Genomic DNA, 72,089 nt, shown 5'->3' with positions numbered 1-72,089 from the left:
TTTTATTCTAAAGAAATGTGTTCTTCCTTTTCCATAAAAAGAGGGAGGAAAAAAGTGGAGCTCTTACTTAAAACCACCAAATATGCAAGAAAAGTCTCTTTGAGGCAAGCTGCAAGGGGTGGATGAAGCACCAGAAGGTCTGCAAAGAGGTGAGATACAGCTACAGTCTGTAGCCAGACTTGGTTAATCTGTCAACCACAGTCCTGGGAGCACATAATGGATTGAATTTTACCCACTTGGAGGACAGGTTACCACGAGAATATCAGACCACGGGGGCTTTCAAGTCCCAAGGGGACAAAGCCCCAAGCAAATGTGGTTGGATGCAGTGCTGGCCTTGCCCTGAGTGGGTGTCTCTGCCCCCAGACCCACACTTCCTAAAGGATCACAGCACAGAAGTCAGCAACAGGGAAACCCAGTGTGTTTCTGCCATTTGGATTCAAATCCCTGGTATTTACAATATAGGTTGAGTGATTTTGGTATCACTGTAAAGTGCCACTTTTTCTTGCTGAAAATGAATTTTGATGAGCAGTGTTGGCAAGGTCTGCTCATTTCAGGTCTTTTGGGAGAGGTTCTCTGTAACAGTCTTGTCCTGCCAAAACCCAGTCCCGTGAAATCAATTCTTTACAGCCTCAGGGTTTTCCTCAAAGTACACTCAGCATCACCAGGGGACATAGGGTCCTGCTAAGCAGCACATCCTTGTGGCTGTGGCTCCTTGCACCTGTTCTTTGCTGAACTCTGCAATGGAGCACATAGCTTTGAACTGAACAGAGTACCTTGCATAACTAATGCACATCTCTTTCCCTCTGCTCATTTCAGAGAACACTTGTGCTTATTGCTTGCTTGGTTAGGAACCATGAAACCAAACAAAGTAGGTCTGGGACAGACCTCTTGAGATCATCTCATCCATTACCCCTTCCCTAAGGCTTACAGAGTTAATAACGGAACAACAAGCTTGCAAACTCCAGCTGCTGGGCTTTGAAAGTTTGGCTTCTCCTAAAGAAGTGCACTGCTCTTGTCAACATGGGAGAATCTGCATGTGCTTGCTGATCTGTGCAGAGATTAATTTTAAAGCGTACATTGTGCTCAGACAGCCCAATGCTACCATTATATGCATCAGTAAGTTTCATATTATGCAACTACTAGCATTTATGTTTAAAGAAAGCATTTTTTTTTGCTAATGAAGAAAGGTAGTTGCTGTGGTCTCATTATAAAACTAAAGCTATATAAGATAGACCCTTGTGCAGCATCATCTTCTGCCTATTCTGTTAAAAAGCACTTATTATATTGAGGAATGCATTGGTAATTTTCTGCACCTCTCTTTCATGTAGCACAGCTGATTTATAAGGCATATCTTCATTGGATTTGACTGCTCACTGAGTGTTAGCCATTACCAAAATCCTTTCACTTGCACAGTTTCTCTGTAGGTCATTCCCTGCAAGACATATCCATACACAAAAACCACTTGTCTTTCCTCTCTTCCTTGTTTCATTTAGCACTAATTCATGCTCATTCCTGCCTCTGTAAAGCTGAGTTTAGAGGCATTATGTATCAAGGAGCCCAGATACCTGAGCGTGGTCTTTTCCCTCCCAAGAAGGTTAATGTGTATTAAGTCTCATCACAGGCAGGTCAGAGTAGTCACAAAACTGTTCTAAACCAGAATGTGGACAGCAAAGTCCTGTGGTTTATCAGCAGCCAAAGCAGCCCGACTGGCAGCCTGCAGTACCTGCAGCACAAGGAGCCTGAGGGAGATAATTCAGGTGCTGCTATGCAGGGCCACGTGTCAGAGCTGAGACAGATCAGCAGCGTAGCCTCAGTATTTCAGCCACAACAGCCTGCAATAGGACTGGAGTAGATGTGAGCTGTGTGGGTCTAAAGGAATGGTTGCCTGTTCCTTTTAGCCTGCTGTCCCAAAACTTAAAGAAGAAGCACTTGACACTGAGGTAGGCAAAGGCACAGCCATCATTTCAGTAACTGAGGAGGGACTGGGCACAGCAGCATTTCTACCCACAGTTCAGCAAAAAAGTATTCTGGAACCTTTCCAGCCATATCTGACTCTGTTGAGGTGGCTGATTGTTGCTCTGCACCTGTCATTTCCACCACATAACATTGATTACTTCTTCCATGCTTTGTCAAGTTCACAAAATTCTTATGCAGTCCCCTCACTTGTGTCAGATTCTGGCGAAAAGAGTGGCTTCTCTTGTTTACCTGTTAAGAATTGTTTTCTGACTCATAACTTGCCCAAAACCTTTTACTACAGATGAAAGTTTGCTTTGAAAGCATACATCCAAATAAAAATCTCAGCATACCTAACACACTATACCATTCCAAAAGTTTAAATGCCCAGTCTCAGACTGTCAATCACCAGAAAAATTCTTGATGGACTGTTCTACAAAAATTGAGGAACAGTAGAAAGTATGGAGAAATACACAGGGTACAAGAAGACAACTGGTAATACAGTATACATTTCCATATAATGTTAACTCACCACAAATGTAGCACATTCCTAATTTACCAATGAATGCCACCCTCTAATCTTTTCCTTCTTCTCATTAACTTAGAATGCAAACCTATCCTTTATGGGATAATCCTTAACCCTGGCCTAAAGTGCAAGCGAGTCTAAGATCTAAATTTAGTAAAAGAGCTCTATTATACCAAGATATGATCAGGATCAGCAAAGTTTCTCTACAAAAACTTTCCTCAAACTAGAAATCATGATTTCCAGCCAGTAAAATCTTTCACACAAGTGCAACTTGAGAACAGTATATAGCAGTGACACAACAGATCCACAGAAATAGCCCAAGTAGTAAAACCCTTATAATTTCCATGGAAATAGTTGTGATTTATCAGAAAAGTCCTGCATTTTACTGAAACCTATCTGTTCATTTGTATGAGCTGATAAGTATGATTTTAGCAGGTTAGTCATTCTACAAGGCAAGGGTATTTGAGAGTACTTCATTTCCAGAGCTGTTTACTCCTGTGCCTACATTGTATTTTCAGCCACAAGACTTCTTTATTGGATGTGCATTTTATGACTTCAAATGATATTTTATTTTAAATCCCCTTCAAAAAACCATAAAATTTTAAATTATAAACAAAGAAGCTACAGAGGCCACTGTTATATTTGCAGTAAGTTTCTTTCATGAATACTTAAGGTTAACTTTAAAGTCTATAAGCTAGGCTTAGACTCTAGGTCCAAGCATGTGATGGAGAAGGATTAAGGAAAAATAACTTTTAGCAGTCCTCACTGTGAGCACACTACCAGCCTCGAAAGCAATAAAGAAGTGATGGAAAGCCTCACAGGCTACAAAGCAAAGATCAACACTTTGATGAAAAAGTTAATACACATTCCTGCCACAGATTCTGTATATAAGATGTAAATTGGGAGCTACTCTATGAACCTGCAAAGAAAACTTATACTGCTTTATTTGGAAGCCAAGATTTATTTTGATGCCAATAATGGAAGTTTATATAATAGCTTCTAGCTGACTGCAATGTAAGGAAACAGCATTTTCTTTGGTTTTTCCTACAGCTGAACTAACTGCATGTTGTGTATACAGACCATTTTTCTGAGATGAACAGGGTGTGTGCATCATTGTCTCCCTTCCTTTCTTCCTTGCTCCCCACACTGCAAGGTGATGTAAATTCAGTCACACCCTTGATTACTATGACAAGGAGGTGTGAGACAACAAAAAATGAAGCTGTGAGTGATAAGTAATAAATGAAAGAGCATTGCAGATGCACAATTTCTTGGGCAAGAGATTAAAAGAGCAACAGAAGCCGCCTTCCCTTGCAATCTCCCATGGCAAGAAAACTTAAATAGTTGGTTGTGAACAGCGTTGTGATTCGCAAGTGCAAGACCTAATGAAAAAGGAGACTGAACACAAACAGTATGGAGAGTGAAGAAGTATTGAGCAAGCTATCAGAGTTCCTCTTGTCAAATGACTGGTCAGTGAATTTGTGAACAAGAGCCTGCTCAGCCCTAATTTTTAGTACATTATTTTGTCACACTGTGTTATTTTAACCTAGGGAAACTCAATGCTGTGTTAGCAGTGTGCCTTTCAGGACCACAATAGCATTGATCCAGTTAGACCATAAAGGTATGTTTTTTCAGAAGTAGCAAAATCTAATTTGTCACAAAATACAATAAGAATGTGAATCCAGTTCTTGTGGAAGAGCTTGAGAAATTTTCCTTAGTAAAACTGCAATACAGCCTAATCCTCCTCAGCAGCCACAAGTCCTGTGCTCTGCAAGGTTTTTGATTTCTGGAGTTTCTATGGGCCTGAGCCAAAGGAGTGACAACAAGAATCTTTCCACTGATTTGACTGAAATCTTTTTCCATCCCTGGGATCATCTCCCAGGGATCCACCTGGAATAAACACAGCATTTGGACACTCCACCAAATACAGAAACCTCCAGTCTGATGAGAATTTCTGTCAGGATCTCATGGTGACCTCTGAGACTCATGTGCAGTGCTCAACACTTAAAAGAGTTATAAAAAATGTATCTAGAACAAATAATTATTTAGAAGCTTTGATAAGAAAAATGAGTAGGGAATTATCTATCAATTTGATGGAATACGTAGAACTATTTGCAATGTATATTATGCCAGAATCATCTACAGGGATGAGCTCCTGCAAACTAGTGAAACTGTTGAGTCTAAATCACTTAGGTGGCTTTGAAATTTGTCACCTATCATGCCTAAATAACAATAGGAAGCCCCATAGAGTCACAGTAAAGAGATAGCCAGAGTGTGTTCTGAGATTAAACACAATGTGTTGATTCAAGGCACTCTTTGCACAGCAATTAACCCAGAAGGTTATCAGCAGTGATTTGCTCTGATACCCTATCATGCAGAATTGCATGCTGCTCCACACAACAGTACCAACACATCCCTTACACTCAGTCAAATAAGCTTAGCACCAGCCAAAAATCTCAAGGTTCTTTTCCCCAGCAGGAAAGAAACTGAGCCCATCATTTCATATTCTTGAGGAATTAAGTTTAAAAGAATATTATCAGCACTGGACAAGAAAATGGAACTAGCAGGCAGAAAGGTAGCTGTAACTGGACTGAATAAGAAATTGTTACATGGACTGGAGGACAGAATGGGACTCTCCAACCCAAAGAGAGAAGAATGAACTGTACTTGGATAAATAACTCAACCTTGATGTTCACTCTTCAATAGTAATTCTGCATGACCATCTGGAAATTCCTCTGTGGTAATTCCTTTTTAACAGTTCTATAATCACACCTTAATTTGTCATTTCTTAGAAGGATTAAAAAAATATTTTGCCTCTGCCAGCCCCATCTGTGCCTGTGCACATGCAGATCACATACAGGCAAGGCACATGCAAAGCCTGAGGACATCCCCACCAGCCTGCCAAAGCCACTGCTGTCCAAAGGAACCTCTCTATGAGAGTCTGCTTGCTGCACCTACAGTCTCTTACCAGACTGTTTCCATATTAGTAGTGCTTTATTAAAAAAAACCCAACAAAACAGCCCTCAGCATCAGAGAATCCCAAACCTTGGAGACACTTCAGATATTATCCAGCCCTCAGGCAGAACAAGTCCTTTCTGTTATCCTGAGGGTGCTTTACCTCAAAACCAGGTTTAAGACAGTTTGGTGGAGATCTCCAGTCAGGCAGAATTCCCCAAGAGCTATAGCCTTACCAGTAGAATATTTTCCTAATGTTTAGCTTGATGTTTTGTGGGGTTTTTTTCTCTGCTATTAGAGTCCCATTATTTCTTCTTGTATCCACCCTGAACATGGAGAGCAGATTTATTGCCTTCCTTACTGCAGCAGCCTTTTATCTATTTGGAATGATGTCCTCTATCATGTTCTCTCCTTTGGACTAAATAATCCAATCCTTTCCTCCACACTAAATGAACCCTTTCCTTTCAGAAAGACCCCACCAAAATGCAAGGTGTTTTGTTCTGAAGTGTCTCAACTGAATACAAAAACATTGATGCAAGGAGCAATTTTAAACTGGAAGTACAGATGTTTCAGCTAATAATTTTTTTAAGTTCAGTGCCTTACACAAAATTCCAGGTATTTTTACTATACCAGGAGAACTAAAAAGATGTGCCCACAAAACAATATGGTATCAACAGATCTATAGCATTTTTCACAAAGATATTTGCTATGAATGCTTCTCTCAGCTCTGTCTCCATCACTTTGACCCAAACTGAGCAAAGTCTCTTAAGAACATGCTTAACTTCAAAAGTATGGACAGCCTCACCACAAACAAAATCTGACTTAGAAATAAATTGTTTTCTTAAAATTCTTTCTCTAGGAAGGCAATGAATGCAGATATAAATGATCCCTACTGTAAAACCTCCACATCTTAAAAATGACGTGCCCATCATTTGAGAGACTATCTCCTTAAAAATATGTATTTAAGCACTTTTAAGATGCATGGCCCAGCACAGTTGCAAGAGGGAATGGAAGAGATGTGGCTTGTTTTGAACTGATTTCTTTCTGTACTAGAAAGAAGCGGAATGTATGTGCAAAGTGCAATGACTTGCACAAGGGAGGATTACATCATACTGCATTATGCCAAACCTGTATGTTACCCATTGACTTCAGGGCTGATCAGCAAGAGGACACCAGTATTTTCAAGCAGGGTGGTGTGGATGTTATACCACACTGTAACTCCAATTATTTATGAAGACTGCAGTTACAGTGTGTGAAATGGATGGATTACAATAGCTTTTCCTTCCACTGCTGCCAGACCCTGATGCACACACTCTTCCCCTTCATAACAAGCAGCACTGGCAATTACCTACATCAGATTTCTGTTAAAAATGTCCCAAATATATCTCCTGTCCCAATACTTCCCTGATTTATCTGATACTAACTTTGCTGCTTTCATAGTTCATTCCTAACCACTCTAATTAAACTTATTGATTGCTTCAGAGGAAGGATGTGTAGGGAATGGGAATGCTTTTCACCTTACTTCTGCCTCCCAACCCTGCAAACAGCTGCTCCTCAGAAATAAGCTTACCCTTTTAATTGCATAAAACTTAGGTTGGGTATAGCCTGTAAATATCAGTTAACTGTGGAACAGTGGATGCTTTGGGAACCTGTATTCCTGGGATCCCACAGTCCAGGGGGACTTGCTGGCAGCCTGTACAGAAAGAACTAGCTGGCAGCTCAGCAGAGATATCTGGGCTGCTATAGACTTGTCAGATGTTACAAAAACCATCCAGGGATTTGGATCTTCTCTAAGGGTCAGCTCAGACCAAGCCATACTTTGTTACAGGCAGACAGGAGGGCCAAATATATATATATATCTATATATACAAATATACATATATACATATACAAATATATATATACGTAAATATATATATACGCAAATATATATATACATACAAAGTTTATTTTGTGGTCTCTTCTTCCTTTCCTTCTACATTCCCATGGAGTTCTGATGAATGTTCCATGACCATCAACTTAAGTAAGCACTGTCTCTTTGCAGGCTCCCCTCAAAGTCCCATTTCAGCTGGGGATATTTCCAGACCCTCTCTGTCACCTGTATTTTGTCTGCACTTCAGCTTTTCTCCCCATCCCAGTTGCCAACACCCTCCCAAAGTGTGGGTCAGAACAGCTGGGTTGTCCTGGTGTGGCAGAGCTGGGCCACTGAGTTGGACACAATGCAGGGGATGAGCACAACCCCCAGTTTCTAATTAGTCATTACTAAAATATAAGACAAGACAAACTCTTATAAGTAAGGAAAAAAGATGGGAAGTAGGGAGAAGAAAAACCTTTCTCTTGGAAATGTAAAATCTACAGCAGAAATAATGCATTTCAGTGATCATATATCCCAGTTTAAAGCTAATGTATTCTTCTTGAAAGACTTGCAGTTTAACACTGAGCTATATTCTTTCATATTCTTTGACATAATAAAATACATATATTTATGTATGGCTGTAAAACTGTATTATTTTTAAAAGTTATTTCATTGAAGTAGTTGACCTTTTTATGTTTCATGGATACATTTCCTGTACAGTAATAGAAAAACTGACTGTAAACCACTTTATGTTAAAGTATATGCTTATTTAAATATTATAACACAGATGATGAGAGACTGATATGTGATAGTTGAAGTTTTAGAGATAAAGAAATGGTCCATGAAAAAAAAAATCAATAATATGAACCTTCTACTTAGAATTCCTGTTATTTGTTTGGACTTAAATTTGATTTTATTGTTTTTTAATTTTATACTCCTGGGTTTTAAAATGTTCAGCAATTATCTGATTTGTAGCTACAATCGTAGTATGTTTACCTGTAAAATGTCTTTCAAATTAAGACCCTTAACTTTGCAACTGAACATTTGCAGCTCAACAAGAAGAAGCAGTATTTCTTACATTCCAAATGGTTCTAATGCCAAAGTATTTTGCTGATTTAATGGCTGGTTTTGCAGGATAGAAAAAATACTAATAATTCTCAGCAAGCAGAAAATCAACAGCTATCGTTTTTCAAATGGGATTTCTGTAGCTCTGTCAAGTGTCCCATATTGTAAAAAGGAAAGGCAATTCAATCCTGCATTTGATTTTGCCTCCAGAGGCAAGAGCTTGATGCACCTTTCTCCGGAACCCAAAATACAAAATAATGTGGAACCGTAAGGGGGATGAGAGGCTCAAACACAAGACTTAAGTGTTAGGAGCACCTGAATCACTTGGGCCAAACTATTCAATAACACATTTAAGAGCTACTGCCACCTTTAGATGCCTTCCATCAATATCCAGGGATGGGGCACCCACTGCTTCTCTGAGACACTAGTTCTAGTACCTCACCACCCCCACAGCAACAAATTTATTTCTAATATCTGGTCTAAACCTACTCTCTGTCAGCTTAAAGCCATTGCTCCTTGTCTTACCAATACATGCCATGGTAGAAAGTCCCTCTCCAGCTTTCTTGCAGGCCCCTTTTAGGTACTGAAAGGACACAATCTGGGCTGTCTCTTTCCAAGTTTTATCCTCCCTTGCCCACGAGCAAGTTAAAAACAGGCTTATGCCTACAATTTCAGGACAGCCAGTACAGAGGAAAATCTCTGGGAAGGTAGATGGGTACATTTTCCTAGCTTGGTTAGCTGGGTGGGCTCTCACTGCACAAGTGTGAGCTCTTGAGCTGAGTTAGATGTGTGTGAGCATACACATCTCTATGCACAGAGGACATTTCGTAATCTACAGTAAAAGGCAACGGTTGGGTGAAATAATTCAAGCACAAATTCCCAGCATCTTAATTGCTCACTCAAGCTCACTTCTGGGTGCTCAGGGCCTGACTGACATCCACTGCACACAGCAGCTGCCGTGGGCACTCTGAAAGCAGTGCTGAGTAAGGAACGTGGCTGTGCACATTACCAGAGCTGCAGTGTGGTTGGAGCCCTCACACCAGAGCCAGCAGGCATCACACAGGCATTTTTCAGTGAGTAACTGCTCACTGAACACCTCCTGTGACAGCTTTTACTTCCCAGGGAAGCTGCAAAGATAACTCAACTCTGCAACAGTTTTGGTTTAGAGAAAGATAGTTGGGAATCCTCTCAGCCTTTTCCTGAAGCAAAACGAATTTGGAAAGAGGACTGGTACTGAAGAACAGAGGAAATTTTCAGCCAAATCTCAGGCTGCAGCTACATCCCCTGGTGATCTTCCCAGCTCCCAGTGATGTCAGCTCAGACCTGCAGGCTCAGTTTACCTGACCAGCTAAAGTGAAGGATGAGCTCTACATCATGGCTGTGTCACAGCTGCCTTAGCAATCTGGAAAGCAGTCAAGGCTGATGAACATGATCCACATTCCTTTCTCAGCTCCCTTGGGTGGCTACGGGGCTGCTTTTTATTTTCCTGACAGCTGTATCAGCTATTGGGCAGCCCTGATAGTTTTTCTTTTCTAAATAAACCTAATCTGCAGTTCTTGGAAGTTTTTAAAAGGTCAAAGACAAGGCAGTGAATTCCTTGGAGACTGACAGCAGGGTCCTCACACAATATTTAACTGCAGTGGCTCTTCAGAGGAGACAAGAGTGACGGCCCAAAGGAAACATATGGGAGGACCACACTCTGTGTTTTGCTGTCTGTGCCTCACAGGACAGCTGGAGAGGCCAGGAAAGCTTCAATACACCAGATAAAGATGTCCTGGAGAGGAATGAGAGGCAGACAAAAAGAAGATGGCACCAAGTGCTGCAACTGAAGGCAAGAAACCTGAGGTGCTGGAAGAACTCCTTTGGTTTAACACCTTGGGAAATACAGGCTGGTGTCAGTTCAGGCAAAAGGAAGAAGAAAGTTTATTTGGGGAAGATGCTGTACATTTGTTTACATCCACAGAGAATGTATGAACAGACTTCACACTAACTTTCCCAGAAGACCTCCTCTAACTCCCCTTTGGACACCCCACCAGCCAAGTATCTTCAGCCTGGATCCCACATATTTGCCTATTCCTACATCTTACCTATTCTAGAGAAGCAGTGAAAAGCTTGGCACAATCAGACATACACCACCCCCCCCCTTCAAACAAAAAAAAAAAATAAAAGCCACAAATCCTCTGCTTTTAAATATTTTTTGTAGTGTAGATTGATGAAATGATCTGTACTCCCCCCCCACACCACCTTCTGACATGCATCCATTGGCTTGACAAAGCAGGTAGTCACACACGCTCCACATGAATGCACCCGTGGCCAGGTTGCCTTGGAAACCTTCACTGCTACCTAATATTGTTATAATTGGCAAGAAAATATAGGTTTTCTCCAATGATTCACAGCATGTTTCCATTTTACATAAATACAAGCTTTCCATCTGCAGTTTTCTGAAGGTTTACTTTGCTTTTTCCCCAGAAATTTTAGAGATATTTTCTCCCCAGAAAAATTAAACTGTTGTTTAAATGTTAGAAATGGTGCTGTATCAGTACAGGGGGCTATACAGCAATTCCAGCTTCCTCTATCAAGAGGGACTTCTATCATTCAGGAAAAGGAGCCCTGCAGTTCTCCCTGCTGTATTTAATTCCATGCACAGCTCTGAAGTTCAAACAGGTCAGCCCAAGTGTCCCCACACAGCTCTGCTCATGCTCTCCACACAACACCATCTGTCTTATCCAGCAAAACTAGTAGAAACCCTGAGTAGATTTTGGTGTATGAACATTCCCAGCACAGACCAGGATTGTTATGGGATGTACTCAGCCAACACACAGCCTTGAGGGAGCATTTGGAGAAGAACCTTAGATGCTCCCCTAAAGGAGGGTTACATAAAAGCTACATGTGTGTCCACATTGCATGTACTTAGCAGAAAGAGAGAAATGAACTCCTGCTACTGTGGCACAGATAGGTAGTCCCAAGTCCTGTGCTTCTTAGGAGATCAGCAGCCTGTAGCTACTCCTCCAGCCCTAAGTCCAGCTTGGGGCAGATGGAAACTGCAAATTCTGTCTGTCTGATGAGCAGTTTTGCCGAGGAAAGAGAAAGGAAAATATCAGACGTGATGGAGCACTGCATGTCAGTGGGTTCAAAAAGAAAGGTCTGGATGTGGCACATGAAAAGGGCAAAATCTAAAGGATCTATAAAGTATTGCATTTGTCTGATCTCCCACAGCAACCCCCAAATGAACAACCTGGAACACTCGGTGGACATTGAACTGAATGCTTTAAGTCAGGCTGAAGAGACATTTTCCTCAGGAAAGAAGAGAACTATTTCCAGTTAGCCCAGACCAAATGCTGTGTCTCTCCACAGCTCTTGGTACCTGATTTCATCATGATGCAATCCTTCGAGTCTGAAGTCCCACAACTCCTCAAAAATCTCCTCCAAAAGCAGTGTGGTGACCCACAGGCAAGTCCTGCGGTTGGTGTAGGCTCTTTCTTCAGCTGCAGGAATTACTCTGAGAACCCTTTCCTGGAGCTGCATCCTCAGTTGGGTGTCCAGCCCAAGCAGTTGCTGCCACACCAGAGTCAAGGGGATTCTGATCCTGTCATCCTGCTCTGGAAAAAACAGTGAACCCAACTTTAGCTGATACCAAGGTACATAAGAGAAAGAGTTTTGGTAAAAGTAAAGCAACATGAATCTCTGACATGACTTTAGATTGCCAAGTTAAAACTGTAATAAATCAGCTCTATCAAGAAGAGACACTATGGGTTTTCCATGTATTTTGGAGGAAAAGACAAGAGTTTCCTGTGCTTGTGTGGAACAGATGATCTTTGGCTTTGGTTACAGTCTCAAAAAAATATCTTGAAACAGAAATGAGGTTTTTTAAATGTAAAAGCACTGACTTGTATTTTAGCAAAAGTTAAAAGCTCAAGCCAATTCATTTCAACATTTTTAAAATTGCATCTGCATTGTTTTTGGAATACATGCTTCCAGCAAATGTGTGCTTTAGTCAAACACAATCAAGAGTTGATGCAAGGCATTGATGGCTTTTTTCCTATATGCACCATGTCAGTAGAGGTCAGGGGATAAAGTAATTACTTTAACTCTGTACAAAAGAGCTGCAGGATTGTTTCCAAAAAGAGCCCAAAGACTAGTTTTTAAATGCTCAACATACACATTTAGTGAAATTGTATATAAAATTTTGAAATTGTATTTTCCAAAGGATCTCAGGGAGAGGTGGCAATATGAATGTTAGGTTTTGAAAAGGACTCAAAACTCTCAGTGAGATACTCAGATCCCAGTATTTTCACTCTTCAAAACACCTGGGTATTTGACTTCCAGATCAGCATTCGCAAATTTGGCAAGTCTGCCTTGAAAAGTTTGGTTTTGGTCCATCAGAGCTGCTTCAGTACCAAATCAGCTGAACTACTGGATCTGCATTTGAGAATGTGAGGAGCCTAGCAAGAAAGACAGATGGCAAAATGAACAAAATAAAAGTTAATAACTCACTAGGTGTCACTCGGTGTTCATCCTCTTTAAATATCACACTATTTATTAGGGTGTCTGCCTAACACATCAAACTCAACATCACATATATCATAGCGTGAGCTATTCTTGCAAGTTCTCTGAAGTATAGTGAGCCCATTCAAGTTGAAATAAAAGCAGTCTAAAAGTAACATCATGTAAAACTTGCACTATTCCTGGCAAACCACCTCTTTTTCCCATCCTGCTTTTAATTTTGATGTGTCTCCAAGATTCCCAACTTTGCAAGCAGGAAAAAAAACCCCCAAAAGGTAAAATTCCTGAGGTGAGAGTTCTCCAAAGAATCCAGGCTTATGAGACTGCAGATTAAATTCTTCAGTAGTTGGGTCTTTTAGACAGAGGTGCTTTTAAATCAAACTCTTCTTTAACACAGACCAGCAGGACTTGAATTAAAACCTAATTTTCTAACCCTAACAGGTTTTTTTAGCAGCATCTGATCCAAGTGGACAGTCATGTGATGTTTCAAAACACTTCGTACCATCTTATATTTTCAATTTTTAAGACTAGAACAACATGATTCTGTTCACATGCAAGACTTCTAGACTTATGGATTTTACAAAATTTGTTGGAAATTTCTTGCGCTGTGGAAGTTTGATGGCTTTACTGTAATCTCAGGCATGAGTCTTAACATTCTTATTGATTTGAAGTACTGATGATGTGGCCTTGTAAAACCTGAAAGAAATTATGATAGTTGGGATGTATTTTCTCTTGCTGAAGATGTCAATGCTTAACTTATTAGTGAATTTCTCTTACACTTCTATGAATTTGCTTAGAGCTGCTGCATTGTTGTTTAGAGGCATGGAATTTTTCTTACTTCAGGCTTCCCTCTGTTCTCATACTCTACCTTTCACATCAGAGCAAAATGCCAGGCAGATGATACACAGCAGAAGGGAAATGATGGGCCAGCTAGTTCCTTAAACAATATTGTTCTAGGAAACATGCCAGTTCAGATAGAAGAGAAACCATCTGACATGGAATAAAATACTGAGCTTTTTACTACTGCCTTTTTTTTTGGGTCCCAATTTTCTATTTTGTTCCCACTTTTATATGACAGTCTGTAATTTTGAGTCCTGCATCTCATAATATGCACAACATATTTTTATTTATTGTTCTCCTTCAACCCAGTTATCACATCAATGATTCCACTCTGGTTGTTCCACTAACCTGAACCTAAAGTTGTACGGAGCAAACAAAAAGAGCTATTTCAGTGAGACGGCATATGGGAAGCAGGACACTTGCCCTGACCTGTTGTAAATAGCTAGAGAAATGTCCTATTACACTCACAAATACTATAACAGAGATAATAACTGTGGAAATACAAAGATGCAATGCACCCACCTCCCCCTATTCCCCTTTCTTTGTAGCAGAAGCTATCGAACTGCTAACCTGGGCTGGCTGTATGCTGCAGCGATTTCAGCAGGAAAGCAGCGCCCGGCTGCAGCAGGTTCTACGTGATGGGAAGCAGAGGAAGGTTTGATCCTCAGCAGATGGCACAGATGGGCACCGTGCCAGCCCAGGGGCACTACCTGGTGCGCCTACGGGATCGCTCGCTGCATTTGTTAACGAGCTGGGGGCGAGAGAAAGCTTTGTTTTACTCTCCTTTCTCTTCCCTCTTTATGTGGTTTTGCTTTTAGCCACCAGACAACAGCGGTGCTCTTCTACAGAGCATGAAAGATTCAGCAATAAAAGGAGCCCAGGAAAAAAAGAAAAAGAAGAAGAGGAGGAATCTGTTGTTTTTCTGTAACAACTGGTCAGCTCGAACCTCCAACCTCTCAGCCTCCCATGACTGCTAATAACTCTGTTTGCTCAGAGCCAGACCACAGCAGGGCTTTTGGACCACAAACGGGGCTGGCACTGTGTGAGTTTCTAAAGAAGCAGCATTTATCATTGTCATGATTTTGTTGCTTTCCCCCACACAGTTGTAAGAGCTGATAACAAGGAACTCAGAAGCAGCACAGCTGGGTTGAGAGATGTCTCTGCATGAGCAAAGGAATGGCTCTGTTCCAAGAGCAGGCACAACTTATTTCTCCCAGTCTATGAATAAGTGCCATGGTAATGGAAAAATAGCATTTACCCTTTCATCTTCTCCCTTTGTTTTGTGTCAGAACTTTGCCTTTTCATATGTTCCATGGTCCAGATCTGGAGCACATTCTCAGGACAGTATGGTCTGAACGGCAGAGAAGTAGGTGGAGTTTTCTGGTGGGGTTTTTTTTTCATCTATAAATTCATATTTAGGCCTTTCCAAGATAGGGCTGAACCTGGATATTTATTCTACCACTGTACCAATGTACCAAAATGTTGGGCTGTAGTACCTGCACTCAAGTAGCTGTGGAAAAATCTCTTGTGTGTATTTTGAAAATGAGGAATTCTTGGAAAAACATCAATAAAAAAAAAATCCCTATAGATTTCTTGGGTAAGCCTGATGTGAATTTTAGAGATGACAGCTGACATTCATCACCCCCAGACTGAACATGTGGAGAAAAAGTGAGTAAATCTTTTCTCCTCCTCATTGATATGGTTCAATGTAGCATTTTTCTCTACCTTTTTTGTCAGCCATAATGTAGGACACCAACCAAACTACTTTCTACTCCAATACAGCTCAGCAAGAGTAAATCTTTTCTCTTGGGAAGGTTTGTAGCAAAGCAATAGAGAATTTCAGGGCAAGTCTAAGCTAAATTGACTCAAGCTGCCTCAGAGACATTTACCTAAATCACCCTTCTTGTAGTGCAGGCACAACTATCCTTCATTTTCACAAGCACTAAAAAGAAAACAGAACCTTTGAATTCATCTCTTCACAAATAAAGAGATGTTGGAAAGGGAACTTAAGTTAACCACTTGAAAGATACTTACCTAGCACTCTAATTCAAAATAACAATCAAAGAAAGGAAGAGGAAAGAAAAAAGAGAAGAAGGGTTTTATATTAAATTGCATTAACCAATAATCTAATAATCAGCCAATTGAATTTCTGTGTGAATAAACCCTGCTACGTAGTGGCACCCAACATGCAGTAGTTTAATACTTTGTAGTAACTGGGTCTTTGCCCTCTCATTATAAAATAAAATGTATGGTATTTTAATCTAAAGGATAATTTCAGGTTTGATAACATGAGGTAATTAGTAGCTGTGTTCTAGTACTGTGAGAGCATCATTCAGGTTTCCTCTCTTGATGAAAAGTAAATTATTTTTGTCACACAAGGAAATTCTCATTGTTTCAAGACTTTTGTGACAAAAATGATACCGACATTAAGTCAGAGGCATGAAAGATTATTCATGTTTAACTTTAAAATCGGGCACATCCAAAATATTATCTTTCAATTTGCATTTCTTTTGATCCACTAGGCTTGAGCGGAGACAAGAGAGGAAATTATGTCAAAGACAATTCCCTTCCAATTAAACTCTTGTAGAGACAGAAGGATTAACCCTCTCCCCTGTTATATGAAGGCTGCAGCTCCTGAGGGAAGCACTGAGAGGTGGCAAATAGCACACACAGGCTCATGGGGAGGGGGAATCATGGCTCAAATCATGCCTGCTGGATGCAGGTCACTAGTGATGAATTCCTCTGGAGCAGCATGGGATATTCCTTGCCCTGGCATACAACCCACTCCACTTGTGTTTGAAATGCCCCTCACATACAGCAGCAGGACATGGGAAGTTATTCCAGAGCTCAGAAATTGTGGGCTTCATCCTGAGCTTTTCTGAAGGGGTAATCAGGGATGGGGAAAGGAATCCTTTCAACTGCATCCCTTTGGGTGGGAGCTTTTGGAGCATCTGCCAGTGCCAGAAGGCTGGGGGGTAAGGGACTCTGGGCCTGCCCTTCATCCTCTTCCTAGTATCCAGCCTTGCTACATCATTTATTACCTGATTTAATTTTGGGACTTGAAGATGGGGGCATCTTTTTGACAGAGAGTTGTTGACAACAGAGTTTGTTGACAGAGACATCAGTGCAGTGTATGACATGGTCATCTTTTGCAAAATAATACATGGCCTTCTGCTAGAACAAGAAGGAGTTAAGCTGTCTGTGCAGCTGATGCATGGTAGGATTTAAAACTGTCAGCAGTAAAACCCACATCATTCATATCTCTATGTGCATTAGGATTTAAATATGGATGCCAAAAATGAAAATGCAGCTTACTGAAGAAAGGAAGAACGCATTTCCTAATATAGATAAATTTTCCCATTTCTGGAAGAAATTGAGAGAATTAGCAGCACCTGCAAAGGCAGAAAACAAGAAAAGTAAAAGAATCATGGATAATTAATACTCAGAAGGCAAAGACATCTTTCATAGAAAACATAATGGGCCAGAAATTCAGCTGCTGTACATTTGCAGATTTACATCAGCTGAGGAATGTGTTCCAGTAGGATTTAACATTCTTCTTATGTTACCTGGGAGATAAATGATTCAAAATACAGAGAGAACTTAACACACATTATCTGTCATCTTTTGTTGATTAATAATTTCAGATATTGCTGCTATTATTTAATATAGACAATCATTACACACTAAATTTAAATACAACAAAACATTAAATGCGGCAAAGCATTACTTAAGCATAATCTCTTAAAACCTAAGTAAATGAAGCAAATAAATTTTAAAGGTCATTTAGGGGAGCTGAAGTTGTAAGAATGAAATTACCAAATTATCTGCTTCTAGGATAGCTACTGGACAGGGTAGAGAGAGAGGCAAAGCTTCCAATTTCGCTCTCACACATCACCCTGAATGTGTTCACTCTGCTGGGGTGAGAACATCCTATTATGTTCTCACTCTTTAGGTGGAACAGCATGTTTCTGGCCCAGGTTTTCTAAGTGTGTGTGTTTGCATGGTTGCACTGTGCCTGTCTGAAAGGTTCCTCTTAACAGCATTTGAGTTGTTTGCCTGGTTTCAGCTGAGTTGGAAGGGAGGGTAGAAATCTCTCAGATGAATTGGAGCAAACTGTGAAAATTGAGGCTGAGTAGATGAGTTCAGCAATTCTCCATGCCCTGGGCCCTGCCAAGCAACTGGGCAGCCACTGGGCAGCTTAGCCCAAGCCTCAAAATGTGCCATCTCCTTCCCAGGAAAGCAATTGCAGAGAGATGGAGTTAGGGAGACGTGACAGACTGGCATTTAAGAAAAAAATAGGAAACATCTACGGAACTTAAGGCTGCTGGAGGCTGATGGGAGTTTTTCTCCTGGCCAACAGCTGGCCATTTCTGAGAATGGACAGTAGTTCTGATCATTGAAAAGTGAGATCAACCTGTGAACACCACCTTAAGACCTAAGCCTGGGAATTCCGTTGTCTCTTTTTGTTTTCTGGCTGTGAAAGGTAACAGAGCTCCAGCTGGTTCCCCTTCCCTCCCCAGGCCATGTGGCCGGGGCTGGGCTGGGCTGGGCCTGCTGCAGTCCCCGGGCAGGAGATGGGGCCTGTGGGGCTTCCCCTGGCCCCAGGCCGGGCTCGGCTGCAGCTTCCTGGGAAACCTCTGGGGTGGTTGGAGCTTTTCCCAGGGGAGCCCCAGCTCTGAGCACTGCTGAGCTGAAACCTGGAACCATGAACACCTGCAGCTTGAGCAAGATTTTAACCCTTTTACCGCCCAGATGAGACTTGCAGATTAATCCTTTTTCCAGAGATAGGGGAAGAGAGGGGGATCAACATGTAAAAAGACAACACAAACTATCGAAGAGAGTGAAGAAAGGAATTAAGCCTCAGATGGGGAGAGAATAAGGAGATGCCTTAATAAGCTGAAATATTCTTTTGTTGAAGCTATGGAGATGGACAATAATGTTCTGAAAAACTCCTTTAATTTATGAAAGAGTATTTTGGGGGGAATGGAGTATTTCAAAGTGTGGAACCGAGCAAAAGTAATTCATTGATAAAGCTGAGTAAATGGTGAAGTAGTTGTGATCTTGTGAGATGCTGGAACAGAAACAGAGAAGTGAGAGTTGTTGAAGATTTGTGGCCCTGAAGAGACAAGAGAAAACTTCTGTTTCCAGAGATGCTCACAGAGACAGATGAAGAGAACTTTTGCCTTTGAATAACTCATCCTTAAAGTGACACCCCTTGAACCATGGCCCATGAACATACCTCAGAGTGGTGTGAAGTGGGAAGAAAGGACTGATGGCGGAGTTTTCTGGGCAGCTGGCATCAGAGAAATAGAAAGCCATGAGAAAAATGGTTTTCTTGTGAAAAACTCTCCATAAAACGACAAAAGAGAACTTAGGTTTCTCTACAAAGACTGATGAAAAGATTATAGCAAAGTTGGGACTCTTTTAACCACCAGGTTTTGTCTCTATGTTGTAAATTAAACAAGGAAATGGTAGGGTGGTGGGGAAAACGGGTTTCTGGAAGTTTTATTCTAGTTTTTAATTTTGTAGTTTTGGTAATAAACTTTCTTTATTCCTTTTAAATTTTAAGCCTGTCTTGCCCTTCTAATCCATATGTCACAGCAAGAAATGAGTAAATTTTCTAGTGATTTTTCAGCTAATGCTTTATAACCACGACAGGAGAGAAAACTGAAAACAGGGTGAAAAAGACATAGGGAGATGAGGAACAAGTGGAGCAAGTGGAAGGAGGAGAGATGTGATGGTGAGGATCCGCCTTAGCACTGAGAAACCTTAAGAGCCAAATAAAGAAACCAATGGGCAAGGTTTTGGGGGAAACATCAAATTAAGTGGGAACATTCTCTACACCATTTTTCTTAGCAGAACAATTGTCTGCAAAAGACACAGCAAGTTGGCGAATTTTACTTGGGTTATCCAAACTTTAGTGCCATGATAACTGCAGGAAAATTAGCCCCCAGCCGTGCATCGCTTCCCCATTGTAAAACAGCCAGTCCCCACACACCACAGAAGACAGGAAAGGAAAATGTTTGACAACAAAGGAAAATGCTTGACATTGAGAAATGTGAAGTCCTGGATCAATCTTACAACAGATTGCAATGCATGTGCATACACCAACAGGTACAAATACAATGTAGTTAAATCAGTGTAACCAAACAATCACATTTTCCTGCTTTCTAAACTGAATGGTGAAGATCCATTTGAATCTAAGAAATACGAGCTCTGGATTTATACTTGCCCCAAAGTGTAATGCCAGAGTTTCTGGGGGAGACTAAGCAGTTGTCAGACTTTCTCCTTCCCCATCAAGCGTGCTAGACACAAATACCATTGCAGATATTCAGAGAGGTTTACAGCAGATTTGAAAAACTCAGACGGTACCTGGGATCTAATTCCTGTACACAAAGCAATGTCTGCCTTAGCCAGCAGGGAAAGCTGAATGTAAAACTAATTAGGAATAATGTAAAATAGCTTCTACCTGTGAACAGCAGGAAAATATGTACTGGAAGTAAAGCTGCACGACTAATTGATTTTAGAGGTTTGTTGGCGGTCTGAAAACCAAACACTCCCAACAGGTAGGTTTTTGAGTTCAACTGAGCTAATGTATCCTATGACCCGAGAAGCTCCACTGTGTGGTTTCCCCAAAGCCTAACACAGCATGAATTTGGAAGGCCTTCCCTCAGCAGGGCATTTGTTTTCCATCTGGGCACCTATTTTCATGAAATTCACAGGAGCACGCCAGAGACTTTTGGCACTGGGTTTAACTGTAATTAAGCGGGGACAGACATAAACATATATACACACAGATGTGTGACAAGAGGGGACAACAAATGCCACTCTCCCTCTGGACCCAGACTGTATTTTCTATAGGAGGAGACAAAACCAGATCACTATTTTGTCAGCCAGTCACAGATATTATGCTTGTGCACCCCACACTGCTAAGCACTATTTGGGCAAGAAATCTCTTCCCCATTCATCGATGTGAAAATGTATCTCTTACAATAGGTGGAATTACCTTAAGAGAAGAACTATCCCAACTCTATCCCATTATATCCCTATCTCCCAAACAGGATTGCCTTTTACCTTAGAAGAATAAATGAAGGAGTTAGGTGAAGAGAAAATTGTGAATCCTTGCCTCTAAGCATTCAACAAACCATCAGTGAATAATAAACAGGTCTCTTTCCCTTCCCAGCAGAGCAGCTGTGGACACTGACAGACAACAAGCTGATTGTGTCAACATATTCTGGGAAAATTTCCCAAATATTGGGCTACTCTGGTTGTCTAGTAATCAGAAAAAAACAAAACAAAACAAAAAAACCAAAACCCCAAAATAACAAAGAGGAAATAAAGATAACCCTTTTCAAAAACAGACACAATGAGGGGAAACAGGACTTATTTTTTCTCCCCAAAAAGCACTGTGAAATAGCCCTTCTGTTCATTTATCATAGTACATGCAGAGCTACTTCCTAAAACATCTCAACACCATTTAGAATAGCATTTGTTGTAACAGCAAATTTCCACAGAATGACAATGTTACAAGAGCTGTTGAGACAGACACACATATAAACACAAAAATACAAAACACTCTGACTTGCTCATTACAGGAGAAATCTGCAGCACAGGCAGTTGTCAGACAGTGACCAGTGTTCAGCTGCTCTTGCCCAAACTGCAAACTTGCATGAAAAGCACTCAAGAACCCTCTTTTGGGACAACTCCTGCTCAGAGCTGATGTCACCAATTCTGCAGCTACCCAGGGATTTTTCCAGAGAAGATGCAGACTTATATAAGTTTTAGGGCAGCAATTTCTTTTTGCCTTGCTATACAAATTTCCAATATCTAACGTAACCACAGTCTAATGTAAGAACGAATTACTTTCTCCCTTAGAACAAAAGGGCTTGGTTCAAAAATCAATAGCCTGGATTGCTCTCTACACCTCTGCTTTTAAGAACAGTATCACTTCCATTTCAATAAGTATGCAAGATACATGCAAATACCTTCTGCTTTGTTCTCTTAAATCTGATGATCCTTGCAGAGACAGAAGGGTGTGTGCTTCACTTTTTAGAGACACAAGACCTACCTATTGTTTATTTCCAGGACTGAGAAAGAATTTGAGCAGTTAATTCACAGAACTGAGCCATTACAGCTCTGACACTTCCATCCAAGACATGGAAGAGCATAACCCCTGACCATGCCTGAGGGCACAGCATAAAAGCACATGTAAGAGGTGGGGGTTTTTTAACAAGAGTAGCCTAAAATTAATAGATAGCTATTAGCCTTTATGTATACAGAATGTTTATTTCCCAAGCAGGTTCAAACCCATAAAAAAAAAAAAAAAAAGAAAAAAAAAAAGACATTTTTGTCCTCAGGAGGGTGGAAAAGAAAGGCTGAACAGCAGAGGAAGAAAGGCTGGTGGCAAGGGATCTTGGGATGCTGCACAGCTGCTGCAACTTTCTTCTTCTCCAGTGTGAAATGTCATGACACACTCGGGAGCCTCATTCAGCCATCAATATTTATAAATCCCAGAAACTACCAACTAGCTTTTGAGAGCAGGTTTTTATATACAGTACAACTGCAGCAGACTATAAGACAAGCTCGATACCAAACTAATGAGAAATGAGATGAAGTTAATACACTGTAAGCCTTGGCTAAATCTCTTCGTCCTATGTGTTCATTGCCTTGTTGATCTGGAACCTCTAAATAAGAAATCTGGCCTGTTCACCATTATTGCTTATTTAATCCTCTGAAGTCTGTGAATAATGAGACAAAAATATCTGTGCTCATTGTAGAAAGAAGAAATATAAATAGAGATGAAATATTCTGTCTAAAGCAGGCACTTGGAGAACAAATATCCCCACTTCTCCTCCATTAGCAAATGTAAAAAAAAATTCTCCTTCTTAAAAATTGAAAGGACTGCAAATATAAATGCCAGCCAGCACCAAACTGATCATCGTCTAACTTGAGACAAAAAAATATTATCATTTATTTAAGAATATTTTGGCTTATGGGAGCTGCCTGGCAACTCCCATAGCCAGGCCACAGCTTGGACAGTGAGATACTGATCTGGGATGGCATTTCCTTGTTCAATATCTGGCATCTTCATGTGTACAGCTGAATTTATCATTGCTACAAATCTGCATAGTGAGCCAACCCTTTAATGCTTGTTTCAAAAGGGGGAAACATAAATCAAGAGTGATGAAGTGTCTTGCTGGTATTGCAGAAAAAAACAACTTCACACAGGAAAGATGTTGAGGAAACTCTTATTTCACTAGCTTACTAGGGGGAAAAATGAGATACACATATATTAACTCAGTAGCTTTTTAGGTGAAGTTCTTATGTGAAAACATTCCAGGAGAGCACCTGGGCAGTAATGAAAATAGCAAAAATTTGGGCTTGAATGAATGATCCTTACAACTATAACACCCTGTAAATGAAAGTCTAGGTAATTCTATGTCCTGTCTAACCCTGCCACCATATACTTTAATATGGTGTGAAGTTTGGTCTGGAAAACTCTCATTTACACACACACTAATGCCTGAAATGGAGCCTGAAGAACTGACAATATTTTAGCTAGCAAAGACTATAAACCCAGTTGTTAGAGATTCCTAAAGTAAAGCAGCCTCAGGTTGACAAAAATGTTTTGTTCTGCTTGAAAGGAAAGTCTATTCTAGTGGTCATCAGAGCACTGTTTTTTCTTTGCTTGCAAAAATGTGTTGCTTCCCTCCAGGAAAAATCCAACGCTCCCCAGCGATGATTAAAGTCATATAGAAAAGTTATCTTCTTGCTCTGGACTAAGAATGAGCTGCAGGAGAAACAGACAACACCCCTGTGAGAAAGAGAGGAGTGAACTGCTCTAAGATTCTAAGGAACCTGGTGATGTATTTATCTGGAAAGTCTCCATCTGTGCTCTACTTCAGCTTGTCCCACCTCACAAATAGCTCAACAATCTTCAGAAGGCTGGCATGAAGTAAAAAGAAGTCACTTGTGAGAAAAGGACTTAGTTTGGGACAGGGGGATTGGAAGAGAAGACCTCCAGGGAAAAAGAAGGAGGTTGAATGACCAAATGATTCTCAAGATGGAGATGTAATCTGAAGATGCAGTCCTTTATCTCCCTGAAAGGCAACACACAGTGGGCACTGCCCAGCTTTCTAGCACCCAGGCTTAGGCTCTTTCCACCCCTATGTTTTTCTAGCAAAATGAGGAGTCCAGCAGATATTGCTGTGTCTGACTGAATAAAACTGTTCTGTTGGGTTTGCCAAATGAACAGCTCCCATGTGGCTCAATTAATACATACAGCTACCTCAATTCAGGCAATGCTGCTCTGTAGAAATTGAACCCCAACCATGCCTTGCCTTGGGTGCTTAGGAGGGCCAGACAGACACTAGGACCAGTCTGTAGTGTGCTAGCACATTGTTTAATTCTTTCCACTAGCACCAGCTGGGAATGTTCCTAAATGCAGGTGCTCTTCAGCTGCATCTTTTGCTGTAGCTCCCATTGCCTCCATATTTTTGGAGAGGGTGTACTCCTGTTTATTGGGCTGAAGTGTCTCAACATGCCATCAGAGAAAGGGGCTATCCTGCTGTTCTCTTCAGCCTAATCAAACTAGTGCAAATGTCAGAGTAGGAGAACATTTTGCAGGCTGAGATACTCAAAAGGGACATGGTCTGAAGACAGAAAGAACTACTTACCCAATCTGCCCTCCTGAGATGGGTCACCTTGCACTAAGGAACAAAGTTTGCAGCTTCACTTTTTTTTTTCCCCTAGTGCATCAGGGCATTTCCCTTTTTAAGTAGTCTCTGCTCTTTCTCTTGGACAGATGCATGTGTTTCCTACCTCTCGGAAAGGAAGGGCTGCTACTGAGCTTTCATGGGGATTACCAGGTCTCAAGGAGACAAGAGCAGTTGTTGGTTGCTGTGAAGATCTTTACTATATGAATGCATCAGTCTTGAAGGCAAAGAGTTTAGCAAGTTAAAGTATGTGCTAAAAGATTTTGGCATAAAGTCCTGAATTCTGAGCAGCAGCTCTCTGGTAAAAAGTCCTAATGCTTTGGGCAGCAGCTTTCCAGCATAGAGTTTTTTTGATCTGGGAAGTTGCAGTAGTTCTTCTTCTTGATGATGATGATGATGATGGTGCTGCTTCTTTGGGTGTGTGTGGGTGGGTGTGTGGGTGTGAATCCCAGTACAGGGGATTAAATTAGTAAATCATCTAATCAGCTAAAAAACACAATTCTAAAACAAACTTTCTACACCAACCTAAACTTAATTCCTAATTCACAAAAGCAATGTTAGTTTTACCTAAATCCTACATGTGGAGCATTATCTCTTTATGTGTATAGTTCTATCTGAGAATGCAAGCTATGTTTTCATTATGTCTAGAGCTAAATTGACTCTGTGAAGGGTATCATCACTGAACTTTAAACTAGGTATTAGGGCCTTTCACTAGCTAACAGAGACTCTTAAGGCACTTAAGATAAATTTTTACCTACTTAAAAGTAAAATGCTTACTTCATGTCTATGTGGTTTAATATATTTTAATTCTTTTCTCTCTCTGAGGGACTCAGAGAGGCTTTTATTTCAGATTCCAACAGGCTGTGACAGAAGAAAGGTTGCAATCGTTAAAATCCCACCTGCAAAGAGTGCAACACCCAGTACTATCCTATGCATGCCCAGCAGGTAGAAATGAGACTGTCTGTCATGAAGCCACGGAGTGTTTAAGCCCTATTCCATTCAGACTGCTTATAAAAGCAAACCCAGCTGGGATCAGGCTGTCAAGGGAAAAGGCCAGTCTTTTAACTTGGATATTTAAACCAGATTTAAAATAAACATGCAGCCTGCCTCAATTCTTTCAGAAGAGAGATAAGTGTAGGGCAAAGAATCACTGACTTCTCTCTTTACCTGCCATTGAACCATGTGACACAGGGAACAGACAGAGGACTAAGCAGATTTGCAACCTGGAGCAGATTGGATTCAGAAGCACCAAAATGATTTGGGACTGAACACCCTTTATATGTCCAGTCTCCTTAGTCAGAGAGAAAAGGAAGGGGGCACTCTATGTCCTACAATTAAGTTCAAGTGTTTTTTCTGTGCTTCAGTCTGGAGCCAGAGATCAAGGAGTCAAACACACTAAGGACCTGTGTTTTAAGGATCATGTGCCACAGGCTCTGAAAACCTCCACACTGACACTGTCAGCTTCCCTGCAGCTGGAAGTGCTGAACCTCATGTGACAAAAAGCTAAACAATACTGAAGCTGCCCGAGGGACAAGCCTTTCAAAGAGGCATCCCCTCACTCACCCCAGGACTTCCCCCATCTCTTGCCACCCCACAGAATTGTCTTTGTGTTCCACCCTGCCCCTCTCTGTTGCAGCCAAAGCCTGTTGCACAGGCAGGTGGCAAACAAAAGTATCCATCCCATTGGTATACAGGCACGTATACCAATGTATATTTATGGCTCCTCTCCCATAAAAATGTAATGAACTTAAAGTAAACGAGGTGTTTCTTACCACCTGCCTTAAACACCACTGGAGTGTGGAATGAAACCAGCTTTTTGCTAGATGGCTTCAAGTCCAGAGCCGACATTTTTGAACTCTAACCAAACAACCAGCAGCACTCAGACTAGTCAATAAATTTACTAAGAGTTGCTTTTCTCCTCTAAGCCAAGTGGAAAAAAACGGTGCCACAGAGTTGCTGATGATATATTTAGCAGCGAGTATCATCTCAATAAACACAATCCTTTCCCAATTAAGAAACACAGTCCCCAGTGAGGCTCAGCACACATCTCGTGGAGCCACATTGTGCATTGGTATGAGCCAAGTGCTGGTCAGGTGTCATATCAAGCCAACTGCTACACCCAGCAGTCTCTCAGTGCCCACTCACAAAAATTCCACCATTAAACTAATTAGCAGTATGCTCTTGCTTTTATACATCCCCTGCAACCAGCAGGATAAAAGATAAATAAGTTGTTAGCCTCTCCTAAAGGCTTCCAGACTATTTATTTATAGACTCATTTATAGGTGCCCTTCACAGAAGCATCTGACCTTTTCATAATGATTACTGAACCTCTCCCATAAAGTCTGTGCATAATGAGACAGCATTATAGTGCCCATTTTAAAGAGATGAGAACATGGACTGAAAGCAAGTAAATGAAATGATTTGGTTGTGGATGCAAGCTGTTCCACAGATGCATGCCAAACAAAGACACTAGTGCTCTACCACACCTCCTTTAAAAGCCACTCAAACTCCTCTAGGGTTGCTGGAGGAATTTTATAAGGTCATAACAGCTACAGATCAACACTGGACCCAACAAAGGCAGTAATAGGATGCTCACAGACAGTCCATCCCTTTAAACACTAGCAGCACCTTCTGATTGCTGTTCCTCTTTGTGGAATGGACCTAAGAGTGACCACACTTTTGAGGCTGGATTTCCTTGCAGTCTCCTAAGATGCTTTTGGTGCACCCCTCAGGGTGGGCCAAGGTTTCTCTGCCTGGAAATTAAAGCACATTGGAGAGTCAGAGCAAAGCTTCATTTCAGCCATTCAAACAAACCCCACCACTTACAATATTTACCTTTCATTTGCCATCAGTGAAACAGAGGTTGCTGTACTGACACTTGTCTGTAAGTACCAACTGCAAGTTTGATTCCTTTTTGCACTGCCATTCCAGAAAATTTTCAGTTTGCTTTTTTCCCCACAGGTGAAGATGCCACCTTGTCATCAAGAATAATATGCAAAGAAGCTACTGCTAGAGCTGCATGTAGGTGACAAATTGAACCTCACTATTTCTAGAGGGTTACTGGTTGGAAACCTGCCTCCCAGGGATCTGAAAATCACCTAATGAAACCAAAGACGTGGGAAAACTGACTTACTTCCATTATCAGAAATGAAGGAGACACTTAAGATCATCTGAAAATTAAGCACTGTCATGTTCTAACTTTGTGCTTTTTACCACAGAAGCAGTAGGACTGCTAAAATATTGTGTAGGAAATAGAAGAAACGTAACACCCTAAAAACTCCTCCCAGCTTGATGTTTATGTACTTTCTGTCCAAATTCAGATTTTATTAGAAAATAACCAAACTATCCTTAAAGTTTCTCCACTGATGAAGAAAAGAAGCATAGGCATGTCTGTCCTCTGCAGTTAATTTGTTAACAAGCCCATGGCCAGTGTTGAAGGGATGAACTCCTAAGGAACATATTTTTCTCTTGAGCTGTACTGTCAACAACTTCTTTCCTCTACACAGGATCATAAAATACTAGAAATAGGTAAATCTGGCCCATCTCTTTTCATGCCAAAACACCTTCCAGTAAAGCATGAAATATCCCCTCACCCCTCATGTCCCAGAGTGGCACGTTTGTGGCATCCAGGGATTCAGCAGCAATGATGTTACAGACAGCAAAGAACAATCCCAGCAAAACACACCAGACAGCTTGAGGACAAACACTTTATGAAGGATTTTGAGACCTTATGGGAAGCTATTTCTCTGTCCCCATATAGTGTGTACATGTTATTAATGGATATTTATGTTTGAAAGGAAAGAACAAGAATAAATGCACAGTCAAAGAAAAGAGAAGGTTATTACTTTAAAAGTATAACCAGGTGATCACAAGCCCTTTTGAAAGGATGCCTGCTGTGATATGCTGCACTTTTCCTAAAAATGCCAGGCTCTCTCAGGCATCCCATACAGCCTACATGGGAAATTCATGATCATGCTTACTGAAACTAGAGACAGGGGTAGAAAGAAAGGAATGAGTTCTTCAACTGCCCATTTTTTAAGGCCCATTTAATGAGTCATGAGCTTGTTTTCCACTCAATGCTTCTATCACTGCAAGTAGAATTTCAATTTTGATATAAATAATATGTTTAAAACTTAAAAAATTCCATTATTTAGGTCAAATAAAGTTCTTTCAACACCCTGGGGTTGTCTTTTCTTTCAATAGGAACTAGAGGTTTTGATTACCTTGTTTCCCATTTTTTTGTCCTGTAAAGCAGAAGGAAAAAAAAAATAACAACCAAACCATGTTATTCATTCAGTTTTGTTCTACATTAGGGTTTCATACTAATGATACTTAAGAGCTGGGATTTCCATCCCAAATGGTTAATGACTTGATTTTATACTGTAGTATTCTATATGAAACAGCTCCTAAAGGCATTACTGTACAAGTAACTCCAGACATCTGCACCACATTAACAAAATCAAAGTTTCAAGCAGCAGCTCAAAAGCTGCATACAGGACACAGCCCTCACCTTATACTGCAGCCTGACATCAGTGAGAGAAACAGCATCATGATGTCTTGTTGCTTTATATGCTCTATAAAGTATTTGGTTTTATTGCTTTCCTCTTGTTTTTTTGATACTTTGAAAAAAGATAAGGGTAAGAGAGGGACACATATAAAGCAATTTTATTTTCTGTGCCCTCACTGGATTACACAGAGATTCAGTGCTTGCTTTCAGCTTTATTAGTATTATTATTATTTTAAATAAGAAAAACCTTGCAGGAGCCATAGAACCAACTAGGATTATTTGTTCAATTGACATGATGCCTCTTAGGCTAGCTTCTAGTTTTAAGCTATCATTTTGGCAAATAAAGATTAGACTATTTCCAGACAACAGTGGAAGTGCTAAGCCACCTTGTAGTGCCTGCAGAAATGGAGGAACTAATGAAGGAAGAAAATGTCTTTGCTATCTAGACCTGATCACCCTTTGCTGGGCTACTTAGTGGATATTTTGCTGCTTTGTGCTTTTTGCAGATTCTGGAAAGACTCTATAAGCACAAGAGATTGTGCTGTAACAAGCAGTATTATCACTAAAAGACAGAGAGGCTCTGCAGAAAGGTGTTTAAGAGGTGTCTGGATCTGGCACTGAGTGATGTGGTTTAAGTGCTACAGTGGCAATGCTGAGGGCACAGTTAGACTTGGTGATCTTAAAGGTCTTAAAGGTCTCTTACAGCCTTGATGTGCCCTGGGGGGGCACCTGGCACAGCATCAGCCGGGCAAGGGAGAGGGTTGTCCCGCTATGCTCTGCACTGAGGCAGCCTCACCTAGAGTTCTGGGGGTAGTTTTGGGTGCCACAATGTCAGAAAGGTACTAAACTATCAGAGAGTGTCCAAAGGAGGGCAACAAAGATGGTGAAAGCCTGAAGGGAAAGTCATACAAGGACTGGCTGAAGTCATTGGTTTGTTCATCCTGGAGGAGAGGAGACTGAGGGGAGAAGTCAGCGCAGTTACAACATCATGGGGGAAGAGATGGGGCAGGCACTGATCTCTTCTCTGTGGTGAGCAGTAACAGGCCCTGAGGGAATGGCCTGAAGTGGTGTCAGGAGAGGTTTAGGTTGGATATTAGGAAAAGATTATTCACCCAGAAGGTGGTTTAGCACTGGAACACTGTGCACTGCTCCCCAGGGCAATGGTCACAACACCAAACATGACAGAGAGCCCAAGAAGCGTTTGCACAATGCTCTCAGGGGCATGGTGTGTTTTTTGGGTTGTCCTGTGCAGGGCTGGGGTTTGGAATTTGATTATCCTAGTGAGTCCCTTTCAAGTCAAATATTTTATGATTCTGTGATTAAAATATCAAAAATATTTTTAGTGGGTCTTAAAGGGTATTTATTCCACAAAGAAAGACTTTTTACTTCTAAATTTTGATTTTTTTTTTTATTTACCTTGAAGAGCCAGTGTTTCGCTCCTAATGACATGAGAGCCTGCCTGTGGCAAGTGGTGAGTAAAAAGGATGAAGCAAAGCAAACCCAGACTTTTCCTACTTACTGGATTTCCAGTAAAAGCCATTAAACAGCAATAGCTGGTCTCCTGAGTCAAATAAGTCCAGGCTAAATCTTTACTGAGAAGAGCTGACCTGAGCTGCTGCCACACAGCAAACAGCACATCTGGAGGTGGACATGTTTATGACCTGAATTTGCTACACATTGCTAGATTCTACAACCATGTGCTTACCTCCATTTCAGCCAGCAGCTCACGGAGGTGCCAAGTCACCTTTGCCTTTCCTTTGAGAGATGTGCTCCTGCTCTTTTTCTCCAAGGTCCTAGCTGTAACAGCTGGTGACACCTTGGCTCACCATGGGAAATATGGACCTGTGCTGCACCAAAAAAAAAATAGGCTGAGGATTGGTGATGGCACGGTGTAAGACACACACCTCTTGTGTTCAATACACAGCACTTAAAGGGGGTGAGGAAAGCTTCAGTTGAGGTCCCACAGCTCAGCATCTCCCCTCCAACCCAGGCTTGACAAACTGCAGTAGTAATTACCCTTGCTATAACGTTGGGGGAAGAGTTCCAGCCTCCACTGAAGTGCTGTTAAGTCTATCCTTACGTTTTAAGCAGCATTGAAATGGTCAAAAGGTTTGTTCTAGACCCAGTATTTCACCTGTGCCAGAGCAGTACAGTATTTCTTGCTTATATGAGCATTTCAGTGTGATTGACTTTGGGTAGCAGGGGGCTGAAGTCATGCCAGATCTGTTTCATTCTGACATTTATTTGTGCAATGAAATCCAAGGATCTTTTCTTTTCTCTTTTTTTTCCCCTCTCTATGTGCTTCACTCAGTATTCTCTCTGTGACACTGAGATCCATCACGTTGCTGGCCCTGGCGTACCCATTAGATTGTACATGCCAACAATGCCAGAGCTCTATGAGGGAGGAAAGACAGCAGTGAGAAAAAAAAAATATATATATGTGGCCTGAGGAAGTAAATTTTAATTTCTTCCCAATCTTTCTCTGATTTAGAGTAAGATTCTCTTGCTCTTAATCATGCTGTGATACACTAACCTCCCTCTCAAGGAGGAGGCAATGAATGAATGCTATGCAGCCAGAGGCACTTTTCCTCCCATTCATTCAAGGACAGCACGAGATGCCCAAAAGCAGCCCTCTAACCTGCCCAATGGAGAGAAATGGCCACAAAAAGAGCCATTTCTTCACTTAAAGAAAATTAGAGACACAATTAGAGAGAAGAGTCTCTTTCCTGCTCCTGATCACTGACAGGCAAACGAAGCCACACAGCTCCAGGGTCTGGGAGAGAAGCCAGGTAGTCCTCTAACATTTCCCATGCAAGCTCCTGCATCTCTTTTTACTGTGCCCCCCACAAGCTTCCCGCCCAGAAAAGTGTTGAAATGGAATCCTTATGGCTGATCCTGTAATTTCAAAGTCTTTCTGCAGCTGAAGAATGAGCCTTCCTTGTGTGTGAAAGAGAAAGGTCACATGGAGGATGATGCAGAAGGGACTCCCCATCGCTACCTGCGTCCTGCTGGAGACAGTACAAATATCAGTCCCCACTGCCACAACTCCTATTCATTTTCAGCAGTTGCTGGGCTTGCTCACAAAGTGCCACGGAGGAAGGCAATCCATACAGGCAGCACTTGAGTGTAGGGTGTCAATCCAGCCTTGCCAAGGCTATGTGCTCTCAAAGGTGCAGCAACAGGGAGGCAGGAGGAGCAGTGCTGGCAGGTGGGGGCAGATACGCAATGATGGCTCACTTTAGCTGTGTGAGGCTAGAAGCTCTACTGCTAATTTATCTGAGGCCTTTCACAACAGCAGCTCTAGGTGATTTGTGTTCAATTTGGCTTGAACTTCATTCACAGTCAATGGTCCAAAATAATAGCAAGCTGAAAGAGCTGAGAGCAAGTGCTCATTGCCACTGCCTCTGGTGGATGGGAACACCATTAGCATCCCTGGGTTCAGCCTGCTGCAAACACACATGGCTTGTGTCAAGTGACACTGGGTAGCGACACTGCTGCTCCAACAGAGTTCAGCTCTGCTGTTTCCAGTTTGAGACAACTCACCCTAATGACACCCAATTCTCCACCCTCCTTAGGGCTGCAGAAAAGTCAGGCCATGATGGGGAAAGATGCAACACTCTTTTAATCAGAATACAGATACTCAAGCTTTTTCTTTGCCATCAAATGAAGGGTCTCTTCAGTGCCCGGGGGCATCTGCTGTCCACCTGAGTGATGGTGTTTGAATTCTGGCACAATCAGCAGGGACAAAGGTGACAAAATACAGATCAGGTTGGGGTAAGAAAAGGACCAGTCTCAGGAAAGAGTTAAATGGAGAAAGAAGGCTGAAAACAGATAAATGAGATTTATCTGGAATAATAAATTAATGGGGAGGAAGAGAAGGGAGAAAAAATATAAAGTAAGCTGCAACGGGGTTCACAAAAAAAAGACAGAAATAGAAGGTGGTTTGGAGGTACTGAAAAAACTGAGACATACATGGAAAGAAACAAAGGAAGAAAAAATTTAGAAAAAATTGGATAATAAACCATACCTTTGACTACTGCTTTCTCACTCCCTGAAAGCTGTCTGGGATTTTGCTTGCAGCTCTGTTACCCCAGCCTTGGATTTAGGCTGTTATTTTAAAATAGCACAAAAAAATCACAGAAATGACAAGGCACATTCAAAATAATCTGCAGGGAAATATCTAATTCCAGGCAAAGCACATCTTTATTCTTGTCTGTTACCACTAAGAACAAGTTGCAGTGTGCACAGTTTTCTGAGCACATGGCATTTTTCAGGGCCAGGCAGCTGGATCTCTTTACAGCTTGTGCAGCAGTGCTCCTTCTAGGTAGCAAAGCCAGATTTTCAAATTACTGCTTTTATCTACCAAGGCAGAGTTGCAAACACCAAGCCCACCTTCCAAAGCAGCTTTTATTAACCTTGTCCCATTTGCAAAGCTTACTCTGAAAAAAAAGACTGAGATGTGATGGAGAGTAACCAAAAGGCAATTTTGAAGCCCTTTTTATTACATATCTCCACTGATGGAGAAAGCTCAGGCAGCAGCTCTTCCTTCAGCTGGGGTGTTTACAGAACTGCTTTCTTGTGCAATCCCTGCTCATCTTCCCCTGAGCTTAAGTGCCATCTTTCTTCACTGACAGAGACTCTCTCCTATGCTGGGACAGAAAAAACCTGTAAGAATTGACATGCTTGTCAGATTTGTTCAGATTAAGAATGACTGTGAAGGAAAAAGATCCAGAAGAGGATTATTACATACACCCTATTTCCTTTGGAAACCAAGCTAAAAGCGTTAAAGATGGGCTTAGAGAAAAGTTACACACATTAATCTCTGATTGACCTTCCTGATGCTATCAAAACTGAGAGCAATGAACCATGCATTTTCCATTTGATTTGTTGTGTTTTTGTTCAATAGGTTAAAATCGAGGACATGTCTTGAAAGGCTACTGTTTGACTGGGGCATCCAGAACCCGTCTGCTTGATGATGCTATTCCATATTACCTGTATGCTTTCCTGAAGCACTTGCCCTTTCCCAGTGGCAGAGGGGCTGCCAGCTCCAAAGGGTCACAGCTTAGTGACACTATCTGACTCACAGAACAGGAGTTGTCACTGCTGCAAACCAAATTCATGGCTCCACTGGCATCTCATGTCATTAATAGGGCTAATGAGGATTTGCCTGAGTGAGGTTCAGAAAGTCAGGGAAGAGTTTAAGGCACTTTCAGACATTAAGTGCTTCTTGCACCTCACCAAATTTCTGCATGTATGATAATTCTGACCTCTGAAACAACAGACTGTAAATACAAGAATCCAGGCACAGACAGCAGGGCTGAAGCTGCACCAGTCAAATCCACCATGCCAGACACCACTTGTGTGCACAGGCACCTGACAGTCGGCTACGCTACAGCTGCTGATCAGCTCCAGCATGCTGCTGCCTGTGCCAACAAAGCACTTCCCAAATTCTGCCATTAGCACAGCCCAGGAACTATGTCCAACAGGCAGCTTCCGTGTGGGCATGCAGCTCAGCTGTAATAGTTTAACAGTGTGGACAAGGTCAAGTCCTGCCAGCTGGCCTGAGAACCAAAACCTGCTCTCTGCTACTGTTTAATCTACGAGCGCAGATGTTGCCCACAGCTGATGGGAGCCCTGACAGCGCTCACATGCCATCCACCATTTCCTTTCTACAACTTGAAACATTGAAAAGTTGTCCCATTCTTTAAGGATCACCATCCCATCCTCTTCTAGCCTTTTATCACATACATGAAACTACCCCAAAACACAACTCCATATGAAAAAGTAATCTCTACAGGTGGTAGTTACCAATCCCTTCCCAGTTCCCCCATTTCCAAGTGAGGCGGCTAATGTTTTCCAGCTTCTTTTTCTGCCATTATGCTCTAGGTGTCTCTATATTGCTGAATTTTCATCTGATTAGCACACATAGGGGAAGGTTAGTTGGTTTGTGGCTCAGAGGAGTAACTGCACAACCCAATATAGAGTTACACACCTCTGGCTATTGCTTACAGAGAGCTCTAAGCAGTCATTAATCTTATCTAACAGAAAGTGTTTTGGTATGTTTCAGGAGAAATTTTATGATGCACCCAAAAGTGAAATAAAAACCCACTGATTTCATAGTTCATGCAAATGAATTACCTCATAGTTATTGTACTGTCCCAGGTGATATTTACACTATTATTTTAAGATGTTTTATCTTGTTTTTTATAATCTCTTCTGAAAACAACTCATTATTCAATGAGAAGTAACATTACTAAGAAATTGTATTTCTGCATAGTTCTACCTTGTTGGCTGGCTTCACTGAGGTCTAATGAAATGAAAGTTTTCTTACTGTCACAATGCTGTTGTACCATGTTGTTTCACTGCAATCAGGATGTTATTTTGGTGTGACCTATATGGAGTCTCACTCTCTCTGACTGCCTTTCTCATAGGAGCTTAATTGTTCCTGTGCACTCTTGTGTTAAACTTGGCTAAAACTGGTGAAAGAATTCTAAAATTATGTATCAAAGGAGAGAGACAGCAGAAAAGGATATCTGAGTGTGCATAAACTTATTTCTTCAATAATTTTTCAGAAGGCAAGGAAGAATGTCACTTTTCAATCCCCTAACAACTTATACGTTGCACAAAGTCCTTACCACGACTGCAGGAGCCCTGCACAGCTCTTGGCTCTGTCAGTGTCATTCTGTGCATCCAAACAACCAGATCCCAGACTTACAGTGCTTTTCAACATCACTGGTCTTTAAGTACCTCTGCACAATGAACTGGCTAGATTTTGAAAACAACACTCAATAGGAATTCTACCTTCCAGCTGAAGAATCCATGTGGCCCAAAAAACATGAGGAAAAGCAGATGTTAGGAGATGTGAAGAGAACTTTGCAGTGTCTTTATCTCTGGCTGAAATCAAATGACAAAAGTTGTTGAGATTGGAGCACTTTTAGAGCTGTGAGTTTGTTTTCCAGCTAGCTTTACTGCTTTTAAAAATTAGTTTTGTTTATCCTGCTAACATGAGATGTGAAAATGAGGTATGTACTTATCCAATCTCAGTGATCAGGCTTGTTAGGGTGTACTCCAGACCAACCCAGAAAACTTGTCAGGCAGCAAATCTGTCTTACTGACTTCTAATAGTAAACTTTGCCAGTTCAGCTATCAAAGAAAAAGCACAATTTTTTTGTCCTGGAAAACTGAAGGGTTCTTAGATTTTGTCTTCCAAAGGGAAAAACAGACAGGTAGAAGATTGCTGTTCAGACTGATATGTAAACTGCACTTCCAAAAAAATTCTGCAAGAGAAAATGTATAGAAACTGTACCAAAGAAAATGGCTTCTGTTGGCTCTTTCAGTCTGAGCCATGGCTCTATTTCAAGGCTAATAGACCACAGGAGGGCTAGATGTTCCTGGACTGTTTTGGCATTAAAGATGTGGCTAAGATAAATAGCCAAGCCCTATGGAAGACTGTTTTCACAGCTCACCCAGCCTGGCAGCTGGGCCTTGCTAAAACATTAGAGCATAAAAAAATTGGCTCAAGCCACCTGCCCAATCCAAAATTCAAACAGTGGAACCAGCCTAGGCAATTAGGGAGAGGCTTATCACCAGGCAAAGGCTGTGTGCTGTATTCTTGCAAAAAAGAAAACCAGCTTTGTGAGTAGAGTATCTCTAACACTATTAATTTGTGGAGGGAGGAAGTCTATGTAATCACCTTCATAAAGAAAGGCAGGTCTGAAGCACCGAGTTTCACATTTTTTCTGAGATTCAGCACATAGCAGTTGCCCTTGGTCTTAATGAGGTGAGGAAGATGGGATTTCTCCAGTGCTGTCACAAGGGCACGGATCACTGAGAATTCCTATGGCCAAGTACAATTTCTCTATTTGAGCATTTTTAAAGAATTCTGTCCCCTCACTATTCATCCTGCAAAATGAACATATCAGTGCTGCTGCTGAATTCATTTACATTCAAGATCCTAAGGAGTTCACAAGAGTCAATGTTAACATTTTGCAAAATTGAAACCCAGTGTAAACAAGTAGACTCAAATTTCCTCTAGTTTGGATGTGGGGGAAGACAGAACATTTTTAAACCTGACCAAAAATTCAAATGCACATATAAGCTAATGAAGCTCTTGACTAATACAGAGTATAGGAGGTACTCAGAAGAGACAGAAGAGTGGGTAGGATGGGATTCTCATTCTCTTAAGCCATACAGAGGTCAAACAAAAGACAGGCCCAGAGAAGACAAATCCTGAAGCTCTGCTTGGAACACTTCCAATGAGCAGTGAAACACTCTGAATAGTGGTGTCTGTCCTTGGTGTCCCATCCAGGCTATGACTACACAGCCCAGAAATGCCATGCTGACTAACCCAAAGTCCCAGGCACTGAAGCTTTCTTCAGCTTTGAAAGTCAAAGAGAGGGAAATATGCTATGCTAGAGCAGAGTGGTAGTCTAAGAAATACTAAAACAGCAGACATCTTTACAGGCTTTTTAATTTCACTGGTATCTTTTTAATCCCAAGGAAAGTATAAGCAAACTCATTCCCAATACTGGTGCTTAAACTGCTCTCTCCCTCCTTTCCTAGCCATTTGGAAAGTCTTTTTTTTCCTAGGTATTTTCTTTTTCTTTTATTTGGACAAAGCTGTAAGCCTACTGAAGGAAGGACAAACTGCTATGAGCAACTAATGCCCCACTGCAAGCAGCAGACAAGAGGGAACAGCAGCTAGATTGTAACAAAAGGCCACTCATTTTGAAGGACACTCAGTGAAGGACCATCTTCCAAGAGGAAGTGCTGAGTATCCTTCTCTGCACAGGAGTTTATAGCAGATGAGCCTTGTGCAGCCACAGCAATTCCTGCAGCCTGAAGCAAAGCACAATCTCATGTGCCTGCTCAGGTCCATGTTTAATTTCTGCCTGGTTACTCCCACTGAGAACCTAATTCAATTGCATTTGGCACTGGCACAGCACTCCAAAAAGCTCTGGGCAGAAAGGAGACACTGCCTAACTGGGTGTGTCTTCATGTACACTGTGCTTCATTTTATAAAGCCCCTTTAATGTTGAAGCCCAGACACTTCATGTCAGCACATTTAAATCCTCTTGTGGGAAGGCTAGTGACAGAGCTGGTATATCACCTTCTTGCTAATGGATAAAATCCATCATCCAAAGTAATTTAAACCATTCAGGATGGTCAAGTTCATCAAGACAGCAATGACTGTGACTAAGACCCTATCTGAGGCAATCACACTCCTAGCCTTTTTTGCATTTTTTGCTGAGGGAGAGGCAGAATGCCAGGATGCTGGAAACCAGCTGCTCTGGAGCTCCTGTCTCTCTCTCTAAGGCTCAAGACTGAGGTCCTGGTGTCTGATTACGGTACTTCAGCAAAGGTATCTGATACTAAACTGGATAGGCAATATTCTCCAACTCCAAATGTACGTTCATCAGCCTGCAGTAATCCCTAGAAAGGATCTGGAACTTGTATGGCCAATGACAGTCCTTACACTGACCTCACTGCTGCAGCTGTGGCTCTGCTTTTGTGTAGGCCACTGGAGTCCAGCCCTTCTGCCACAGAGAGCTAATGAGCCATGGAGCAATAATTTTTTTTAGTCTCCATCAACCAGTAACGTCAGGCAACATGCTGGATAGTGATAAGTGTAGTTGCAGTTTATCTCTGGTTGAGCAGGATATAGATCCTTCAGACTTTTGCTCCTCTGGCATGCCCCCTCCAAAACCAGAGAACAACTCATGATCAGCACTGTTTAAGGTGGTGGGGATCAGCTCCCTTAGCAACAGCTGTTCTGATTTTCTGTCTCCTCATGTGTTTTCTATTTCTAAAAGGACAGGTAATTACTCAGGACTGAAAAATCTATGTCAAAACAATCAGTAGTGACATCTTGTTGACTCCAGAGAAATTGCTGCAGAAATTAGTCTGACTTCACTATTCTTCCTTTCCTTGTAACAAATGGAACAACCTACATAGACCCTGACTGTAGGCAGCAAAAGCAAGATCCCACTCCAATCACTCCTGTGGGGTTTGATCCCTCTGAGATGCCATTTTTCTCAAGGGATTCTCCCTGCCAATGTCTCCCTGCCTTTCTCCTCCTTCCCTGTCCACAGGCTGTCATGACATCAAGGGTCTCTACTGCAATTAGGCTCATAAACAAAAAAAAAGTACAAGCAAAAAAAGTTTTCTTCCTGAACTTGTGAAAATACACATATTTTACCTTGCTGTCTAGCATATGTACAGAGGAATGAGGAGGGATTTTAGCAGAGAGCTTTGACAGACAGGCAAGTAGATTTTTATCCTTCCTCTAAATGTTACTTCACTCTGCTACTTTCTTTTCCCCAAAACTCCTCGTAGTCTAACCTAAACCAGTCCATTGCAAGAAAGGGAAGGACAGAAAAAGAGCTGTAGTGGTAGATGTTAGTTTGGCAAATAAGCCACCAAAAAAAGTGAGAAGAAAAATATTTTCTCCTGAAGCAGGGGGGCTTGTTCATCATTTACCGCATGTGTTTACCCTTGAGCTATCATTATATTAGCCACATTTCTTGACTGAGCTGGAGCACCTGGTAACTATAGTAACCACATTTTCATATCTGCCCATAAATTCCCTCAGTTCTAATTAGGACACCCATTTATAACAGCAATAACAACAAAAATTACAGCCGACTTAGCACAGATGCAGTCACCTCTCTGTCCCTCATGACACAGAAATGACCCCTATCTGAAGAGTTCTTATACCATAAGATGTCATTTATGGCACAAAGCCTACTTTACTTGCCACTTCAACCACTTTGTATCCATCTGCTATGCTGCCTGTACTTCTCACTTTCCAGAAAGTCTGTTCATCAGTCTTCCAGTTCAAACAAAAGCCAGCAAGCTTCACATCAGGCTGCATAAACCTGTTTTTTCTTCATAGAAGAAAAGAACTCACACCTTGCCTACAACAAAATCACACACACAGCACTATTGCAGATTTCACAAACAGTAGGTGGATGCTTTTACAAGCAGGAGGCCTAAGCAGCTCAGTTTACAAATTTACCTACGCAATACAGACAGTTTGGAAGAGAGAACAAACCACACCATCCAAAACAAATGATAGGTAAACGATGAAGCAGAAAGCTGCAAGAAATCAAGACCAAGTAATAAACAATTGCAAAGTTCAATGGCTCAGTGTATTTCACCACAAATTATTTCCTTCTCCATGAAACAATAAAGCTTAATGAACAATATGAACCTTGCTGACATGATTTAAAAAGATGGATGGGCTGGTAGGTAGTCAAGAGTGTTTGCTTTATTGCTCACAGAGTCACTGCTCAGAACTACATTTGTCTTGGAGCCTATGTGAATTATCGTCAAAAAAGTGACAAATCTCTTTCTCAATTTAGGTTATATCATGCAGGCCTTACATGACTTTCTTTTGCTAGAACAAAAAATAATTTCATCTGTGTATTGGCAAATATAAGACAATAAAGCCCATCTCTGCACAGGTCAAGACAGCAGAGCTGCTTTGGCTTTAGATGTGGTAAACTTGATTCCATTAGAAATTTTTCTCTTGCTAGAAAAGCATATCAATTATGATAACTTATCCATGACTATCAATAAGGATATTTTCTCAAGAATCTTTATCTACTTTTCCTCTGCATGCCCTGGAGGCTGAAGGAACAGGGTAAGAAAACACACTGGACCTTGGATTCCTTGGACTATGGTTGTAAAAAGCAGGTAGGATTTGTTCATTGTATTCTACTTTATAGCTTAATCTGCTCTTTACACCACATAATAATACCTTTCAAAGTGAACAGTGCTGTGATGAGAAAATGTAAACTTTAGTGAATTGATGAAGAAAGATTCCAGTTATTTGCTGGATGTTTAGATGCATTGATAAAAAACATGGTGATGATCAAATTTTAATTTAACCACAAAAATTGTTTTAAAATGCTGCCAGATGTGAAACACAGTAAAGTTCAATGCTATATATATGGTTTTTTACTTAATAAGTGAAAAGCAATTTTGGTCATTGCCAGACTGGATTAATTTTTGCCACCTCCCTCAGTTCATGAGGTGCTGTTTGGGACTTGGGTGAAGAGTCCCCTGTTGCACATTGTGCCACTTGTTACTGTACCCTCATTTCTCCATCAATTTCTTATTTATTCAGGCTGTAGTCTGCTATAAGAGATGGGCATTTGTAGTATGCATGATTCATAATGAGGTTCCAGTCTCAGTGGAAGCCTCTAAAACTACCCATCATACTTCTCTTACTGGCTCTTCCCATTTTCATCAAGAGAGAATGCTCTCAAGCTGTCAAAATCTTTCCAAATGACCCCGTAGTAACCACTGTAGCCCCGAGTACTTCTTGGCTTGTTAAATATTAAAAATAGAATGTGAAAATCATGTTTAATTTGATTTTCCTAGTTAAGGAAAGCAAGTCTTTGACAGAAAAATAATTGCCCTGAAAGTAAGAAAAAAGAACTAATTAAAAATGAGATTAAATAAAATGTTCCTATGTGATCTCTTGAGTTAGTTTCTTTTCAAAGACATGCTTTACCTGGCATAATGTGTGGTTTTCGAGATCCCTGTGTAAGGTTAAGTATTCCTTGGTAGTTGCCTGGAAACGATGACAATGACAGTTTGTTCTCATTAGGGACAAATAGTGCAGAAAGGCTGTTACAATTGTACTTCTGAACATTTAAATAAATTAATTTGGGTTTTTTTTCTAAAGATGCAAGTTCTGAAATATTACCAGAAGTGTTGCCACAAAATAGATTCCAACTTTTATGGATGAGTATGTACATAAATTCACTTGAAATTACCACTGTTATTATTATCCTTATCATTATTATTGTAAACTAGTGCTGAGCAGAATACAATCATCTTGGCTTTGGACTATTTTTGTGCTTTGTTTCATTCCTGATCTGTACACTGCTTTTTAAAAAGGTCCTCTGAAAAACGGGAGAGAAGCTTTCAAAGCTGCTGCTTGGAAAATCACCAAGAAGAGCAGAAATCAACTCAAAAATAGCTGGGAACTGGGAAGTTCTTCTCAGGAAGGAAAGCACCCAAGTTTAGTTCTTGCTTTGCAGTTCATTGAAACCCATTACTGCCCTGGGCTCAGCTGGAGACATGCTCTGGGGCTTCTGGTTCGCAGCTAGCCAGGCAGGGCAAGGCCAATCTGCACAAAGTTTACAATTTAGGTGGCCTGTGGGGTCACCATGGATCCTTTAACACTGTCAGCTGGCAAAGCTGTGGCCCCAGGCCAGCTCCCTCTCCTTCCTGTCAAGGCTTTCCTCGATGGCCAGGAGATGCTGTGGTCCGTCATGGGAAGCACAGACCAGCCAAAGCACCTTCTTTTACAGAAATCAAAGACAATATGAAGCATTACAGCTGCAATTAGAAGAGCCTTAACTAGTTCAAACTGCTGGTAAGTGAAATGAAAAAAACAATACATTTAGGACTGGGAGGAGAGCATCTTTTTTCAAAGTATTCCAAGCAAATATTTCATCATGGGGATAGAGCAAGTGGAGAGGTGAATATATTTGTGATATTTAAGTGCCACAGCTGGCAATCCTGCCTGTTCATTCTACATTTTATCTGCATCTTGCCTGTTACATCCTATTTGGCTTGTATTCATATATTTGATTTTGAATTGATCTGATGGAGGGGAGTTCTGTGGTGCTACAAGTGGTAGACACCTTATTTGTGGGCAGATTCAGGAAAAAATCAAGAGATCTACAGGCTTTCACTGGAAGACATTGCTATATTTAGTACCTCTACTAAATTTAACCCTGTGTCTAGCAAAGTCCATTCCATCACATTAAATTTTCTTCCTTTTTTATAAGAGAGATGCAACAGATTAGGAGAAGCAATTAAGAAAGAATAAGAGGGGTAAACATCAGATCATTGGGTTAACTTTTGGGATTTTATGTTTTGTTGATTTTTTCAAAAGGAAGACCACACACCACATGAAAGATGATTAACAGCAGGGAACCATCTTCCTGGTTGGACAGAGTTACATGAAGCTGCTGTGAATACAGGTTAGCAACCTGCATTACTGCAAAAAGAAAGAATTTATCCCTTTTGTTTCCTAAAGCAAGATAAATTCCACTTTATGGAGATGCTTACAAATGGCTGGGTTAGCCAGCCAGCTGGAGAGATATGACCAGAGAAGAAGCAGATTTTATAAACAACGAAAGAAGTTTGCCATCTGGCAATGCTGGGCATAAGAGATGAGGTCAAACTCCACTTGGTTTAGGGAAATGAAGACACAGGCATGCCAGATAGGGAAGGATGTAGGCAAGATAAGTGCTGAAAAGAACACTTTCCAAAGATCTGTTTGTCTTCTCCACTGCTGCAAAATCAGTTTATAACCAAATCAATAGAAATTGCTGAAAACGAGTAGGCAAGGTATTTCCTCAGAAGCTTCATGTTTCCAAAAAGCAAGGGGCATGAGGTTTTATTTGGAAGAATACCTAGCTCATCTTGATTAATGACTGTCCAATAGCTAATTTTTTTTGCTCCAGTTCAGATATTGTCCTGAAGAGGACTGCAGAGTCAAAGCTGAATCAGAGACGTAGGCACAAAAACTTTGTGGAAATAAACCACCACCTGCAGCAAACTGGCTCATGTCTGTGCCCTCTCAGGCTGCTGGAACAGGCACTAGTCAGCATTATGAACAGAAAACAACATTAGCTGTAAATTTATCTCCTTTCTCTCAGTTACCATTGGAAATCAGAATATATTTTCAAGCCCAATTCCATGCATGCTTGTCAGATGGCTATAAGGAAGATTTTTCACACAATGTAAAATTTGAGACATTTTCAAAGTAGTCATTTGCTACTCACAATGTGTTACATTGAAGTTGCATCTGTCTTACATATATGTATCTCTCCTCTCTGACTGGAAGACTGAAATTTTCTCCACAGAGAAATTGTAAGAAATGAATAAACAACATGTTCCCATGACAGTAACCCCTCCATATCAAGGAAAGCACTTCTATTCCTACAGTTGTGATGGTAGTTTACTATTATAAATTCTAGGCTCTTGCAGAGACTTGGCACAAAGTACCACTGAGATTTGAATCTGGATCATCTCACATTTGACTCACTGCCAAAAGCAAAATTTTTACCTGTGGCAAATACAAAGCAGCCTCAGGTTCAGGCAAAAGGAGCTGCAACAGAACTGCAGTGAGAATATGCAAATGCCATTTTGCATCACCCACTCCAGTGAGAATACATCAGTGCCTTGTGCAAGACAAACAGACCAACCCACTCAAAGAAAAGAGTTCCTTTGCCAATTTGAAAGGTGCTCTGGTTATATATGAAAATTGTAGGATTGACTGAAGAAAAAAATTGAAACAGAACACATCCATAATTCTGCTAAATCCATTTTATGGCCTGGTCTTAACTCTGATTCATCCTGCCCAGGGACGAGTGTGTCTACAGCAATGAGTGCTTTTAGCCAAGTGTATCATCACTGCCTGCAATCCTTTTCTTTACACACATTAAAAGCAGGCTTTTACATAAGTAACTAATTCACAGCCCTTTCCTCAGATACAAAGTCATAAGGCAGATGGATGGACATATGTACAACCGCCACTAACTGCTAATGGAGCCATTTGCACTCAACAACATGACACCAGCTTGGGATATTTTCTGGAAGAATTTATTTTTATAAATAAAACCTTGGCATCCTGAGACTGATATAATCCTCCTTTCATGCAACCTGTGTGAGACATTTAAAGGGACACTGACATTCTCTTTTCACTCTTTTCATCCCTCTCTGCTGAAATTTCAGTAATACCCTTCCATCACAAAACCCACTATGCTGACATGGGAATATGGAAATTAACTAAATGACTCTGAACTTCAAAACCCACTTTCCTTCAACTTCCTTTTTTTTCTTATTTTTTTTTTTTTTAACACAGGAAAATATTCCTGAGAGAGGAAGAAAAACTCTTTAATCTTTTACTCAAAAAAAATCCCTATATTGTCCAAAATCAAACTGAAATGGAAGAAGAGTAAATGAGCAAATACAATGAAAGGCCAAAGCATTAGAAGGCTAATTCCAAAATATGTGTGTCCATATCAGGAATGGAAATGAGTACATACCCATTCATGTATTTTTATTGAGGTCCATCCCTATGGGCATCAGTTTTCCATATATGTGGAAGGACTACAAGTTCAGAACTTCAGTAAAAGGAACCAAGTCTCCATTAGGGAAAGAAAGACAGGTTCATGCTGGCATCCTTCTAAACTAGGCAGGTGATGAAGGGATACTGAAAGAAAGCAAAGTGGGTGATCTATTTAGAGCATTCAATTGGCAGATTCTGGTTTTAGGTGATGTTGATGAGCTCTTTCCCAAGGGGTTACCTGTCAGTGCATTAACAATCTTCACAGCAGTTGTCTTTGCCTTCTGCATGTAAAGCCTTCCCTGTAACTGGATCATTGCATACTGTTCATATACTCATTCAATAGCTAAGAGTTCTCTTCCAGACTCCCATGTAAACACTTATAGCTAGGTTTAAAGAGAGTTTGCTTTTTAAAATCATTCTTTCATAAACATTTAGAGTTTTTTCAACATTTACCTAGCAGTATTAATAAATAAGTAAAATTACTTTCCTTCACAAAAAGATATGATATACAAAATTTAAAGTAGAGCATGAGCTTATTTTTTTCCATCCTTGATTTTAACAGTTTACTTTTCCCAGATGAAGCCAATATATAACTATAGGGAGGGAAAAAGTGTATAAGGAAAGGGCTCTCTCAGCCATTAGGACTTTTTCACTGGCAACTCTCCTTGTGTTTTCATCTGTGAATTTTCTAAGGTAATGACCAATCTCAAACCATGTGCTGAAGTAACAATTTCATGATAAAACTAATATTTCCAATAAACATCTCTCCGAAACACTCTACTATTCATTTTCAAAGAGCCAGAAGGATTATGATAGTGATTTGGATATCCATTTTTTTTAAATTGCCCTCCAAGTCTTCCTTATTCTAATGTAATGCCCAGAGTCCTTAGCAAATATGAATTGCATCCAGAAGGGGAAAAAAAACCCCATGGAAAAAACAAATGTAACCTTAGAAATCACTGATGTAAGTAGGTTCATTTCTTGCACTAAAAACCATTTGAAAACTAATCTACTGCATGTTCCTTCCTTTCAGAAAATGTAAATTGATCTTTCAGTTTGAATACCTGTCAAAATACAGCCACTGTAACGTTGGTAAGTAATTTTTCCCATCAGCTGATAATGTCTGATAGACTGCAAAACCACACATAGCTTCAAAAGAACAGCTGGACCAGTTTACTCCAAACTACCCAAAAGGGTAGGGGGAGTTCCCTCTTGGGGAATTTGGCAACAGCAGGATTGAGGAGTGCCTTTCTCCCACCAGCATCTCCCAAAGTGTTATGTGAATACATCACTAGTAAAGGTGATTAAATCACTTGATGGTTCCCTTCCCTTCCCTACCAGTAGCTCTGAATCTAAGGATGGGCAAATTTGCTACAAAGCATTTAAGAAGTCACAGCCAGTGCTGCTGGGACATTCTGGACAAAGTCACAATGGTGCTGCTATGCAGAGACCCACCTCAAATACAATAATATTTAATATCCACTCTGGAAAATCTGGATGACACAATGGTTTACTTTACCAAAAAGGACTATTCAAAAAAAAAAAAACCAACAAAAAACAGCAACAAAAAAAACCAACAACCAAACAAACCTTGGATATCCTTTTATTTCAACTACTTGATGTAAAAAGCCCATTCAAGGATGTGGTTTATGCCAGTTTCAATAAAACACATACTATTGGGAAAAAAGGCTTTTGGGAAGGCATGGAAGTACTATCTGCTGCCCTTTCTGCTTGTTTCTAAACTTAAGGTTTAGAACTCAACCTAGCGTATGATTTGTACATTTCAAGTAAGTTTCTGGGGGATGTAGCTTCCTAAATGGAGTCTTTTTCAGAAAATACTGAACAAAAGCACAATTGCCTTGGATTTTAACAGAGCTGGGAATTCACTCTGTGAGCAGCACTTTTCCCCTGACTTTACTTTTTAAAGTATTATGTTTTGAATAACCCTGGGGTGTGTGCTCCTTCCAGGAGTACCGGGAAAGGACAACACCTAAAAAGCAAGAGAAACTCATTCAATAAGTGTACAGATTTCTGATAAATAATCAAGAGTGCCTACAGGTCTAGTGAAACTTTCAGACCATCACAGGAAGATGAGAAAAGTCCCAAAAATTTGCTTTCCAGATTTGATACCTTATTTCTCATTTGCCTTTTATTCAGGAGCCACCATTTCCCCCACAAGTGCATAATTTTTCCACAAGCACTCACTACCTGTGAGAAATTACTTTCAGACTATTAACTGTCACTAAACACTTAATCTCAATTATTTGTTATTTGAGTGCAACTGATCTGCTTAATTACTTGTTTCTGTCTTTTTGTGCCCTCAACAGATGGCTGAGCATAGTCAAATCAAGAGAATAACCAAACTGAAAAATAACAAAACCTTTCTTCTTTTTCTTCTAGCCAAAGAAAGAGTGATGAAATGCTTAAAATCACCACCATTTAAATATTTGTGAGCAGTAAGTTACGTGCTCACAAGACAGATGAGCTCGTCCTCTTCACAAAAGCAGCTGCTCTGCATGCAAATCCCTTCTGCTGTGCCAAGGTTTTTTCCTATTTCCCAATGCTACCTGTGGATCCCGAACAGAAAGAAATGCCCAGCAGGATTCAAAGAGCAACTTTTGGGGGTGTCATTTCTCAGAGGGAGCCAGGGAAGTGTACAAAGCAACAGGTGGGTTCTTTGAGCCTTGAGGATGACAGAAGGAACAAATAAGCTGGTCATACCCTTGAAGATTAAGCTTTCAGCCCTAGAAACCAAACCTCCCAGGTGGTTGTTTGGGCCTGAGCAGCTGCTGCAGCTCTGGCTGTAGCTCAGGCATGACCAGCTCTGCAGATAACACAGATTTGTGTTACCACTCATACTCTTCAGCACAGCAGAGCTCTTTGAAAGGCATAACATTACTTGCTTCTCACAAAAAAAAAACCCCACCTTTTTCCATTTCTGTGTATGAATTTTTTCTTGAGTGGTATTTAGGGGTCTGAAATTTACCTGAACAGCAAAGCCCTTCCCCTTTGATGAGGGAATAGGGGAGAGCTCCATACAGCATTGCTTTTCCTTTCCTAGAAATCACAAAGATCTCCTAAAAAGTATGCACTGTTTTTGTCAGACTGACAAAAATTCCACCGTACAGGACAAAACAAACATGCAAATTTTGTTCTGGCTTTTAAAAAGAAACAAACAAAAATAAAAACCCATCCAAACTCAGGAGGAAAAAAACAGATTCATAAGCATTAGTGCTTTTGCAATGAACAGCTTGTGTGTGGACAAGCTACCACTGCCATGCAAGGCAGTTTTGGAAATTAAACCTTTAGCTCTCAATTGAGTTGTATCCTGTCTCAAGTCAGTGAGGAATTCAACTATTCAGCCACAGAGTTGTTTAATAAGGGTTGTGCCTGTGGGACTTTGCTCCCACTCTTCTGCTCAGGCTCCCTGTCCTCATGCCCCCGAGTGAGGCATCCTCTGTTTAATGATATGCAGCAACTTTTTTTGCTATTTGTTTTTGTTTGTTTGTTATTACAAAAGTTTTTAGCCTGGGATTCTTTAGTCTTTCTCAGATGCTCACTGCCTTTGCCAAATGCTGACCCAAGCCCTTCAAGCAACACCCTTCTCCACTTTCTCCCCCCTTCTCTTTTTTCAATCACACCGAAACCAACATTGTCTCTAAGCTTCTCTCTGCTTCCAAACACAGTTTCACACTTTCTGTCTCAATTCTTTACCATGCTTGTCAATCCCATTTGCTCCTCAGAGTGGATAAGACCAAACTGGCTTTGCTTAGAAACAACAGGCTTTTCTGGGAGTTATACTATTTCCTGAATATTGTTCAGATTTCCTACAGAGTGAATTGACTGCAAAAGGCACACAGCTATTTTTAAATCTTCTTCTTTTTTCTCCCACATTCTCATCTGCCCCAGATTAAAACTGAAAGGGATTTAGAATAGATGCTTCCAGCTCATCATCACAGTCCCTCATACATTAACACCTCAGGTCATCTCTATCAGGAGCTTGAAATGTTCCATGTTACGTGTACAAGTTTAACTTCACTCTCTCAAAATCTTCTCTTCCTGAAATTCTAAATATATTGTCTCTGTTTCTCATAAATCTCAAATTTCTCAGACACAAAGCCTGAAACCTTCTGTCTGGGAACAGAACTCCCAAAGTTTTTTGAAAGAAACCAGGTCCTTAGAGAGTGGGATTCGTCAAGCAGATCATTAGTGAGGGAGTGAGTAAGGTATTTGGTTCCTATAGCCTCGTGAGAGCATAGGTGAAGTTTAGGATGATATAGTTAACATCCTTTTCAGTGAAGAAAATGTGTTACTTCTTCAGTACCTCAACAGGCTCCAAGTCACACCTAGAGATAAATCTCTGAATAACTCCCAAAGTCCAGAAACACAGCCTCAACACGAAATTCCTGCCAGGTGTGTACAGAATGTGTGTGCAGGTGTGTGTGTGTATGTACACAACACAGGAGGATGGCTGTACGTGGCAGGGCTGTGCACAGGAATCAAAGTCCAGAGAGCCAGTAGTCGGAAGTCCAGTGAGTCCAGTACTGCAGGGGATGAAGGAGTGGAAGAAAATATCTGTGCAATGAGGAGGAAAATGTAGGAACTGATTTCTCCACACTTTTCCTATATGTAAATACTCCAAAATGGTGCCAGCACCTGCCTGTGCTTACAGCTGTTTTCTCTGAATTCTTCTGAAAGAACTAAACAACCCTGTTGACTGCTGAACCAAAATTCCATTTTCCCAACTGTTTTCTCTGCCTGTCAGTCCATTAACACTTCCCAGGTATTACAAGAGCTAAAAAACCTGGCTAGAGTTGAATCAGAGGGACCAGAGTAATATGGCCTTGAACAATGCTGCCTCTCATTTGTCTTTACACTACGTACTGTTAACTAAGCTTTGAGAGAAGTTTTGAACACAGACTATTCTTTCTTATACTAGAAGAAAAAAAAACAAAGTTTCTAATTTACACGGGAAAAGGTGAAGGGATTCTAAGCAAGGTGTATTCACAGCAGCTTGTGTAAAAGTCAAGGAGGAAAGGCACAGCTGGCAGAGAAAAGATGTGCTGCTGCTTTAACCCAAAAGAGACCAGAAGTTGTTGGTGTGTTAGTCCTTGTCCTGTATGACTTTTCTCACACTAACAGGATGCTCAGGTCACCCTGCAAGCAGTGTCTACTGCCCTGTGAAGGCAATGGGCCCCTCTTGATCCTTTCCAGGTGCCCAGAACTGACCAGGAGCTCTACAGCAGTGCCCTGGCATTACCTGCTCTCCCTGAGGAATAAGAGGTTCCTTGATAGCATCTCACAAGCAGCAAATAAAAAGTGACCTGAACAATGGCCTATTATCAGGGAGATGACATTTGTGGCCCTTTTTCCTGCATATATAAAGAAGATATTAATAAGAACAGGGCAGGGACTGGTGTAATGCAGCACAGATCCACTAAAATCAGTGAAATGAAGCCAAATGGGATGGACTAAGGATCTGGCCCTTTCCCAGGGACTTTTCTTTTTGTTCATTTGCTTGTAAAACAACTGCAACAAAAGTAAAATATAACCTGAATACAGGTCAGCTGCCAAACTAATACAGACTTCCCATAAATGACTGGAAGGATTTACAGACATAATCCATGTACAGCAGAACTCAGCATTGCCATGGAAACAATTACATTCAAGGAGCAAAATGCAATTGATACCATCCATTCGAAAAGCATTTCAAACTTGTTATGCACTTAGAGTACAAGGAAATTAGTTTGCTAATTAACACACTATTCCCAGCCATTGTGAATTTTTTTTTTTAGTGGTGAGAGTGGTATTTGCTGCTTTGCTTTCCCTCCTAATGCTACCTCCAACAAACACATTTAGCTTAAATACAATATTTCGACATTTGTTTCAAGTCACGTAATAAAAGCTCAAACTGCAACTAGTCTTTATCCTTTCTTTTTCAGCCAATGCCTCCAATAGATCCTTTTTAATCTCCCCTAATGTTTCTAATGTAATGAATCCCATATATAATGACATTATAATGGTTAGAAAGTGCTTATGCAAGCCTTCCCGAAAGAAATAGACTTTAGACTCTTTAAACAAAAAGCCTAAACAACAATAACAAACCCCCTCCAATAAAAACACCTTTTAATTAGCTACAGTTCTCAAGGCACTGTTTGATTACAAATTATGATTTCTAATATCCCAGTTCCGGTTTTGCATGAGGTCAGTCACTAATTTCCCCCAAATTTGCAGCAGAAGAGCAGTTTAATGATCCCAAATGGCACCTAGTACTTGGAAATGCAATGCTGCTTGCATGTTAATAGAAAAAAAATTCTCTTCCTTATGACAATTTTAGCATAAGTTTCCAGAAACCACAGGCTACTAGGTGAGATTAATCATGTGGATGGTGCTCTCTCTTTGTGCCTTCAAGAAAAGGTACTTTGCTGTATTACACTTGAAAAATTCCAGCATAGCCAGTGAAAATACTTCAGGCCATGTAAATTCAGTACCATCTGTAGCTCAGGAGATCTCGTTTCACTCCCCTGTCCTGAAGGCATTTAATCAAGCCACCTAAAAGGGACATGCCTTTGCTTAAATGCCTCCTTTAGCCACTTGACAGAGATAAAACTCCAGAAAGCAATTCAGATCTCAGCTGGGCTCATTGGCTCTCTGGAGGTTCTTCTGCCTCCTTTACCTACAGAGAGACTGCCATATGATTAACTCCTATGATGGGGGGTAAGCCCAACCCAAAAGACCACATTAATGGAATAAATAATATTGTCTCCCCTTAATTTTGTGAGAAACTGAGGCCCTGAGAGATGCTGTGACCTGAGTTTTATTAAGGATAGCAAAAGGAGCACGTTTCCAAATCTCTCATCCCAATGAATTCTGCAGGAATACAAGACTTACTCAGTTACAAATACTGATTTTGGCACCAGCTGAAATGAAACCAAGTCCCAGATTACTTCTATTTCTTCTTTTTCAGACTGCCATGTCCTGTCCTGGGCAGAACAGTCCGCAGCAGCTTTTTAATCTGTGCGCAAAGCAACAGCATGTTTCATTTCTTTCTGTTTCTCTTGTCTCAGAGCTGCTGTCCGAGTGAGCATAAACCACTTCCAAGCTTCTCTCATTCATACACTGGCGAGCTAGAGAGAGCTGCACCAGCCACACTGCCAACAAACAGCACACTTAGGGACAAAAGCATGCTTCACTCTGAACTACTGGAGATATCCTATTAGCATAACACACCTCCTAGCCAAAATTGTGTCCCACTCCTCATCTTCAGGGAAAGAAGCACTGACATGGGTCACTAAATACACCATTTCCAAGGGTACTACTGGCCCTTAAATGTGGCAGGAGTTGAATAAAATCCACAGGTGTTCCCAGAAGTCCATTTTGCATGATGGAATCTAAAAACCATATCTAAAGTTAAACCTACATCTAAGAGTTTTACTGGACTGAGATTTTGGTGCTTAGAGCACTAAGGCAGTCTTTTAGCAATTCCCAAACCAATTTGAGCTACTAGCTCCTTAGAAATGAACCAAACTAAAATCCAAAGCAACAAACAACATAAAAAAGAAAAGTTCACTTGCTGCACTTTGCTATATCACAAGGCCATAATCAACAAAGTATCTTTCAGGGTTATACTAAAAGACAAAAAAGCAAATCAAGCTCCTGACCTGCACAAAATCCCTTTTTGATAAGACCTGTTTGCAGAATCAGGACTCAAGGACAAAGAAATTCAGCTATTCAGTCTTAAAACTGTAAACTTTTGAATAGCAACTAGAACTACAAGAAATCCTGCTACATCTAATCGTAAGATTACAGGTTGGAAGCTCAGCACCATACACGTGATTATGCTTTGAAAAGTCAGAAAAGGTAGACTGAAAGTAGCCTAATAATTTTCCTTTTACTTGGGCCAGACTGCAGGAAAAGATGAGGATGACCATCCCTGACCTCAAGGATGATTCTCCCAGAGAATGGAGGAAAACATATAAACCACCTAATAAAATCCTTATTTCCTGATTAATTTTGAATGTTGCAGAAAATGAGGACAGCCTCACAGAGAGACTTGCTGGCCATACATGGTTAATGTCCATATCCTGACTGTCAGCTCCTCACTACATCTTGGCTGTGCTGGATGGTCCCAAATTTACTCCAAGATCCCAACAGCACCATCTCCCACATAGGATATTAAATGAAGTTTTCCATCCATCATGTCCCTAACCAAACAAAAAAAACAAGGGGAAAAAAATCCTGAACGAACCACCACCACCCCAAAGCCCCCAAAATAGCACAATAATTTTACCTCCAGCCATATTATCCTTCTGCTGAGATCCTGTTCTTTGAATGACAAACTTCTAGCTAATCATAAGGCATTACTTATGATCCTGTAACTTTCCCCCTACATGAAAAATCCTTGAAGAAGACTAGAGCATATTTTCAATATATTGTGCCTCTCTTTGGGAGCCAAATGCTTCTCAGAGGTAACTAAATTGACAATTGTCCATAAACTTGGTGTCAAGCTTTGCCAATCAATTTAATTTACTTGCCTACAAAGACTGCCTTCCTGGGGATATCGATATGCAAGATTGGAAACAGTTGGTGAAACCAGAGGAAGAAAATAGACAGAATGAGAGTACTTTATGTGTTTAACTTGCTTATGAAGTAGTCTCATTGTAACTACCCAGGGAAGGCACAAACCCCAAACGTGGAAGCAGACCTAAAAGAGAAAACAGCTAATACAGGAAAAGGAGGGATGCATTTAATGCCTCAGTAGCTTGACCTTTACAGTAGAATAACAACAAAGCACAGTATCTCGCCTAAGGGAAGAAATAACGTGAGCTCTAAGCACAACCCAATACTCTGACCAGAAACCTGATGACTCTTATACTCTAGAAGGCTGAAAAGGCCATTACAGGTCAACCAAAAAGTTCCCAAAATGTTTACATTTGACCTTGCCCTTGGGCTCTACTTGCAGCTACAGAGCCTGAATATTTATTTCCCTGTATTCTGTAGTCGAGGAAAAAAAAAATAATCAAGTCATTGCTTCCATTGGTCTTATAATTGGCTGCAGCACATCCCAGAAAGGCTGCACTATGGGCTGCTCACTCCACATATCCTTGCCAGTGGCAGCTGCATGGACAGCTCAGGGGAAAGCAGAGCCATCCAAACTGAGTGCCCTGGTCAGGGAATTTGCAACTCACCAGCTCAGTGGATTTCAGTAATATTTTCACATCATAGGACAGAGGCAGGGAAAGGATTCAGGAGCACAAGTTTTTAATAGTTTTCTTCTCTCCCAAGGTAGAATTATTAGAGACTTAAAGCAGAGGCAGCTCCAGCTAGCGCTTTTTGCACATCTGTAAATCGTCCTCTGTGTTCCTTCATGAAGACTGAAGTAATGCCAACGTGTCAAGTCTGCAGCAGCTCTTATTGAAAAGCTTCAAGGAAGAAGTCCTAAACTTCAAGGACATGGAAATCATCAGTTGCACCATCAGAAGCTCCATCAGTCATTTCAACTCCCCCTGCGCAGCTGCAAATGGTACAAAACACATGTGTTGTGCTTCTTGCCAGTGTAAGGAAGAAGAATTTTCTGTTCTACCTCACGGGGCACGGCAGCACCAGTTTGTCATTGAATGACAAAGGACTCTGACAGGAAGGCTGAGCTGCACTCTTGGAGCCTGGCACAGTACCAGGGTGGGCCTGCTCTGCAAAGGGCACATGGCAACAGACTGTCTCCAGGGTATGGAGAAGCTAGAAAAAGTTAAAGCACAATACTATAACATGTAAAATGCCACCTGTGTTCTTGGGATAGGACTCAGGTTGACAGGTGGCGACTTTTCTCTCCTCAGCAATTCAGAAGATTTGAAATTTTTAGTACAAAAAACATCTGGGAAGGGTCTTACTCAATTCCAGGAGGTGAAGAGATTGAGCTGACACCTGGGGAGAGTGTGTTCAGGTCTTCACAGCCTTCTTGAGCTGCAGGAAGCAGTGCACCCACAGTCTAGTTCTCAGTGGTGCAACTGAACACGCAATTGAATTTTCAAAATTATCTGTGTTATCTTATCTAAAACTCAGATGCTGAACCTCAGGTATCTGCTTAGGCTCCCTCTAAGGTCAATGAAGAAACAAGACAGGGGCATCCCTGATCCTCAGATAGTTGCTACACACACATTATGACCGATCAGCACAATTTTCAAGGCACCAAATTGACTTGCAAGCCTCAGTATCAGGGGCATCTTACAGGGTGCTTCAGAAAACAGCTCTCAAAGTAACAACTTTTGTCCTAACTGGAGTCTGGCCAGTTTGATGTCCTCCATATGGCAGGAAGTGCAAGGGCAGAGCGTCCTCTCCCAGGTAGCTGGTGAATTAATTGCTCCACAGACAGAAAATAACGTTTAATTCCTGAGGTATCCTGGGCTTTCATTCCATTCCCATAATCCCATCAATTCATACAATCACAGAGCTTTGCACAAAAGTGACAACAGTGGTTTAAACACAGGTCAGTCACCTGAATGCTTTGCCTGCCACCAATCACTGCTCTTTGTTTCACTGAAGAAAAATGATGTCCTTACAATGAAACTTCTGGAACAAGTAGAAAAGTCTCACAATAATATTTTTTATTAACAGTTTCAAGATGTGATAGGAGTAACATTTCTTCAGCATTTAAGCTGCAGAATACTCCATCCAGGAGTGGGCTGAATGGCAGAAAATACATGATGAGGTAAGTCTGAGGATATTTCAAGTTAGAAGGTGTCTAATATCACAATTAACAAGTTGGAGACAGCAGGATGGGAATGGGCAACTCAGCTTAACTGGACACCATCTGTTACCATCCAAATTTGGAGTTAAAAAGTCAACCTGATCTGCCAGGGTATTGCTAAACTAATGCACATCTGGCTCTTGAATAGCTCTTGAATATTTGAAAATAACCATTTCTCATTTTATCAGCTATTGAATTCCCCTTTCAAAAAAGTAGTTTGGTATCTTAAGGCACACATCTGCTGAATAAATATTTTAGCTTTCTTAAATGCAATTGTAGTCTCTTTACACAGGGGAAGGGCACTTTCCTAGCCCTGTATACTGAGCTCATGAAAGCCATCTATGCACAAGATTACAACTGTGTCTTCACTCAGCCAGTGTCCTCCTCCTCCTCTCTAACTATTTGAACTGAAATCATACCCTCTTAGCCAAAAAGTATTGCAGTTTCTTTGAAAGACTCAAAATACCTGTTCTATGAACCCTAATATTAATGACTAACAGATACCTTCAGTTATCTTTTTTAATCATTTTAGTAACTAATTCAGAGAAATGCAATTAAAAACTGAATCACACAAAGCAAGCACTGTTAAGGGATTAGAAGCTATCAAACATATGAAACCAAAGAAGAAATCTTAGGATTTAGGTCTCACTCCTGCTACTCAGGATAGTGTGTTTTGCAACAGAAATTGCCCTGTCCTTCAAGAAGAATTCTTGTTCTTCTATCAGAGGCAGAAAGGAATAAACTATCATGACAGCCTCTCTATATCTCCAGGAACATTAATTTGAGGTCTGGCCTTGGTTAAGGACTATCCTTGGTTGTATCCCTGCATTAAGTTCTTGTTTACCTGAATGTTCTTGAAACTCCTTCACTGATTTTTGTCTTTTCTTCCTTGTGATGCAATATGACCATGAACAGAGTCCATTGATATTTAAAAATCTTTCTTCCTCCGATTCATTTATTACTTGTTCGGTGAAAAAAATATATTATTTGCTCTGTCAAGTAATGAATCTTTCACGCTCCTGTAAAATAAAACAAGAGCTTCAGTAGTACCTCAGGCTGCTCCCTAAATTTCACTACCAGAACCCATCTTTTATTCCTCTTCACATAAATCACCCAGCTGATGTCTGAACACACACTGAAGAGCAAACAGGAGATACGTACCATTTCCCTGCATGCAGCCTGGATCAGCCCTCAATGTTAGCTCACAAGTAACTTCTGGTAAAAGAAAATCTAAGCCTACTGCCACGTTTAGCCCTAAAAGTGTGGCAAACACTCTCCATTAGCCTCTGTTTCACCACAGTAAACTTTGGCTAATAAAGCAGTGTTGGGAAACCTTCATTCAACACTCACTTCCCCAAACTATTCAAATTGTCAGAAGACCCCCCCACAATCTATAGAGATGTCTCAAAACCCCTGTCTCTAGTTCAGCAAGCCTTGTAAAGGGTACCCTGAGTCTCTTCTGTGCCTTGGGCTCTGCTGGGATCAGCTCTGTGTGGTCACAGTAAAACCCCTCCAAAGCAGCCCTTGCTTGTGCTGTAGCATAAAGAGCCCAGAGGCTGCTAAACAAGGAAACACAAACATCTTAGCAGTGCTTTTATTTAATTGGCTTAGAATAGCATAAACAGTCTGTGGGAACATATTTCAGGGTAAAGTTAGCAAAGCCTTCAGGCAAACTATCGCCAGCAAGGGAGGAACACAGCCCAGTATCTTTGAACTTTGAGGGGTAAACCACTAGGCAAGGACATCAAATTCCCATTTTGCATTTCAACCCCATCCTCCACAAGAGAGGGTGTGGAGAATAACCCTTGCCCACCGCTAACCCATGCTGCCTGGCGCCACCACAGCAACCACTTTTGTGCATCTCTTCTCTGTCCCTACATCAAACAGGTGTTGTTTGGGGACTGAGAGGAAGACTGCTGCTTCAACACAGTTAAGAGCAATTATCACACCCAAAGGAGTATAACGACACATAATCCATTTTTCTCCAATATTTGGGGGCAAAAGAATAAGGAACAATGAATGAGAGAAAATACCATCCCTATTAATGCACACCTCAAAGTTATCTGTAAGCTACACTTGCATCTAAAGAGGATAAACTAGACTTGCAATCTCTTCTAAGAGAGCAAGTCCCTGGGGAGCTTTTTCTTTTGTACTCTAAGTAGATGTCTTTGGGGGGGAATCACTCTTTCATGCCTAAATGTTTTTGTAGTATTATTTTGCAACAGGATTGCCAGAGTTACATTATTTTTGTTCCTGAATTCTTCCTTTTCTCTCCCGAAATATTCCTCTGGGCAAGCTGTGGCTTACTTTGGACTTTTACAGAAGACATTCAGAGGCAGAGGAGATAAAAATCCAGTTAACAGGCAGTAAAGTGTAGCAGTGAAAAACAAGCCTTAAGGAATGCAATAGTTAAGCCAGCAGAAAACAGCACTGTTTTCTGTAGCAATTTAGGACCTTCATAAAAGTCAAGGGAGTCTAATAATGTGCTGCAATGGAGAGGGATGTAAAAGCAAAACATCTCTAAGCCGTACAAATAGCCTCATCCAGCCCTGTGCTTGTAAGCAGGGTCAGCCTGCCAGGCAAGCCAATATCCAACTTCACCACGAGGCACACACCTGCCAGGCAGGCTCCTGGTACTGTGTGCCACAGTGGGATGAGCAGTGCCACCACCTTCCTGGCCCCACTCCTGCTGCATGGATCCAAGCAGTGGAGGGGGAAAAGACATGGCAGCATAGCCAGCAGAGCAGCTGAGGAACAGAGACCGGGAACTGGGACTTGCTGTCCGTCAAGCAGTGAGCCCGTGACATCTGCCATGTCGTGGGTAATTAGAGTTGTGTACAAATCTGGCTTCAGCTTGTCCACTTGTGCTGAAAAAAGCAGGTTAGTTCATTGGAGAAAGCATTTTGTAAAGGCTTCAGCTTCATTTGTGCAAGACTTGGTGCAAACAGGGACGATGTGGATGTGCTGAGATGCTTTGAAAGGACAGTATGGGTAGGCACAGCAATGACATGGTCTCCAACAGGCCCACCCAGACACTCTTTACCATAAATGAAGCCCATACTGCTAGGTAAAAACTAACTTAGGCATAGATATATATGATATGCAATCCAACACCTCTACCTCAACATAAACCAAACAGCAGAAGATCTCAGTTTAGCTACTGGTCTGTCACTGACAAGCTAAGTGTCCTTGAAAAAGTCACACAACTTTCCTAGACCTATTTAAACTGCAAAGCAGGGACAGGAAAGGCAGTCTGCTGTAATGGGACCTTGATCTTGATTGGGCTTTCTGATGGCTCAATAATCCCAATAATAAACATTTCAGAGACCGAATTACCTAGAGTCATCCTCAGGCACTTTACACATTGCATATGTATTTATTCTAATTTAGTCACCTACATGTTAACTGTAGGTGAAGGCATCACCTCGTGCTTTTATTACCCAAAGTCCAAAGAAACTGCACATCCTAAAAGCCACCTCATTGGATGAAAGAAGCTGAAACACAGAAGCTGGTAGAATGCCTTTAGCTATAAATCTGCATGGTAAAAACTGGTCTTTCTTTCCCCCAGTCTGTTCAAATTGGCTTTTATCTACATACAGAAACCCTGCTCCATACACAGGCTGAAGTAAAACATCCATGGTAGGCACTTGGAGCCTCCAGGGGCATTGATAACTGAAATAATTGGCATATTACCACCAGAGACTCAGAAAAGTCACCTTCCAACTACAATGGGTTGCTTCTGACAAAAGTCAACCGAGGCACATAATATAGTGGTTGCTCATTAGCTTTCCATTAATGATAAAATTTCTGATTTCAATATTTAATACACCTCAGAGATCACAGTGCATAATTTAATGTGCAAGCAGATAATTTGCTGATCAAGGTACATGTTTCACATTAAGGCAAATTGTTGCACACACTGCTGATTAACACACACTCACATATGAGCAAACTCTATCGCTCTCTTCTACCAGCAAAGCATTGTCCTCTCTGGAGTTTAGTTGACAGCTGAACCCTCTACATCTAATTCCTTTTACATTCAGTATAAAAGCTCTGTCATCTCTACTTGAGCTGTTTTCCATCCTGGCACACTCTTTCCTTCCACACACATCATTTCAGGACACCCTTGGTAATGGAAAGTAGCCCATGTTGAGGTCGCTGTGTCACATGCCTCCCAACATTATCTCCCTCTCAGCAGCTTACGGCTCCACAACTGAATCCACTCCTTGCCTGGAATTTTAGGCATGGAGAGCAGCAATTTGGGCAGGAACTATGCTTTGGGGATTTCTTTCATACTCAAGCATAAAGGCACCTGGATAAATGGTAGATATAAATTGCTTTACAACTGGTATATTCAAGACTTTGTGGAAACATGAACATCACCCTAGAGTTTGACTAGGGCAGAATTCCAGGTAAAAACCAGAGACAGCAATTCAAAACCCTCACTTTGCTCCAGGGAGCATCAAAACCCAGGTAGCAAACCTCACAATAATTCAAAAACTAGAAGGGCAATTTTTCACTTTCCTGCTCTATTAATTCACATGTTTTCTTTTAGGGTGAAGAAAAAGCTTAGTCGATGGACAGCTGCTCCTAACCACTGAATGAAATGCAGGGGAAGGAAGCAGGCTAGGGCAGATACTCCTGAGTTATAGCCCAGCAGCATTTCAATAGATCTCACTAGTATTATCTGGGCTATATAACTTACAACTACTGCTGATCGGGGTGATAAACATCCAAAACAATTTTATTTACACTGTAAAAATTGGACAGAATATCAGCAAGCTCTGCAAGTCCAGACAAAAGGCTAGGTTATTCCTGGAGATAACATCCCTCACCTAAAAACAAGGATCAGACATCACAGGGTTTATGCCTAAACCACTCTGCAACATTTTGCCTGATCACTACCCATTAAGATATAGTTAAGCCCCTGTGAACCACTTAGCAATTTTTTCCCCCAAGTATGAATTTGTCAAGATTTCTCAAGACCTCTGTATGCCCGAGATCCCAGAAGGTACCAGCAACTTGAAAAGGTTTTCATATTTCCTCTCTATCTTCAAGCTCAGTCAAATTAATCGGACTATACTGGCTCAGCCAATCACGCTGGCAGAAACTGAGCTGGCTATTAATGATTTTAAACAGAAGCAGCCCCTGGGCTAGAAGAGCTCCCAGTGGAGCACTGCTCCAAATTTTAGCAGAAGACAAACTTTTTGTAAATGTTTCACAAACTTTTTTTTTTTTTTCTTTCCTTAACCTTTTCACTGCCAATTCCCCCCAAATGCTTTCTGTGGACAGCAATATTCCTTACCTTTTATCTGTGTGCAAAGTGACTGATCACACAGAATCATAGACATATTGTCCCTTTCCCTTCTTTCTGTTAAGGTACTTGGGAAACTTTTTCTCCTGAGGATAGCTATAACTGAATGTTCTTCACACATGATTTCATGTGACTATTAATCATGACAGGCTTTATCCTTTTATTATCACACCAGTCAAAGTTACTCTCCTTTCAAAGCCAAAGAAAGGCAATCTGTGTTCAGGAAAAGAGGTAGGAGACCCTGGCCACTCAGCAAGTATAGGAATAAACAAAGGAGGGGGAATTTCCAAAACCCACAGGCAGGTTTTCAACAGCTCACTGGTCTGGATATTTGCTTTGTTTGCCATCTAATTTTGGGTCAGACTAGGGGAACAGATCTGTTGTTCTTTGTTTCATATGCTGACTTTAAAATGCTGATGGTGCTGGGAAGTGGGGCCCAGGCTCCCCCACACCCTGCCAGCAGAGCATCCTACTCACCACATTACAAAATCAGGTCCTTGTGTGTGGCCATCCCCTGCCCTCTCCTCTCAGTGTCTCCTGAGGATTTTGCTATGCCATGGCATTGCTGTGACACCAGACAGAGTATGTTCCTGCTCTGTCTGGTTATTCCTGGGAGGGGAAAATCCTCCCTTGTCTTGGTCTGACTGCTCAGGATCAAGAGTTTCTCTCTCACCAGTAGTGCATTAACACAAAAATTTCTTGTTTTTTCTAAAGTAAGACTACAGGCAATGCTCCTATAGCAGGTGATTTTCCCATAAACCTTGACACTCATTTATTTGTGTAGGCTGTGCACCCAGATTCAGCTGCCACAGAAGGAAATGTGCCTGGGATGGCATGTCTTTCAACCTAAAATGGAAGAGACAGGAAGGCACAAACCTACATATGAAGGCAGAGCTCGCTTGAGTACTCCAGGCACACACACATGGCTCTGTCCTGCAAAAACAGGAACTATTTTAAAGAACTAGGAAGCCCATAGATTTCAATTCTTACCTGAGTTTCCTGCAGTCAACCATTATAACCGCAGAGGCAGCAATCCTTACCTACTTCAGGAATGGCAAAGGGATTCTGATAAACCCAGATACACTTCAGAGCAATCCCTCTCCAGCCAGTCCTTCTTGGTCATCTGTAGTGTACCACAAGGATAATTTCCTCTACAACACTTTGAGAATCAGTGGAGGTACCTACATGAGAGCTTCAGCTCCCTCTACCCTCTGCAGATTGAGGGTTACCCCAGCCCTGTAAATCCCATAGATAAATGTGTTACATTCTTCACACACCTTGCACATCTAAAAGAACCTCTCCCATTTATTACTAGTGACTATTTCCCTCCTACTAGGATGTTAGAATCAGAAAAGTAACTGTCCCACTAGAGCTATCAAGTTGTCAAAACCAAAGTCCAGATCCATCCAAACATTCAGGCATCTACTTTCCACTAGCAAGAGACTCTCATTCCTACAGGAGACAGAGGGCACTGGAGCACAGCAGTGCAACCACCCATCAGTCTGAGCTATCCCTCCCTCCAGCTGTGCCAGCTTAAGTTCAATGTTTTGCAGGTGTCTGCACAGCAGCAGTCTTCCAACTAAACCACTCTCCAAACCTCTTAAAGTCAGAGATTTTAGGTTTTGAAACCTTAAACGCAAAAAGTGCACTTCACAACAGCTCCTGTGGGTATTATAAGGAGCAAAAAATGCTTTTAAGCGCTCTTAAGAGAGAAGAAAATGACAATGAAATTGAGAGGAAATGGAGAAAAGGATAATCACGCCACAAGTTGCTGCTCTCATCTCCCAACTCCTTCCAAGGCAGCAAGAACCCAGGCAGCCGGCAACAGCTGCCACCCGATTAAACTTAACAATTTACAGGTGCTCGGAGGGAGCACTTGTGAGCAATTAGCCGAGCAAATTCACTTACTTGAAGATGCAGGGCCGCCTCGGCTGCCGCAGTTCGGCTGTGCTCTGCTGCCTCTGCCAAGTGGAGGACTGCCAAGTGCCTCCCGGTGAGGGGCTGGCGTGCGGGTGCTAAGCGAGCTGGGGAAGCCTTGCACCGCACCAGGATCCTGCAAGGGATTCTACAGGTGTACGGGAAGGGAAAATGGGATTTTCTCACTCTGCAACTGCTCTCTGCCCATGGAGGGGATGGGTGCAGTCCATCAGGCCCGGAGGGAAAACAGCATCCCTGCAGCTGGGTGAGCAACCTGCTCCCACTCTGTCCTTCAACCCCAGAGCCTTCCGTCTCACTGTCTTTTCCATGCCTATTATAATGGCCTCTCCTTGCTTCTACTGACAAAAATGTTAATCAGTAACAATAAGCACTGTCTAGCCAAGACATGGCTACAGTGAGACCACATCTTATCAATTCTTTGCTTACTCGAACTGGAACATGGATAGTTTGCAGAACAGTCCTCTGCAACTCAACAGAACTACTTCCATTTATTCCTTCCTAGTGAAACTCTATCCGAGTGATTTAGGAATCAGACAAAAGAAAGCTGGGATGATTGTTTCCACTGTGGAATAAATAAATAAGAACACTTCAAAATATGTTGTCTTTGTGCTACTCTTTCTCTTCCAGTTAATCTCATTAATACAAATTGGGGAGTTTCTCTTGCAGTTAAAAAGGTATATTCTAACACATAGAAAAGAAATAAACAAAGTATTTTGCTTCAGATCTCAGCTGCAGTCAATTTATTCTTTGAGCCTCTTAACTTAAAAACCATAAGGCTTTTGTGTCTTTGCTTGTATCAAAGCCACACACAAATTGAAACAGCCCCTGCTTGCATCCACTCAAATTCAGTAACACCACTGCTCTCATTTCCCAATTACCTGAAAATACTTCTGTATTCTCTTTGTTTCTACCTGCTTCTGTATTCCCATCTTCCAATTAAACAGCAGAAAGATTCAAAGTACCTTCTCTAATTGAGGGTAATCCAAAATGAAAGCTGACTTGAAGGCTGAAATCAAAGAGCTGAACAGGATATCTTTACTTACACCAAACAGTCCCACGATAGCATCTGGGAGAAATGATGGCTTTCCTCCATAAAAGCCAGGGTCATACTTGCTGTATAGGAATACAAAGCCACAGAGTGCAGTGCAATATAAAATTGGAGTATAATCCTCAGCTACTGCAAATTGGCATCCTACTCTTTGGTGTATGGTCAGTGACAATGTTCCCCGCGCTCAGAAATGTCACTTTCCACTGAGAATTCCTCAAGCTGGGCAAGTGTGGCACCTGAGGGTAAGACGAGAGGGACTGATGTCAGAAACTCCTTGCTAAATCAGTGTTTTATTTAACATAATATCTGGAGCAAATATCACAGAGACTTTGGATGATGTTGCAAATTTAAACCAGCCTGGAAGCACTTAAATTTCATGTTTAAAATTGTCAGCACTCAGGAAGCTGGCTATGATGCTGTTTTGAATGTCTTGTTAGCAGCTTTAGGGGGAGCCTGGTTCTTGGTCTCTGTGCAGTGGTGATTTCCTCAATGAAGAGTATGTCCCAAGGGCAAATACGTCTCTGAAGTCAGAAGAGATGTGGGTTGTTAACAACAGCAGAGCCCCCCCCAAATCCATAAAGGGCCAAAATTAAGAATTTCATGTCCCTGAACTCCTACAAACTATGAAGAGGACAATGACCAAGACCTGTACAACTAGGTGCCTTCATTAGAGACCTGAAGATACTGGATGGATCCAGATGAGGTGCATGGGAACTGCTAAATTTAGCAGTAATGCTGCCTGGCTGTGGAATAACAGGAGAGCAACAAAGAGTGAAGATTTCTGCCCTTTCTGCTGTAACTTACTCAAAGAATTTTGGACTGCCTTAGCCATGGCAAGCAGTCACACACTGCAAGAACATTTTCATGTGCTCCAGCTCGATTTAGTTTGAGATCCAAAAATCAGGTGATGGTTTCTCATATTGTAACTCTTAACTGAGTGGTAACCCTGCAGCTTCACCTCCTAGCTGCTGTTTCATTCTAGCTGCTGTTTATTGCCAGAATCCCAGCAAAAACCCCTTGCTTTATGACACACCAATTCATGCCTAGATTAAGCCTTAGGCTGCTTGTGGTGTTACAGAAAGATAACATCCATTGAGAGATGTGTAGGCTTAGTCACCCAAAAAACAACATTTTTACCAGCTGGGCATCACACCTTTATCAGATTATGCCTTATGCATTGTATTCTCCTGTCTGCAAGTGCTTTTCTGGGATCAATTAGAAGTAGCGTTAGAGGCAAGAAAAAAATCCTTGCTAAGGAATTTCACCACTAGAAGGATTTCTTGGCTACAAATCAGCAATGTTGTTAAAACCAGGTATGCTTTAAGGAGACCAGCAACTCATATTATTTGAGCAGACATCCTCCTCAATTGGGCACTGCAGTTTATTCCAGAGCACTCAATCCATGATATAAGTTCTGTGCAAATAGCAGAGAGCCAGGAGAGGGTGCTCAACAATAAGCAGAAGATCCTGTACACGGATCAAGCCCAGCCAAAGGCACTGAATGGCACTGACATGGAGAACAGAGGACTGCTTAATTCATATTTCAATGTTTTCAAAGGGAGTTTAATTGAGCTCTTTCAAAAACATTTTAGAATACAGACAAGTCCACTGGATAAAATTTTTAAAATGTGGGATTCTGCCTGCCGGACTTTAAGCATAAAGAATTAAGATTTCACCCAAATGCTGTGTGTCCTGCCAGCAAAGGCTATGCAAGTCTCAGGTCAGTCCACAGAAAACATGAAGCATGGAGATCTTGAGGAATCTGAATTAGTGGAATTTGTGCTTAACTTGCTTGGACAAAAACATTATGTCCTAATGCCCAAAAGTACTGACATGCTCGAGGTTTTCGGTCAAGCAAAGTCTTCACCGCTTTTCTTTTTCAAATTTTGAACAAATTGATGCTAACTGGAATAAATCTGTGGTTTTCAACATTTGATAAATAAGCTGGTACTTTTTCAGTACAGGAAATACCACATTTTTTTAGGGAGATTTTAAAATAGAGAAAAAAAATTTGTTGCTTTTGACATTGGAAAATCTGATTAGAAATAATTACTGTCATTATGGTCATTGTCTTTAAAAATTATTCTTCAGCAAGAAAGGCAGAACCTTAGGTGTCCACACAGCTCCTGCAGGAGGCAGGCAGGAACCCAAGTAAATCCAAGAAAAGGTTGTTTCTCTGCAATGTTGATCTTTGAGGCTGAGCAGGATGGGAATCTGGAGCTATGGGATTACTAATGGGACATCCTTTACCTTGCTAACTGCAAAGGTTATTTTGCAGTCTGTGTTGTTTCTAGCAAAAAAAGCTATGTGGCATTGCAATTGCCATAGCAGAATAAGAAGGGGGAGAAAAAAAAAACAATGAAAGACATGTGAATTTATCAATTCAAATTTGAAGCAGGACTTTTTCATGGAGTCTGCTGTCACAGCTGATCAAATTGGAAAACAGTGAAAATTTAGGCTCTCAGGACTGAGTAAATAACTGTAATTTGGATTTAAATGACATAGGAATCAAAAGTTGAGTCTATTTTCTGATTCTGTAGCTCTGCTTTTCCTCATTGTTTCTTCTTGAGCCTCCTACTGTTTATAAAATTAAAAAATCAAGCTGAGCTGAATGTCCAATGTCTTCACTATGATTGAATCTCTCTTTCTGTGCATGTGATTGACAGCAACAGAAAAGAATGTTTTCCTTAGCTAACAAACACTCACTTTGGCTTCATTTCATCTGCCTTTGCATGGGATCATTCAGCCCTTGAAAAGAACACCACTGGGAATGACCTACTTGCTGGTAACCTCCGAGTAACTTAGATATTCAAACCAGTTCTGCCAGAGAAGTGATGGAAGAGTTTCATCCTTGATGCTTGCAAGATAGTTCTGGAAAATGGCAAAACACCTCTTGAACCTATTTGGCAAAGTCCCTGTGTGAGGTTAAAGGTCCTTGTTCACTTTATTGTCTGTGCAGGGGGAAGAAAAGATCCACATAGAAACTGTTTTCAACAGCAGTTTTAATTCACTGTAACTTTCAAGCCCTCTGCGGCATTATGATTGTTTTATTCACGTGTGGAAGAGGAGAGACAGGTAATATTGGTGCACTATCTGAACAACATCCACCAACAAAAGTCATCTAATGACTTTTGAAGCCATATACTGCAAAATCTGATGTCTGTACTTGGCTATTTTAAACAGGATAAATGAGACCCAGAAGTCAGTTAAGTTCCTCTTGCATATGCTGACCAACCAGTATCTCCCAATTAAACCAGTTAAGGGTAAAATACCAAGACAAAGCCAAAAAACCTAACACAAGAAGAAAAAGAAAAAACACAAAAAAACCATTCACAAACTCCAAAATCCAGGAAGACTGCATTCTCTTTAGTCTCTATCATTTTTACTTAAGGGATCTCAGTTGATATTACTGCTTAGTGCTTTAGGAAATCTGGCTATTTAAACCTTTATATATGAACTTCCTCATATATGCTGAAATATATCCCTATAAAGACACTGGTGGTGGAGTGAAAGGCTGATTCCCACAGAGAAACATTATTATGCCTTATTGAGAGATAACAGAGATATCTCTGGGCTAACAGTACATACAAGGCAGCACAATTATACTGGAAACCAAGGGAGGCAGAGCTCCCTTTGCTTTGGCAGCCCAGTGCCCAGGCAGAGGACTTGCAAACTCTGAGGAAGAGGGAACTGAAGGCAAACCACCCTTTTTATTTTTTTTTTTTCTCTGAAAAGTATCCAGAAACAATTTGATTCAAAGTGTAGTCAGTGCTTGAGGAAAGTTGGAAAAAATGAGGGAAATATTAATGGCAAGGCTGTATTTCAGTACATGACCTTGTTTTTCTTCAGGCATGTTTTACTGGCCCAAATGTTATGGTGTGAGAAAGTCCACAAGAACACAGGGATGGATGGATGGATGGATGGATGGATGGATGGATGGATGGATGGATGGATGGATGGATGGATGGATGGAAAAGATTGCACAGAGTGCAATTTTTGAGCTGGGGAGAGTAAGCAGTACAGAGTGTGAATGTGAAAAATGCTGACAGGGTAAGATGGTGGTGGCAAGACAAGACTCAGGGAATGTAAACTCTGCAACATCAAGAAACAACCCTGGTCCAAGGAGAAATGGAAGATGATGTCCCCATCCTACAGCTTGGCCAGTAAAGACTTTGGATGTTTAACTGGAGTAGTAAATGGATTAATGCTCAGACTGAATAGTTCTATTCGGTGCATTAAACTATAAGGAATGCTTTCTATTTTTCACTTATGAATATCCTGTTTGTATACACAGTAACCCAGAGAACAACAACTATGACACATGCAAGAGAACTACATACAAGCTTAGTGGAAAAGACAAAAATATGCTAGACTCATAAATTCTAGATTTATTGATAATCTTCAAATTTAATCAGATAACAACTAGTTATCTCTGTATTTTCTTCCTGGAAGAAGGCTGGATCAGTAGTAGATGGATATTTTGCCATCTATTTTCAAAATCTCTGAAGATCATCTTAAATACTCAGGTCAATAGGATCCTTACCTGGTTGCTAATGTTGACAACCACAATTCTTTGATGCAGAGCTTTAATTGAATTAGATGCTTCAGCAATCACTGATTCATCATTCTCATACTCAGTGCAACTCAGATGAAAAATCTGCGTGTTTCCAGTCCTTCAGAGGTGGCCTTACTAGGACAAAGATTCCGTCCATCCCAAAAGCTATTAAAGATACAAACATCATGGGACTGAATCATTTTTATGTGACTGCCTGAACACCAGCCTGAATTAGGGCTGTATTTACATAAATCAGTGTGGTAATGGTCTTCTCTGCCTTCCTTTTTTTTAGTTAAAAAGAGAAAGAGGAAATGAGAGAAAGGAGATGTTGAAAAGGAACAGGAGCTGCAGTGACATTCAATGGAATTATTTTGTTTTGGTACAAATCAGTGTCTAAGCACTAATGACAAGCTATGGATATATATACAATCAGCCCTAATAAAAAACAACCCCAAAACAACAACTCTATTCCAATCACAGTAAAACATTCAATATCCAATGCTACCAATTCAATCATAAAAGCTTTCAGCCTTAATTTGTGATGCTGGACTCATTACTCCTAAGTGCTCTGCTCTTCCTATTGTCTTATAATTGTGTTTCTTGGGTAGCTTTGGTCACACCATGGCCAGGTTCTTCAAACATGACTCAAAGATCAAGCTGAGGGTGAAAGCTTCTCTCCTTTTCTTTCTACATACGCTAAAAAAATCCAAAATTCAGCTTGTTCTTGCTTCTTTTTCAAGGCAGGATAGTCTCCAGCAGTTCCACCTGGGAACAATCAAATCCCAGCCACCAAAACTCCCCACTTAGGTATCTGAAAGCAGATGCACTGGGCACTGAGCCATTTCCAAGTCTGGCCCACCACCAACTGCAGGGCTATTCATGGCAATATGATTCATAACAATAAACGTTTTTGAAGTGCTTCTCATTAAATTATCCGCACAAGCTGATGGTAATTCCTCTGTGATGTGGAACAAGGCTTTGCAATGCTGGGACCTGGCTAAGTGCAGCACAGAGGAACATGCAGGCTTCACACAGATTTTTGTGGCAAACTGCATGCCTTGTTTCCCACAGCAAGACCCTGAGGCAGCTTGTGAGGATCATGAGTCTGGGGGCTGAGGTGCAGGATCACTTCTCTTCCCCTTCTCTGCATGCTTTTCTGTGAAAACAACAAAAAAAAGCTTCAGCAAGCATTAGGCCCTATATAGCTCTGGTTTTGGCATTTTCAATAAGAATAAACAAGGAAGGCACTACTTGCCACAAGCTCTTGGAAATGAAGTGTAGAATTCCTGTCCCCTCCATCATGCCTTAGTCCTCTGCACTCAATAAAGCCGTATTTCAAGATCTTGCTATAGACATAAATGCTCAGTCTCATAGCATCTTTAGAAGGATGTGTAATGATATATGCTCACATGAAAACCTCTAAATTCCTTGACTGCAAGGAGTTTTATAGCTTGCAAGTATGGTACTATTATATACTGCATGTCATACCAGGATACCAGAGTTTGAAGTGTTGCTACCAGCCTCGTCTAGCATAACATATTGGCCCTTAATCTGGTTCCCCCACGAGGAGCCCTACTATCATGTCCACATATAATCAGACCTGTGCAGCTGCCTACATGTTCTTTTTAATTGGATTGAAGTTAATCACAGTAGGATTAATTTGAAGAGATCAAGGAAACAGAGTGATATTTTGTGGAAAGCAGATGGTTTCTTCTGGATGAAATAAAGCTCTGAAAGCCATAGGAAGTGTTTAACTTCACAGGTTTACCAAGATTAAGAGCTCAAGGATTCTGTAACTTAAATATAATATATTTAATCACATTTATGCCACGTCAGTGAAAGAAACCTTTGGAAACTTACTGCATGGTTTTCAAAAGGAAGGGGGTTACTGACAGATACTGACATCTGACAATTGTCCAGCACTCCTCTGAAGGGAGAAATGAAAACACATGTCCAACTCTGGCTTAATTATTCCCAAGCAAACTAAAGTTAAGCACTACTGTTTTCATGAGAACCTAGAGTATCCTGCCTCTCCAAATGGCATAACATGTGTCATTGTTGAAAATTAACCATAATAAATGGACTGATAGTTCAGCACTGGACTGTGAGTTTTGATTGAATTGTGATTTTGGCTGTTTCCTTTTTGCCCTCCAAAGAGGGTTTTTGTAAAGGAATTGCTTATCAAAGCACAAAGTACACATTAGGTAACTAAAACTTAACCAACCACCTAACACCTTGAGCACTTTTAAAAATATGGACTTAAAAAAGTTAAAACACTCTTGAAAAGAAGCATTTCATTAACAAGCTGCAATGCTTTTTCCATCTCTCGCACATACATGTAAAATACATTGGCACATTCCCATCCTCAAACACAAACAGATATCTTGATTTCTCTACAAACTCAGACCTTGCTGAAGTACCATAATTTGCATAATTTGTATGTGATACACATGTTAAGCAGGGAAGAAGAATGTCACTACAATGAGGATGTAAACTAGATGAAAATGAGCCAGGACTAGCCAGAGCAGGTCTGCAGAGCAAGGGAAATGGGAGTCTCAGGAAAACACGTGCAAGTGTGTCCCTCAAACTTCAGAAAGGAGAGTTTTCTAAACTTTCGTTTCTAAGAGCACTGAACAGCAATGATTTGCTAGATTTGCCCTTTGGAAACAGAATCTTGACTTACTTGAGAAGCCTGCCCACTGTAATTATATCCAATTATCTTGCGTAGGGCTATTAAATAACATACACCACTAGTATTAGCAGGTTCAGAATTCCATTAGGGTGAAATACATTCCTTCATCCCAAACTTCTAATCAGAGCTTCCATATGATACAAGAAACTTTCCTGCAGATGTGTCCGCTCATCTTTCACTTACATTAAGTACTACAGCCTCCACTATCATAGTAGATAAGAGCCTCATAAATGGCCATAATTTTGCTTTCACAAAAAAAACCCCAAAAAACCAAGAGGTCAGTAGTCAGTATTCCCTATTTAGAGCCAAGAAATAAGAGAGTTGACATGCTAGTGCCAGAGCAGATCCTCACCTATTTTGTGCCTGCAAAAATAGAAGGTGGAAGAAAAACAGACTCAGGAAAAGGGAAAATGGAAAGTCACCTGTAGAGAAGGTGGCACAGCATTAAGACCACCAGGTTACTTCTGTACACCCAGAGGTTTGCAGTGCACACACCCTACTTAACAACTTTAAACAGAGAAGGCTACAAGAAGAATGAAATCATTAAGATGTATTTTAATCTGCTTTAAATCTAACATAACTATTCCTTTGCTATAAGCATGTCTCATTTAAACCCCGGGGTCTAGTTCTCCTCCCATTATATGCATTTATTAAACATTTCATAATCTGCTAGTGCTGAGAGGCAATTTAGGGCAGGACCTCATAGTGATTATCACTTAGTGCAAAGGAGCTTATTACTTTACACCCACACTCCAGAGCAGTCACTAGAGATATGGCAGAATT

At 41.0% G+C, this 72,089-nt stretch overlaps 1 long non-coding RNA gene across 2 annotated transcripts; it reads right to left on the bottom strand.

The window, feature by feature from the left end:
• Positions 1 to 33,308: 33,308 nt before the first annotated feature.
• On the bottom strand, positions 33,309 to 62,482 carry LOC117244251. 2 transcript variants are annotated; one of them, XR_004496981.1, is made up of 4 exons: positions 62,114 to 62,482; positions 56,604 to 56,778; positions 44,993 to 45,159; positions 33,309 to 33,565 (listed from the first exon to the last, which is right to left on the bottom strand). It is a non-coding gene; the product is annotated as an uncharacterized LOC117244251 (long non-coding RNA). The 2 variants fall into 2 exon arrangements; XR_004496980.1 differs by lacking the exons at positions 33,309 to 33,565; positions 44,993 to 45,159 and adding an exon at positions 54,294 to 54,529.
• Between the last annotated feature and the right edge of the window lie 9,607 nt (positions 62,483 to 72,089).

Source organism: Parus major, chromosome 4, assembly GCF_001522545.3.
Source record: "Parus major isolate Abel chromosome 4, Parus_major1.1, whole genome shotgun sequence".
Classification (NCBI taxonomy): domain Eukaryota; kingdom Metazoa; phylum Chordata; class Aves; order Passeriformes; family Paridae; genus Parus; species Parus major.
This window is presented reverse-complemented; position numbering and strand designations above follow the sequence as displayed.